General features: G+C 32.5%; 6 protein-coding genes and 1 long non-coding RNA gene across 10 annotated transcripts in view; 4 read left to right on the top strand and 3 right to left on the bottom strand.

Moving 5' to 3' along the window:
- Positions 1-3,602, top strand: part of LOC133682549 (sterol 3-beta-glucosyltransferase UGT80A2-like) — an 8,323-nt gene extending 4,721 nt beyond the window's left edge. For both annotated transcript variants that reach the window (XM_062105930.1, XM_062105931.1), the window contains exons 9-14: positions 901-1,031; positions 1,736-1,838; positions 1,978-2,054; positions 2,256-2,303; positions 2,392-2,541; positions 3,135-3,602. In XM_062105930.1, the coding sequence (XP_061961914.1) occupies positions 901-1,031; positions 1,736-1,838; positions 1,978-2,054; positions 2,256-2,303; positions 2,392-2,541; positions 3,135-3,326 (701 nt within the window). In that variant the 3' untranslated portion in view covers positions 3,327-3,602. The remainder of the gene's footprint in view (positions 1-900; positions 1,032-1,735; positions 1,839-1,977; positions 2,055-2,255; positions 2,304-2,391; positions 2,542-3,134) is intronic.
- LOC133682551 (uncharacterized) lies at positions 2,056-3,245 on the bottom strand. Its single transcript, XR_009836705.1, has 2 exons — positions 3,114-3,245; positions 2,056-2,850 (listed from the first exon to the last, which is right to left on the bottom strand). It is a non-coding gene; the product is annotated as an uncharacterized LOC133682551 (long non-coding RNA).
- Positions 3,603-3,617: 15 nt separating the features above from the next.
- Positions 3,618-5,747, top strand: LOC133682550 (protein LATE FLOWERING-like). The gene is made up of 2 exons (XM_062105932.1): positions 3,618-4,922; positions 5,081-5,747. The coding sequence occupies exon 2, from the start codon at positions 5,083-5,085 to the stop codon at positions 5,620-5,622; it is 540 nt and encodes a 179-aa protein (XP_061961916.1). The 5' UTR covers positions 3,618-4,922; positions 5,081-5,082; the 3' UTR covers positions 5,623-5,747.
- Positions 5,748-19,917: 14,170 nt separating this feature from the next.
- On the top strand, positions 19,918-24,878 carry LOC133681732 (probable pectate lyase 8). Its single transcript, XM_062104851.1, has 7 exons — positions 19,918-20,197; positions 20,430-20,483; positions 20,804-20,869; positions 22,942-23,584; positions 23,706-23,809; positions 24,034-24,172; positions 24,259-24,878. The coding sequence occupies exons 1-7, from the start codon at positions 20,097-20,099 to the stop codon at positions 24,478-24,480; spliced, it is 1,329 nt and encodes a 442-aa protein (XP_061960835.1). The 5' UTR covers positions 19,918-20,096; the 3' UTR covers positions 24,481-24,878.
- Positions 24,879-34,115: 9,237 nt separating this feature from the next.
- On the bottom strand, positions 34,116-37,559 carry LOC133682852 (probable sodium/metabolite cotransporter BASS3, chloroplastic). Its single transcript, XM_062106391.1, has 5 exons — positions 37,008-37,559; positions 36,359-36,454; positions 35,943-36,249; positions 35,604-35,851; positions 34,116-34,671 (listed from the first exon to the last, which is right to left on the bottom strand). Exons 1-5 carry the CDS (start codon positions 37,370-37,372, stop codon positions 34,434-34,436), a joined length of 1,254 nt encoding a protein of 417 aa, XP_061962375.1. The 5' UTR covers positions 37,373-37,559; the 3' UTR covers positions 34,116-34,433.
- An 8,337-nt stretch (positions 37,560-45,896) lies between these two features.
- On the bottom strand, positions 45,897-47,372 carry LOC133682638 (uncharacterized). Of its 2 annotated transcripts, XM_062106068.1 has the most exons (3): positions 46,697-47,372; positions 46,342-46,452; positions 45,897-46,231 (listed from the first exon to the last, which is right to left on the bottom strand). In XM_062106068.1, exons 1-2 carry the CDS (start codon positions 47,186-47,188, stop codon positions 46,390-46,392), a joined length of 555 nt encoding a protein of 184 aa, XP_061962052.1. In that variant the 5' UTR covers positions 47,189-47,372; the 3' UTR covers positions 45,897-46,231; positions 46,342-46,389. The 2 variants fall into 2 exon arrangements, with proteins under 2 accessions (XP_061962052.1, XP_061962051.1); XM_062106067.1 differs by having other exon boundaries at positions 45,897-46,452.
- Positions 47,373-54,488: 7,116 nt separating this feature from the next.
- LOC133681367 (monocopper oxidase-like protein SKU5) lies at positions 54,489-59,182 on the top strand. Of its 2 annotated transcripts, none has more exons than XR_009836508.1 (9): positions 54,489-55,262; positions 55,511-55,620; positions 55,720-55,990; positions 56,093-56,231; positions 56,498-56,852; positions 57,213-57,578; positions 57,672-57,750; positions 58,007-58,223; positions 58,347-58,482. XR_009836508.1 is itself a non-coding variant. In XM_062104399.1 (9 exons), the coding sequence occupies exons 1-9, from the start codon at positions 55,119-55,121 to the stop codon at positions 58,985-58,987; spliced, it is 1,773 nt and encodes a 590-aa protein (XP_061960383.1). In that variant the 5' UTR covers positions 54,497-55,118; the 3' UTR covers positions 58,988-59,182. The 2 variants fall into 2 exon arrangements, 1 of the variants encoding a protein (XP_061960383.1); XM_062104399.1 differs by lacking the exon at positions 58,007-58,223 and adding an exon at positions 58,876-59,182 and having other exon boundaries at positions 54,497-55,262; positions 58,347-58,543.
- Positions 59,183-71,795: the final 12,613 nt, after the last annotated feature.

The following is a 71,795-nucleotide window of genomic DNA, read 5'->3' on the forward strand; positions in this document are numbered from 1 at the left end:
AAAATGTTTTGTTTGTGATAACTAATTGTATCCTCTTAGGTAATTGGATTAGTGTGTTTGTGGTCAGCGAGCTTCTAATTTCTTCACTTTGCTCTGAGCATCTAGTGTCTTTTCTTGATATGCTTGAAAGTTATGTCTTGGAATGATTTTTTTGGCCACTAAATGCTTTGCCTTTTATAATTTTTTTTTTAAAATAAGAAACTTGTGCTATTAGCCAAGCATCAAGGTACCCTTGTTTCCTTCGTAAGGTTGCAACAAGTCAAAGTAACGCTTTGGACTGCTCACACTGGGTTTGGTAAAATCTTTTTTGAGTTTGAGCTTGAATGAATCTCCACTTGAGTTTATAAGAGCTATCCCAAATTCTATTTGAAATAATCTATGATTTAATAGCTGAACTCAAAACTCATATCATCTCATTAACTAGCTTGGAATCATATACTCTAAAATAGAAGACTTGCATATGCTGTCGCCTAATATAACAAATCATAGAATGTTTTGAGGATGATTCCCTCTGCAGCGGTGATTTTTTTTTTTAATTCAAATGGCTTTAATGGATATAACTAAGATAAATCAATGTTTACAGGGATCTATAAAATGATCCTGAGATGGAGCATATAAATAGTTTGTTCTTGATCCTCCTTGCAAATCTAAAACTGTAGAACCTAGTCTTATCCAAGCTTCGATCCTTTACTGAACAAGTTTGAGGTCACGTTTGAGTGAGTTTGTTAGTATTCATAATTGATCACAAATGAGTTTTTATCAGTCATGATTCATGCTGTTTACGGATGGTTTATTTCATATTATGTGCGATTTCATATTAAACAAGGTGGTATGCAAGCTGGCATGACTTTTAATGGAAAGATTCTAATTTATAGTTTGCATTTTTTTTCTTGGGTGCAGATTGGGGGCCTAAAATTGATGTGGTAGGCTTCTGCTTTCTTGACCTAGCATCAAATTATGAACCTCCTGAACCGCTTTTGAAATGGCTTGAGGCTGGTCAGAAACCTATTTATATTGGATTTGGCAGTCTTGTGAGTTCATTTCCTAGTTCTTTCTTTGATTTTGTTATTTAAAGGAAATTTAAGGTCTATTTTCTATCCAAACATTACTCAAGAATTGTAAATGTATGTTCTGACATGCGCATTATGGAATCTGAACATAATTCTTATATCTTATGTTGTTCAGACATAGGCATGAAAGAGACTCTTGAACATAAAGAGTTCCTATGCGTTTTCTGGCTAAGATGATACTTATTTGTTCATATTTGGTTTGTTTGAAGTGGATTATTGTTGAAGTTTAAGCAACTGCAGTACAAAAAGAATCAACTGCGGTGGAACCTTTTCTGTTCAGATACTACCATTTGATGTAATCTGCTGGGTGTCTCATGTGATAGAAATAGTCCATATTGTTTTCATAGGACTTGAAACCTGTTGTTTCCTCCCAGGGACATAACTGATCTTATATGTAATAATTTGTAAGTGCGCTGATGTCTCCACTATGTGTGGATTAGTGTGTGAATTGAGATATAATCATACTTGCGTATTTGGTCCACATTAAAGTGTCAGTGCCCAATAATCAAGCGCGGAGTTGATACCAAGAAGATCGACTCTGCAATAGGATTACACTAGTCGCTATCATACATGCTCTTTTTCCCCCTCCATTTTCTTAATTTATTTTCTCAGTTCACTCACTATTTTTTTAGATGTTGTCCTTACGTTCTTCTTATTCATGTCAGCCTGTCCAAGAACCAGAAAAAATGACCCAAACAATTGTTGAAGCACTGGAGCAAACTGGGCAGAGGGGCATCATTAATAAAGGCTGGGGTGGCCTGGGCAACTGTAAGTTTCCGGTCCCCTCTTTAGAGTTTAGTATGTTTACTAGCTGTTTCTTTTTCCTGTTGCACTGTCCGTGAGCACAGCATATGCATCTTTAGGTTTTCGTACGCTATCTATGTAGCTTAATTTTGGTTCCTCTCAGTGGCAGAACCGAAGGACTTTATATACCTACTGGATAACTGTCCTCATGATTGGCTATTCTTGCAATGCAAGGCAGTGGTAAGGCTTAATTTTTCAGCTTTGTCAGTTGGATATAATACTTGAGAAACAACTGTCACTCATCAAAATCTATAAAATGCGAAAGAGTTGGGAGGTGAAAAGTTTGAGTAGTTGATGATGATGTTGATTGGGTTCTTCAATTTTTGTGTTTCCTTTTTCAATCTTGCTGTCCCATTGTTGTTAGCTTGCACTTTGCTGTAGGTTCATCATGGAGGTGCTGGAACAACAGCTGCTGGTCTTAAAGCTGCGGTAATAGCTGCGGCTTGTTTGTATTGTAGATTTCTGTATCCTGTCCTTTCTGTCTTTTTTCTTTATCCTTCTTCTTTCGTGAATGCAGTGCCCTACAACCATTGTGCCTTTCTTTGGTGACCAACCCTTCTGGGGTGAGCGGGTGCATGCGAGAGGAGTAGGTCCTCCACCCATACCTGTTGATGAGTTCTCACTTACCAAGTTGGTTGAGGCGATACATTTCATGCTAGATCCCAAGGTAATGTCAAATCACTGGACATATACTAGCCGAGGATAAAAAGAAAAAAAAAAAAGGTCAAAATCTACAATCCACACGCACAGTCCTCTTTTCCTTTCTGGCCAGGCAGAATTCATAATCTTGCGAAAAGCTTGACAAGGAACTCTTTTTGATAAGCTCAAGTTCATTTTGGGTAGGGGAAAAAATGCATGTGCGGACCTCTTTATATTTATTTACTCATCCAGGGAACTCCTTTTGATGGGCCTCAGTTCACTTCATCATGTATGAAGAGCATTAAGAGAGTTTGAACTTGGGCAATCTCCTTTTGATCTGGAATTAAAAACATGATCCATCTATGAACTTTCTAATCTTGGCAAAAAGATACAGTTTATGGCTCTGCTGCCATCAGGGAGCTCAAGCTTTAATATTTACTCATGTGGCTTTAAAAACACCTCTAGTTATTTTGAGCTAAAAAAGCAAACCGTAAGCTTTCCCTCCACATCGATTCCAGTCGCCGCAAGAGTAGGATTACTGTCATTTAGAACTAGAAGAAACTATATATTTTTGCAACGGATTCTAGGCGAGGGATTTACCCGATGAATTTAACATGTCAGGTGAAGGAGCGCGCGGTGGAGCTTGCCAAAGACATGGAGAATGAGGATGGTGTTGCTGGAGCTGTACAAGCATTCTTCAAGCATCTCCCTCGAAAAAAGCTTGAGCTTGAGCTTGAGCCCGAGCCCGAGTCAGAGCCGTCAACGGAACCATCAAGTATTTTCTCCTTTAGTAAATGTTTTGGTTGTCCCTGAATCTCAACTGGATCCATCTGGACTTGGTGGAGGTGTACTCATCTACCTGTATAGCATGATGAGATTCCTCGGTGGTGGTGTGTCTACTGAGTACTAACCGAGATAGAATATACCTGTTTCGTGAACCGCCAGAGGAATTTTCGACCACACTTGATAATTTGTAATTATCTCCATTTATTGCGGTCAGTAGGTACGTACTCGGCTCAACAGTTGAGCCGTTTCTTAGAGTTTGTACTTTGTATGTTCGTTTGTGTATAGCTTCACCGTTTTCGATTCCTTGAGGTTTCATGGGATGATGGGTCATGGTTAGGGGTCTCTCTCTCTCTCTCTCTCTCACCTGCCCAGGTGGATTCTGAACTTGTGGTTTATGTTTGTGGCGTTGTCTTCCCTTTTTTTAAAAAAAGAAAAGAAAAGAAAAGAAGAGAAAATCGAAAACTGAATATAGGCGGCGTCTTTTGCTTGTCTTTTTTATGTCGCTTCCCTGCAGATGAATGTCTATTTGGAGTCCTTGTCTAATTGGAGCGGGTCCCATGTTGCCTTAAATCTGGCCATCGTTCCCTTTATATTGTATCGAAACCGTGTGAATAATCACCGCCGAATCAAGATGATCTTTAATTGAAGTTCTTAATGGTTGCCACGTGTGAGGAGGCGACGTACTGGAAGCGAAGCTCTGGGTTCTCCCTGGTCGGGGGCATGACAAAGAGGCTTCGGTGCATGCCAGAAGTGGATGGAAAAGGTGACAGATTGCACGGAAATGGCGGTGGAGAATGCAGGACGAGTGGCTTTTAGCCCCATAACCATTATTTATAGAAAGCAGAGGAAAAAAACAGCCTTTTGCATGGACAGAGCATTTAACACAGCCAATTACTGCGGTTCAGACCAAGTGGGCACTGGTTTTAGCTTCTAAGTCACACGATCCTACCACGTTGGCCATTGAAGATCACAAAGCTGATCGTCCGAGCGCAGCTTCTCTGACAAATCTGACTCTCCTCTTTCTCCAAAACTGATTAGGCTATCCATCTTGACCACTTCAATTTCTTGACAAGAAAAAAAACAAATCGCTTTATCGAATGCTCCTTATCGGAGAGTGTAGCCCTTGCTTGAGTGGGAGAACTGTGCATTGAAACCTGTGGGAACCTGATTAATCCAAAGATAAACCAGAGGATTAAGTTCTCACTGCCCTTCACTTGTGACTTTAGAGTGGACGAACGAACAAAGAGTTAAAACTCCTTCCAAGATGAAATGCATTTGCCCATGAAACTGATCATTGTCAGAGAGGAAGAGAGAGAGATTCCACTTCCCAATCCAGGCTATTCTTTCCTCCCGTAGCTCTCTTCACCTTAGCAGAAACCTCCCCACTTCTCTCTCTCTCTCTCTCTCTCTCTCTCTCTCTCTCTTCTGTTCCCAAGCCCCGTACAGCACCCTATTTAATAATGTTACACAGACTCCTCGCATTTTCCAACTCTTGATAACTTAGCTTCTGAACTCTCTTCTTTTATCAGATCAAAGTACATATCAAACACCAAGTCAGCACATTTGGGTATTTCGTCCTTCTGCCATTCTTTTCAAGCGTTTTATCTGCTATTCTTCTTCAAGGTCTTACCTTGTGTCCTCTCAGCGTTTATGATCAATAAAATAAATTTAACAAAAAGAAAGGTTTCTCTTTCGTTTTAGCCTCACTACAGTCCATTTTGTGACTTTTATTTCATGATGAAAGTTAACCTTTGATGATTTCTTTTTTCTCCTGGTAGCAGACATGGAACCCGAAGAAGAGGTCTGTCCAATCAACGCAGGAGAAGACACAACAGCAAGAGCGTTTCCTTGTTTATTCTGTTCAAGAAAGTTTTACAGTTCTCAAGCCTTAGGAGGCCACCAAAATGCTCACAAGAAGGAGAGACATGCAGCAAGGAAGGCAAAAAGAGCATCTGAAATATTCCCACCACCAACATTCCCAATGATGTTTGCTCCTAGTCATCATTTAGGGCTCTTGCACCCTTCATTGTACAGAACTGCTCATGAAGCCACCCTCCCGTGTCCTCCGACTCACCAGTTTTCCGATCGTTTTGGATCCAATAAGGCAGCCAGGTTTGATAATGTGCTGTTTTATGGGAGCAGTAGGTATCGTCAATATGATCAAGAAGATGAGCAGAGTTTCTTGAATTGGCGAAGAAGCGTGAGATTCAATGGATTCAACGAAGGTGGGTCCAACCAATATCTTTCAAGGGTGAGCGGCAATCCCAACATGGGGATCAGGAATGATAAAGATCAGAAACTTGATTTGACTCTTCATTTATGAAGAAAAATATGGTAAGATAATGACCTTGGCCGAATGGGCTGGATTAACTTTTGTAGCAACAAGCTTGAGAACTAATTAACTTTTAGTTATGGAATAAAGGTCATTGCAGAGTAGTTAATTTTCAATTATCTTAATCATTTTTTCTTCATATCGTGGCCATGAAGGAGGTTCTTGACCTCCAGACATTTTTCGATCATTTTAAGAACACATCTCGTGGCCATTAATGTGCTTCTTTTTTTGGGCCGGATACATGGCCCAATCCACCTTAGTCTATTACCTTCCTTATATATATATATATAAACTCAATTCTTTTTTTTTCTTAATAAAGTTCATTATGAATTAAATAATTAAAATGATATTTAAAATATGATTTAATTTTTCTATAATTCTCAAATAAAATAATATTTTTTATAATAATATGAACAATTATTTTATGAATTATCATGTGAATCTAATATATAAAATTTATATAAAAAATATGCTCATGAATATTTTATTTTTGAAAAAAATATTTTTTTATGCAAGCCTGACATTGTGTGGGTTAAAAAAACTAGTCAATAACTATATATATATATATATATATATATATATATATATATATATATATATAAAATCTAATACTAAAATTAAATTTCACACCAATATTGATATGCCATCTTGCTCCACCTCCTAAATAATATACTGAAACATTACTGATATACTAAAAAAAACTAAAAAAAACGGGTATTTTACTACGCAACCACCTCGCAGCGGAAAAAAATATATTGTTGTTCTTATAATTTTTTTTTGTATATTTGGTCCTTATAGTTTTAGTTTTTTTAGAAAAGTATGGTTTAGTCCTTGTAGTTTTTTTTCATCTTTGGTCCTTATAATTTTAGTTGTTTGCATTTTAGTCATAAACTTCATTTTCCTCAAGTTTCATTAGGTGGATGTTGTGAAAAGTTCAATTGGTTCCTAAAGTTCTAGATTATCAATATTTTTTACCCTTGCAATTTTAGATGTTTATATTTTTTGCCCTAAAACTTTATTCCCCTCACATTTCAACCGTTAGATGTCGCAAAAAAATTATTTTGGACCTTTGTGTTTTAGTTATTTACTAGATTTTTGGCTCGTATTATGTCACAAGTTAGATTGTTTTTTCGTAACCTTACAAAAAATTCTAAAGATGTTACATAAAATAAAAAATTCAATTCATACTAGATGAAACACTTTTAAGGTATTGAGATGATGATATATTGGTTGAGATTACAACATATTAACTTGATTCAGACCAATCATGGTTAACTTACGAAATCCGTGATTTAGGGTATGAGATCATGATAACCCCATTAAATATAAATCTAAACAAAATAGGGAACTCAATTCTAACCAACCTTATATTGAAGGCCAAAAAATAAAAAAATAATAATTAAAAAATACATAAAAAACTATATTTAAGTAAACAAAAATATCATGAAGTGAGCATAACATGTGTATATTTAAGCAATTGATTTAGTTTAATTCAAAACAAGAATTTCTTAAAAAAAAACTAAATTTAATAAAGATCGACAAATAAAAAAACTCAAGATAACCAGACTCATTTTAAAAATTAGTAAAATATCCTATAGAAAGTAAATAAAAAAATAGCGGAGCCTAGTCTTTAATTAAATCAATTATTGAATGATGAAATTGAAAAAAAAAACTGATCTTAAAAAAAAACAAATGAACCAAATAAATCTCCTAAACCCGGGGTAATATCCAAAATTCACAATCCATTAAATCATATACTTGGGTTTAATTAAGAACAATTCAATGTTAAAAAATAAAATCAGAAAAATATCAATTTAGAAAATTTATCAAAGTAAAAAATAGCAATAAAAAATGAAGAAGGATGAACTTGTAAACAAAAAACAATTGTAAAAATGATCTCAAATAAAATAAATAGCAATAAAAGAATGAGAACCAAATTTAACATATTAAGAGAAATTAAAAAAGGAAGAAATTGAAAACAAATTTAATTATACAAAATAATTCAAATAAAAAAATATCAATTAAAAGCAATCAAAAGAATGAAGATGAAATATGTCAAATTAAAATATTGAAGGAGGATGAGATTAATGTTTTTTAAAAAATCTATAAATAATTCAAATTAAAAAAATTAATTGAAAGAATAAGAATCAAATAAAAAAAAAAACAAATTGAGGGGTTGTTCTAAAGTTTTGGAAAGTTAGGTGCATAAATTAATGAGGAATCAAACTGGAGAGAATCACACCACACACCCTGCCTATGGAATAGGCCTTACCATGATGAATCAAAAAACATCAAATAATTCTATTTTTAACCGTCACAAGCCACTGTGCATGTTGTTTGAGCAAAACAGAGCGGCTTACTTGCATGTGCCAATAACTTTTTTTTATATAATTATTAAAATACAAAATTTCTTTTAAAGACCAAATGATAATTACAAAAAGTCAAAAACACCAAAATAAAAGTATGAATAAGTCTTTGGAGGCAAGGTAAGGAAACTTTGATTTCAAAGGCAATAAAGTCATTTTACTGTGCTTTCTTTTTAGGGCAATTAAGTAATTATATTGTGCAAAAAAATTAAAAAGACCAAGTTGTCCTTGCTCAAATATAAAATGACAAATGATCCTTGTGAAATGACTCAATGACCCCTATCATAACCCAATTTTAGATTTCCCCTAAAATTATCCTTTTCTTTTAAATAAAATAAAAAAAAGAAAAAGAAGGTTGAAAAAAAATATAGGAAGACAAGCGACTTGATTGACAAGAACATGTTGAAGAATGATCTACATGCATACGTGAGAGATGGAAGAACCAAATTAGATCTTTGATTTTATTTAGAAATTCAATTGCACCATTAAAGGATGTAAATATAAAAGGCAGTGTAAATTCAAATTCAAGGTTAACTTAAAAAACAAATTGGATGAATTTGCATAAAAATTCAAGGTTAACTTAAATATAATTAGATTTTTAAAAGGGTAATTTGATTTAATCATAGACTTAAATGTTTAATTAAGTTTATAAATTAATTTAGGCCAAATTAAAATACTTAATTAAGTGTAAGGATTTAATTAGACTTTTAATGGATCTAATTAATTTTATTAAAGAATTAATTGGTGATAAATTAAGTTTGGAAGCTTAATTTGAGCTTAATTGATAAGATTTAAATTTTGAAGGACCATATTTAATTTTTGCAAGTTTAATGAGATGAAATCAAGGTTGAAATTGCAAGAAAATCAAAGTTCAGGGGTTATTAAGAGCTAAATTGAAGAATCTCAAATTCAAGGACCAAAGTGTAAAAGACATGTAAGTTCGGGGACTACAATCAATTAAAATCAGGGGTCATCTTGAAAGAAATTGAAAGATTGATGGTTGATAGTGGTCAAATTATACAAATTAGAAACCAATAATCAATTTGAAAAAGATGCTCAAATCAAAGGAATCAAATCAAAGTTTTCAAGGGTGCGATTGCAAAAATTAAGAAATTTAAGGGTCAATTGAGAGTGCATATGCTAGAATTGAAACAACAAAGACCAAATTGAAATTTGCGAATTCCCAATTAGAAAACCCTAATTTCTAGGGTTTAATCTGAACGACATGTCACTCATCTTTAATGAAAAGAATGATTGACATGTTATCTAGTTCTTGCTTGTCATCTTCTTCAACCGAGAAGGCTAATCGGGGTGCCACCTTCAGGCGAATGAACAAGGTATCTCCAACCACCTTAGAGACTCAAACCACCATTAATGGACTAAGAAACACTTCTTCTACAAGTATTAATTATCCTCAATGCATGTTTATACCTCATTTGGCTTAATGAACTCAACAACATCTTGTTCCTGATAAGCTTCCCCTGTATTTGACAATTTTAAGTTTATCGAGAACTCACTTTTCAATCAATGAATGTGGAGTTCTGAACCTTCAAATCAAATGAGATTTCATCCCCATGATAGATATACATTTCCTATGATTAATTGAACAATGTTTATGTATAGAGAAATGCTTTTTTTACTTGTTGTTATTAAGGTTCTTGCTTTCTGTTTTTGCCTTTAATCTTTTATTTTTTTATTGTTTTGATGATTCCAATAATTCATGATAACATGCTTAAGCTTAGGTTACTAGGTTTAGGTTTTTTTTTTGTTTTATTGCAATTTTATGGATTTAGATCTTTTGTTGGCCTTTTAGGTTTGCTGACTTTTCTAGATTGACATTTATACATTGAACTTCACTTAGGTTGTTGTTTTTTGAGTTAGTTTGGTTGATTGATAGTTCTTACATGTGCGTTCGAATGCTTGTTAATCTTTAATCTAAGTTTTTTATGACTTAAAAACACCGATTTAAAGAGGTGTTTTTTATCTTCATTTCTTTTGTTTTATTTTTTTTTGCATAAAGTCAAATAATCATGATATTTGTTTGATTTTCATGATGATTCAGTTTCAGATTCTTATTTGAATAATGTGTTTACATGTCTATGTGCCCTCATTTCGATTTGTCTTAGTCTATTTTTTGAATCTTTGTTTTTGAGTTTTAGATCATGTTTGTAGGTTTGGGTCGTTGGGCGAAGCCCAATCCACGTGGTTAGGCTGAGCCCATTTTTTAGTAAGGCAATGTTTGGCACAATCATTTTTATCAAAGAAAAAACACGATATTTTGTTCTTAAGTTATGTTTGTAAAACATGTTCTTAAGACATTTTTTAAGCCTTCAAATTTTAGTCAAAGACGTGTTTAGCAAACAAGCTCTACTGATTTTCAAACAATGTTTATATTCTTATTTTTTTGTGTTTTTGTCAAATAAACCCTCAAATAATTTTCAAAAATCCTGAAAAAATTCAGGAATCATTTTAAAATTATTTGTGAGTCCCTCGCCTATGTTTCCAACAATTTCACTTAATATCTAGGCTATAGACTTATATTGTAAGATACTGACCCGATATTAAAAATACCCGCTTTTTTGTAAAATTTCTAAAATTCCAAAAATTCTAAAACAAATTCTCATTTAAAAAATACAAAAATATATTTTATTTTACGTGCATACGGCCAACTTTTAAAAATTTTGTGCATATTTCATAAAAAACAATATATAAATTGCAATTTTTCATACTTTGAAAAATACAAAATTTAATGGGTATCATATCAATTTTGTGATTATCCATTATGATTTGGTCAAAATTTCAAATAAAAAAAACCATTTTTTTTATTTTGTGGGCTTTAAAATGGTTAGTGTTTAACCTGATGAGATAAAAATCTCCTTATCGAGGGGAACTTTTCTTAAATCTCAAACAAACTTTTTTTGGAATTTAGAATGATTAGATTTTAACTTGATAAGATAAGGATCTCTTTACCGAGAAAGACTTTTATTAAACCTTAGCTAGCTAACGAATAGAAACATGATTTTGAATAATCAACAATGTAGCTTACCATATGTAGGGTGTACTAGGGGTGATACGTTTTTTCCTTACTCAATCAGTCCTCTTACCCAGACTCTCGCGGACCATTAAATTTTCTAGTAACCATATTACTAGATGGTGATCCCTGAACCCTTTCAAATCATAATTTTATGATTTATCCCAATACATCCAAAACTCATTCGATCTAGGAAGCATGACCCGCCATCCGATATCGTGCATAATACTGCAACCCCTAATAAACAATTTACTTTTTCTAGAAGGGAAAATAGTTATTTAACTATTCCAATCCATAATATACGAAGGCCTCTCCATGGTATTTTTCTCACGGGCTTTAGGTTTTTGTTAGTGTTTTAATCATAAACTTTATTTTTTTTATGTTTAGGTCTTTAGATATTGAGAGAAGAGAGTGAGAATCATTGGAAAAGAAAGAGAAGAGAGAAAGATTTAGGTGAGCTTTCCAATCAATAAATTACATCTATCCATTAAGTAGATAAGGTTGTTTACCAACGGGTCTTGGCCCAAATGGACAACCCCTAAATCTTGGCCTGATAAGAACATGCATATAATTATTTGGCTTTAATGAGTTAATATTTAACAAGCTAAAATTATGCCCTCATCCCCAACCTGCAGTTCCGGTGTTGAATTGCCACATTGATCTTAATTTCATCTTCCAAAAACATCTAGAAGTTTGACCTCCGCTCACAGTGCATGGCGATCGCAGAGAATTGGGTTTGGTTTCACTGCATATAAAAAAGAACTAGTTTAAATCAAACCACTAATTAACTGGGTTGATATCAACCATGCATGACATCAGAGTTACACAAGTGCTCCATTAGCTATTTGTAGCTAGCCTGCAAAGTGTTTGGTTTCTAAAAGCAGCTAAGTTAGGTTGGCGTTAGTAAAACAATCACTTTATAACTATGATGAATTGTAACTTAGTTGCTTGACTAATTTGATAAACCTGACGACACAAAGAAGTCCAATAGAACTTGGCGCCCGCCCTTTTCCCTAAGGTCAATCCCAACTTATGATTCGGCTGGGAAAGAAAAAACTGATCAGTTTTCTTTACAAGGTAGTTTTATCTTGAATTCGGGCTAATATATTGTGAAAATATTACTATAAAACTATCTGTAAAACCTTATATATAAAGGATTCTTTGACATTAAATTGACAAAACAAAGATGTTGTGTTTATGACATGATCATCTTGGCTGCTCCCTCTTTCTGCTGGTTTTTCTTTGATAGGAATGGACAGTACTGTGGAACCATGACAATTACAATTAGTCACTCTCCACGCTCATTAATTATTTGTTTGTTTAATGTGAAGTCGATCCAGCAATCTTTGCAAGGACGACGACTTCTGTCATTTGCTGTGGAAGGAGGACAGGAGCAATTAACAATTGACTTGCGGGTGTTTGATTCAAGCATAATAGATCATGTGCTTGCCATTGTGTCGAGTCAATAATGGCTTCTCATCATATGTTTTGTATGTGGAGAAGCGACTAATTTAGCAAGGAGTTGGTGGAGATATATAAGCAACTCCTGATCACTATCATTTCCTCTGACCTATCAACACAAATTACAATTGGGTGCCTGAGAGCATATTTCTAGCTATTTTTAAATGTTTTTTACTTGAAAATATATATCAAATTAATAATAAAAAATATTGTCAACATGAACTCCCACAAGTTTCATAACCCACTTTTGTTTTATCAAAGAGATGAAGAAATTGGTGGGATTAGTATTTCGTATTAAGGAAGGAATCAATTAACAGGCTCTAGCTCCCTGATTAGCGGGGAACAGACATGCGACCTTTTTTTTTTCTAGAGTTGTGCAGGCAACGAAGAATCCACACACCTAATAAACAAACCAGCAGCTAACCCCCACCAACCCCAGTTCGATTCTGATCAATATTCAATTTTACCAGTGAAGTTGGTCGGAAACGCCCCCCTGAAACCTCTTGTAACACGTTAACTACAACTTAGAAGACGTATATTTGACAAAATAAGGGAACATGCATGCATGCTGATGCGCAGGCAACACGGAAATAATGCCATTCAATGGATATATATATATATATATATATATATATATATATATATATATATATATATTCGTACAGACACACTGATTATTAATTATGGCCAGGCATTGCTTCGAGCAATTAGAAAATGGAATGCGCTATAAACATGGTGAGTGCCATTTCAATATGGTTCTTGTGGGTGGTTCACTTCACCACCAAACTTGAGTTGATCAGTGCAATTAGCTAGTCAAAGTTTTTGTGGAGCTTTGAATTGAATGAAATGGTGGTCCACGTTCATTACAACTACAAAATTGTGTGTTATGTATCTTAATTATTTCACAATTCTTGGATTTTGAAGCAATTTCCAGAGATTCAATGAGAACATTCTTGACGGATCCCCCCTCCTCCCTGTGCAGCAGCAGACACAAACATGAAGTGACGTTGACCCTCCCGCACCATTAACACAGACGAATCGCAATAAAACAATGATTTAGAACAGAATTTTTAGTTGATGACATTTGCAAATCATCACGAGAGGTAGGTGAATAAAGCAACGAGACGGTGCTAGAGCTAAAGTCCAAAAGTCTCTCTTTCACCATCATTTTGGAACAAGGAAATCCACCACGGCTGCCATATGCCCTTGCTATGTTGTGCACAGTCATTGCAAGTATTTTTTTTTATTATTTGTTTATTTTCTCTGTAGACAATCCAAGTACTGAAAGTAGCATTAATTAAACAAGTGCCTTGTCAAGAGTTTTTTCTATTTCGAGTAAAATAACAGACGTTGAGAGGCATTCATTATCCTTGTAAGAGTTTTTTGTTATGTTTATGATTCAGGAACTCAAGATCAATGGCGTGCAGAGTCCAAGACATGCTCCATAATTTTATGTCAATTAAGTTCTTGTGTGATTAAGGAAGCCGATTAAGTTATCAAGCTTACTTTAATTAATTTCTGACAGCAAGACAATATTGCTTCAACAATACTGCTGTCTGCGTTGTACCTTCTCCCTCAATTTAACACTACAGAATACAGAAGCGGAAACATCAAAGTGAGTGAGGTTTTGGTGGGGGTAGCAAAACATCAAGCCTTCATGGGGGCCAATCTAGCCTGGCTTGCATCTCAAGGGATTGGCTAGCTAACATGCGGGGTTCCATCTAAATTTTGCAAGGACATGCACGTTTGATGAAGTGATTGTATATGTTTTTTTTTTTTTTGAATTAAAGTGTATATTCATGTTAACTTGTGTGCACCTCAACCAATCCTATAAGTTCTGAAGTTAACGACCATGAAAGTATTGATCAGTGATCCTGAGATTTGTACAACTTAAACTAATGATCTCTGGAAACAAACTCAAGACTTAACTAATTAAACTATATTTTTCATTCTTTTATATATATAAGTGTAAGATATAAAAGTGACGGTAAATATTATAAAAAAAAAAACTTATTCCAACCCGAAACTTTATATGATATGGGAGATCTTGAAAATGATTTTATATTATAGCATAAATTCTCCAATAAAACTTTTAAAATTTAAAATTTGTACAAGTGTTTGTACTACTAAATTTATTTAGAAATAATGAAAATAGTAGGATTTGAATTTATAATATTTGGTCAAAGAAATTTTAATATTATATTAAAAAATAACCTTAATTCAAGAGTTTAAACTAGTAATTTAAATGATTGATTGATGAACACTGGCTTTGATCGTAACTCTTCGCACTTGCTTTGACTATCAAAAGCCTTTAAGGTTAAGCGTCCAGATTGGGAAAACATTAAAAAAAAAAAAATTGAAAAGAGGTGGCTTTTTCATGGATGATCTGCCTTTAGACGACTAGCAGCTCAATATTAATTAATATGCTTAAATTTCAACAATATAGTATATAAATTAAAAAAGAAAAGGAGAAAAAAGTAGAGGTAATCACTCCTTGTATAAATGGATGATTATAGCCATTGTTACTTTTTTGAACTAGTCACAGCGATTATTACTTAGCTGGGACGCAAACTCTCTCATGATTATGAACATAAGTGGCAATTGTTGTCTGCCCTAATTTTGACAAACAAAGGAAAGGGTGGAAATTTGTTCCTTTTATTTTATTTTTTAATAAGCTCATCTTATGTTAGTGATGAGTTCCGGCAACAAAAAGGAATTAGGTTTAAAAATATATTAATTTTTTTAAAAAATACTTCCGAAAACGCAATATCAAATCATAACATGAAAAACTAAGAGTCCTAGTACTGATCTATCTGGGTTTTTTTTTTTTACGAGGAAAGGCCAGGCTCAAACCTCTTAACTGTAACGACGAGCAAATATGTTGTGTTCATACACTCTTTACGTCAATAATTGGATAGCATATAGCATGAGTGAAATCACATAGAATAATAGCGAGGATCCGATATTAGATCTGGAAGAGCTCTCGAGCTGAGTAATTAAGGGACCCTTTGAATCCACATGCGTACTGGGAAAGACAAATGCAGACAGACCCATCTCACGTTATGGGCACTGTACATTGAATGTCTAATCATACTGTTGCTAGAAAAAGGATGCAATTATTTGATTTTTATTGAAGCCATGCCAGATTTGAGATTGAGACCTTTTTTCTAGTCAAATTCTGTTCTGCTACAAAATAATAGCTTCAAAACTCCTCTCCCTTCCATTTGTGTGTGTGTGTAAGATGGATTGATATTAAAGATCCAATTATTTTATTTTTAAAATAAATTTACTTTCTATTAATAATACTCATCCCCTCAATACTGGCTTTTTACTAAGTTCATATAGACGGTATCAATAATGATATTCTAATAAAATTAATATTTTGATTTTAATAATTTGATTTATTTTTTCTAACCAAGTTAACTGGTAACTTGTACATAATACCAGGTAAGCCAATGTGATTAGTATTTGTAGATTTATAGAATCTTATATGCTTAAATAAGCATATTTTTTTAAAAAATACATAATGATATTTTAAAAATATATATTTTAAAAGTATTTATACATTAAAGAATAAAAATTGTGATCCGGAAATTTAAAGATTTCATAAGGAATATATAACCAATGAGTCTTGTTTTTTGTGGAGAGAATAGGCTGAAAAGTTAATTTTTTCTAATAATATTTAATAAAAAATAAATATCTCTTATATATATATTAATAAAATAAAAATATGATAAACTCTCTAGAAATATTTTTTATATACTTAGAAGTATAAGAAAAATAAAATTATTAGATGTACCTATAAAAATTAAAATTAGGTTCCCTCACTAAGCTAGCTTATAAAAACTAGACTTTCTTCTTTTTTTTTCCTAGATTGGGCAAACACATTGCCTCCGCCTTCATTCTCTTAGGTTTAAAGTTTAGTTACGAGTTCCATCATGTTAGGAGGTCGGACAACCACTTATAAGTAGCTGGTTTCAATTACACATCGGCAGCTCTATTTTTACCTTGATTTGTAAAGATTAATTATAATTCAACAGATATTAGTGTCTTTTGAGATTGAAAACTTTTTTTTTTAACAAAAAAGAAATTCATGAATATGACTATTCAAGTCAATAAAATAAAACATAATGTATTTAGTTTGATCAGTATAACAAATCTCGGAGAAAATACTAATTGATTTTTAATTTCTAACTGTAATAAAAAAAAATATTAACGTATATTAAAATTTATCAGAACTTTAGTCGGAAGCTAAATAAAACATTTATTTTATTTTTTAAAAATATCTTTTGAAATATCTTTAAAAAGCAATTATTTTAAGTTCAGACGAGGCTCTAAAACATCATATTATTATACAATATAATAAAAAAGTCTGGTGTATTTGTTACTGTTTATCTAGATACAAAGCACTGTGGATTAAAATAGTATAATAGCAGGGTTGTTCTTACCACAGAGTTGCAAAGACTACAGGGAAAGGATAAAATTGTCTTTTCATTGAGATGCATTTGGCATTGAAAAAATGGTTTGAGAGAAAATAATTAGTTTCAATTTTGGTGGGGCATGGTAGGACTGCAAGCCCTAGACTGCTGACACCTAGCGTTGTGGCTGCCATATCCTGGGCTCTAGAGTTAGACCCGCACACCTGAGGTCTATAAACCTGCTCCCCTGGATCTGCAGACCCGCGCGCCTGGGTCTCTTCTGACCCCTGCCTGGGATCTGCAACCCCTCCAGGGATTGCAAACCCCGTACAGAAGAATAACAAATTTCAAAAAATTTCAAATTAAATATAACAAAAATTATTATTGTTGTTGTTGTTATTATCGGTAATAATTTTTAAAAAACTTGGATCAGACAAGTTTAATATTATTATTAATATGATAAATATTATTATTTGTATTAGAAATATTATTATTTTTATTATAATTAATATTATTAATTTAATAATTAATAAATTTGAAAAAATTATTATTAATATTGAAAAAAATAATATATTTGATTTCAAGGATAAAATTAAAAATTATTATTATTATTATTATTATCATCATCATCATTAGTAAATGTTTTTTAAAAATTATTATTACCATAGAAGAAAAACCATAAATTTTAGGCATCCCCTTCCAGACCCAAGAAATTTGGAGCTGAAAATGGACGTTTAACCCAAGTTGCTTGGGTGTGGCAACGGGTGTAGACTTAAATCATCTGGATATCGCAGACCCGCTTGACCCAAGGCTCTGGGGTTTGGAGTCTGGACCTAAGGTTTTGGGGTCTTGAGTCCGGACCAAAGGTCTTGGGTTCGACGTCAAGACCCAATTCTCTTGGGTCTTGCATTATCATTAGTAAATTTTTTAAAAAAATATTATTACTATTGAAGAAAAACCATAATTTTTTTAAAAAAGACAGATTTTATTTTAAGGGTAAAATCAATTATTGTTGTTGTTGTTGTTAACAACTTGGGTCAGACGTCCCCTTCCTTACCTAAGAAACATGTGGCTAGAAAGGGGCGCCTAACCCAAGTTGCTTAGGTGTGGCAAATGGTGCAAACCCAAATCACTAGGTCTCGCAGACTCGCCTGACCCAAGGCTTTGGAGTTCGGAGTCCGGACCAATGTTCTTGGGTCCGACGTTAGGATTCAAGGCTAAAAGATTCTACATCAGCACCCAATTTTCTTAGGTCTTTCGTCAGGATCCAATTCTCTTAGGTCTATCGTCAGGATCCAAGGCTAATGGATCATCCCTTAGGACCCAATTCTCTTGGGTACGGCGTCAGGATCCAAGGCTAATGGATCATCCCTTAGGACCCAATTCTCTTGGGTACGGCGTCAGGACCCAAAGTTTTTAGGTCTTATGTTTCTAAATATAATTATTTGTGTTATAAATATAAATATAATTATTTTTATTATAATTAAAATTATTAATATTAAAAATACTATTATTTGTATTATAAATATTATTATGTTTATTATAGTTAAAATTATTAATATAATAATTATTAAATTTGAAAAACAAATTATTAATATTGAAAAAAACCATTATTACAATCAAAGAAAAACTATATATTTTTTTTAAGATTAAAAAAAATAAGAACTTGGGCAGATAAATTAAATATTATTATTATTATTATTATTAATTTTTTTAAAAAATATTATTCCTATAAAAACTTAGGCCATACAAATTTAATAATATTATTAATATCATAAATGTTATTAAATTCATTAATATTATTAAATTTGAAATAAATTTTATTACTATATAAAAAATATAAATTTGATTTAAAGGGTAAAATCAATTATTATTATTATTATTATTATTAACTTGGGTTTGACATGTCATTCATGACCCAAGAAACTTGAGCCTGAAAAGTAGCACCTTATCCAAGTTGTTTGGGAGTGGCAGGAGCGTATACCCAAGTCCCTTCCTCTCTAGCCCAAGACACTTGAGAGTGGTAGAGACATAGATCCAAGTCCCTTGAGTCTTGCAACTCTAACTGACCCAAAACTCTTGGTTTAGGCTTCCAGATCCAAGGCTAATGGATCCGTCGTTAGGACCCAAGGCTTGGGTCCTACGTCCTGATCCCAACTCTCATTGGTTTAGATTGAAGTTAGATCTAAGGCTCTTGAATCTGGTATTTATAAGGGATGTAAAGTTCTTGAGCCTGATATTGCTGTCAGACTCATTTACTTTTGAATAAATTTAATATTATTATTAATATTAAAAATATTATTATTTATATTAAAAATATTGTTATTTTTATTATAATTAATATTATTAATATAATAATTAATAAATTTAAAAAACAATCATAGATTTGTATATGAAGCCTAACGCACCAGTCAAAACTAAACAAATTTGTATTGAGAAAGGAAGAAAGGAAAAGGAGAAGCGCGGTAAACTAGCGGGAAACATTTTACGTGGGAATTTGCACAGAGACACAAACCGGAAGAACCAGTAACCTTGAAGAACATAGACCCCTTTTACCGTACTCATGAGCTGGACAGCTGTCAACGACGTACATCTTCCAATCAACTGACAAATTCGTACGATACCGGATTCTAAAAACATGTGACAGCGTGGCAAACATAACTAGCGAGTATCAATAACTCAACGTCAAAAGCGAGTACCCAATACCAGTAAATCAAAATAAATAAGCTGACAAGGCCACGGTGGTCCCCAGTGATTGTGAGCTGATGTGTCAGAGAGGAGGTGATCAGGCACGTGATGGACCGACACACATGAGACGTGGAGACTTAAAGGCTCTCTCTCTCTCTCTTTCTTTGGGAGAGAGAGAAGAAATCAGTTGGTAGCGGTTAGGGAGGTAGGGTGGCGGTTAAATGTGGTTAATATTAGAGGGTCAATTGACTTAACTAGAGTTAAAAAGGAGGGTTAAATAAAAAAGTTAGGCAAGTGATTTTACATTTTAGGCTTGACAGACGTTTAATTTTCACTATAAAAAAAGAGCTCAGCTTCACCTCTTCTCTGACTCCATCTTCTTCTTCTTCTTCTTCTTCTTCTTCAGTGCACAGAAAAAGAAACACAGAGATTTTCTCTTTTCTAGAGAAAGAGAGAATAGAAAGAGCAATTATAAGAGAGTGTGTGTTCTTTGATTCAACAATGGCGGTTTCGCTAAGATGCTTTTGTACATGGACATTGCTGGTTCTAGTTATGTTTCTCAGTGTCAACGCTGCGGAAGAGAAAGACGAGCTGAAATTGAGGTACATCTTGATGAGAATTCATTCAATATAGAAGACTGCAGTAGGAATTAATGGAAACAGAGGTGCATTTTTTTCACATTTGAATCACCGTGATCTTCATTGCAAGCTCCAAAAGCATCTCCGTATACGAGCATTTTCTATTTGCATAATGTCTATTGCATTGAATGAATTAACAAGAAAATGTTAGTGTTCAACGCAGAGTCGTCATGATATTTTGTATTTATTCTGTCAGGTTGAAGGAAACGCAGGAGTTGCTAAGCTCAAAGAACTCGTCGATGGCAGAATGGTGAGTAACAGACAAGTTATAAATCTGAACAGAGGTCCCAATCGTAAACGTTGAAAATGGTAGGACTCGGACCGTTGGATGAAATCGAGCGGAATCTATATAACATCCGTTAATTTTAAGCCATTGAGATCGCGCCCGGAAAATTAATCCGGACCGATCGTTAATTCGTTATGCTTAGATATTTGTTAGAATCGCACTCTTTGGGTTTTTTTTAATGTACGAAAATGACCTTACTCGAGTAACAGGATTTTGTGAGGCATCAAATATGTGAAAATCTCTTCATTTTGAATTAAAATTCAGTTTTACTTGTATGTTTTCAGGTCTGATGATGCATGGAACGAGCATACTGTAGAGGATTCAGAGGAGGTGGCTGCAATGGTTGATGAGTGAGTGCCTCTTTCCTTCTCTCTGGTTTGTTTTTTGTTTTTTAATTTATTTATTTTGGATCCCTCTTCCCATGAGAATTACTAAGAGCAAGTCTAATGCATGCTAAGTTATTATTTTATTCTGCAAATGCCATTCTATTTCCATAAATCTCGTGATTCCATTGAATGAACTTCTTAAATTTTCGAGCTACGAAGAGACCACATGACTTGTGCATATTTAAACTCAAAAGTAAACCCTGATCTAGTCTTCTTTATTTAACATTAAGTATAGTTTTTAGTTCTTACTGCTCTTTTGGAACATTAGATGTCATTCTCACCTCGCTGGTGCTGAAATTCCTGTCAAACACAAAAGAGTCAACGACAAATGATGTGGCTAGTTTGAAGCTATATTTGTTGGAGAAGAGTCCTGTTGTTGGAAATATTAAGGGGAAAAAATAAATAAATAAATAAATAGGATATGTATATCAAGCATAGTCTCTACTGGTCTTTCGGAACGTTAGATGTATTTTTTACCTCGCTGGTGTTGAAGTTTCAGTCAAAAGAGTCAATGACAAATGGTATTTATGAAGCCTCAATACAGGATACGTCAAATTAATTTGAGAAAAACGCGTTACTAACTACTAATCAGGTGGGAAATAAAAAAGGGAGAAGGTAGGAGAGGGCTTGTTTAAATCTAAGGATAATTTCTAGCTGCTTTGCTTCATCGATCCATGTTAATGTCTATGCGCTTTTGGTTCTCTGTTACTGTCGGTTTTTGTGATAAATAAAAGACCCCTTAAATTATTGTTCAAGAAGCTCCCATCTATCGTTTGAGGATTAATCAACAACCATGTTCTCTACTGTTGCGTTCTCTCCTTCCACCTTTTAATCTTGCTGCCAGTTTATGCACATGCACATGTCCTGAGATCCGCGCACCACGCCCTTAATTTATTTCCTGTCCTCGTCTTCTTTCCCAGTCCAAATCTCATTCACAAGTACACTAGCTTTATATCAAATGCGCCTGTGATTATTTAATGGTCTTTTTAATGCCTTTTAAGAAGTCATTGTTGAGTTTGAGTGTACATTAAACGAGAGAAAAAAAAATATTCAGAGGAGATGCCGTTTTGCATGCTGACTTTTGCTTTTACCAGATTGCAGGATATCTAGCATACCAAACCCTTCTGATGGTAGAGTTTACATCCTTTTGCATTGAGTCTTCTAATTTTACTGATAAGTTAGTTTCTTGAATCAAATTATGGGTGCTAATCTGCGTTGTTTATATATAATATAGGATTCCACCTCCAGTTGCCACTAAATTCTACAATCAATTGCACTCAAGTTCTGTCCCACTTCTAAAGAATTGAGCTGTAGTTATTCTTTCACACCATTATAAATTCATAAATTTTTCCAGCAAGGCTAAAATTCACATTTTAGATTTATTGGAACTGTATTAATTACGTACATCGCCCTGTAAAAAGACCAGGTGGGGAAGACAACTTAGATTCTGCTCCTATTCTCCAGCCTGTCAAGAGACAGTAGATACAAGTCACATAGCACAGATCTGGCTTCATACCGTATGCCTTTGTCCATGTCCTTTTTGTTGATCCAGCAGCTGCTCAATTTATCCAATAGGGCCACCATGAACTCACTAAATGTCCACATTTTTATTGTCCACCGACACGCCAAGTACCAGACAGGAATTCGTTCCCCCAGTCTTGCATTTATTTCTTACACAGCAAATTGAGGGAGAGAATCACACGCTTTTACGTACGCACGGTATCCATCTCCCATCACATGGCCTACACATCTTGAAGCGGGACAGCCTGCTTTAACTTCCAAGTGTTAGATTAAATACTTACACTATATTGGTCCGCGACTTTGAACACATCTGATGTTGTTGCGATAAATGTACATAATTGTTTGCCTTTTCGTTCTTATTTTTCTGCTACACGTGCTTTAACTTGGACTTCAGACTGGTTACTCGTGGATAATTAGTAACTCGCGTGTCAGCTCATTGGAAAAGGAAAGGAACAACTTGATTAATTAGACGACGGTGATAGCAATTTCATAACCGTGATTTCTGTTTTTACCAGGAGCATACGCAACAGCACTGAAAGGAGGAAATTGGGATTTTTCTCATGCGTAACTGGCAATCCTATTGATGATTGTTGGCGATGTGATCCCCATTGGCAACTCCACAGAAAGCGCCTTGCTAACTGTGGCATTGGTTTTGGACGCAATGCTGTCGGAGGTCGCGATGGAAAATACTATGTTGTTAGTAACCCTGGCGATGATGACCCTGTTAACCCAAGACCAGGGACTCTACGCCATGCTGTCATTCAAGACCAGCCTTTGTGGATTGTGTTCAAGAGGGACATGGTGATTACCCTCAAGCAAGAGCTTATCATGAACAGCTTCAAGACCATAGATGCTCGTGGAACCAATGTCCACATTGCCAATGGGGCTTGCATCACCATCCAGTTTGTCTCGAACGTCATAATTCATGGTCTCCATATACATGATTGTAAGAGTACAGGCAATGCGATGGTTCGTAGCTCGCCTAGCCATTATGGGTGGAGAACTATGGCTGACGGAGACGGTATCTCCATTTTTGGAGCAAGCCACATTTGGATTGATCACAATTCTCTTTCAAATTGCGCAGATGGCCTTATTGATGCTATAATGGGGTCCACCGCCATTACCATCTCGAACAACTACTTCACTCACCATAACGAGGTCAATTATGCTTTCTATCCATCAATTTTTGTTTTTTTGTTTTTTTGTTTTTTTGTTTTTTAATTATATGAGCTTATAAAAGTGTGGAATGACGGAGTTTTTCTTCAAAATTGAATAACAGGTTATGCTATTAGGCCACAGTGACTCCTATAAAAGAGATAAGCAGATGCAAGTGACCATTGCCTATAACCATTTTGGTGAAGGTCTTATCCAGAGAATGCCCAGGTAACTGACCATCAACCGACATACATACATACATACATACAGTATGTATGTATGTATGTATGTATCCCTTGTGCGGTTTCCTCGTAGGATTTATAGAATGATCTTAACGAGGTCAATTCATAAAAGTATGTATGTATGTATGTATGTATGTATGTATCCCTTGTGCGGTTTCCTCGTAGGATTTATAGAATGATCTTAACGAGGTCAATTCATAAACCTTGCAGGTGCAGGCATGGGTATTTCCACGTAGTGAACAATGACTACACGCACTGGGAAATGTATGCCATTGGAGGAAGTGCTAATCCCACGATTAATAGCCAGGGCAACAGATATCTTGCCCCTGCCAACGCTTTTGCCAAAGAGGTATATACTAAATGAACATGCAATTTCTTGTGACAGCGATGATCATGTGATGATTACAGTCACGAGAACAAAATTTATACTGGCAGGTGACAAAAAGGGTAGACACGGAAACTGGAGTATGGAGGCATTGGAATTGGAGATCAGAAGGCGACCTCCTGCTAAACGGAGCCTACTTCATTCCATCAGGAGCTGGAGCTGCAGCCAGCTATGCCAGGGCCTCAAGCTTAGGGGCCAAGTCCTCATCGATGGTCGGGGTCATCACTTCAAATGCTGGAGCCCTAGTCTGCCGCAGGGGCCGCCGATGTTAATTCTCAATCCCATCAATAGTTTAAAAAACGAAAGAGTTGAGTACAAAAAAACATTCAAAATTTTTCATTTTCCTTCCCCTGTTATGGTTATAATAGCAGTATCCAGTAAGTTTGCAGCTACTGTGTTTACAATATCATCCCCTTCTCTGTACTTCTCCCCGATGCCCTGCCCACCAAATATCTGGCAAATGTACATTTATACTACATGTGCCACACTGCTGTCACACCAATATGCAATATTCCACCTGTAACCTTTGCCACCGATCGACCTCGGCCTGCTTTAAATGCTGCAGTGTTGTTCCACATCTCTATTCCTCATAGAGTATAGTCCATTTGCTTCTTCTCTACTGTATAATTCAATTCTCTATTGGATCAACCATGTCACAGATATTGTTTAATTTGCTAGCACCAAGGTTCTTTTCTCTGATCATTTGGTCCTTTTATTTTTGTACCGACCCTATTTTTAAAGTATTTTTAAGAAAAAAAACTAATAAAATAGAAAAAAAAACAACAAAAACCCAAAAAAATTATGTTCTTGATGTATTGCGTCATTTTCAGTATTGTCTCAAAAAGATTCAAATTTCAAATGTCTTTTCAACGCATTCAGCTTTTAATACGTTATTTTTAAAATCATTGATTTTTCTCATTAAATCAACATTGATGTTACTTTTCAAAAAAAAAAAATCAAAATACAAATGTTGGACCAAATAATTGAGGGAAGAAGACAAAACTTTTCCACCTATAAATAGGCGGCCCCACACACACGCGCGTGCACGTACACACAAAGGCAAGGGGCCATAAAAAAAACCCTACTAGCCGCCGACCCTCCATTTTTTTCCTTCCTCCCAAACTAGTCTCCCTCTCTACCAAACAACCCTTAGTAAACCACAGGCCAATCCTTTACCCTAAGCCTATAGACTTGTTCCCCTCGACAAAAGCCTCAAACTCATTTTATCTCCTTCAAACACCAGCAGATTCATTATCCACCAAATCGACCAGACCACTGCCCCCTCCTCACCAGATCACTACCTCCTCTAACATACTAACACAATACAGCCCCCCATCACTGATCATAATCACCACGCCAACAAGACAACAACAACTACATGTTATACCTAAAGAATTAATATAAATGAATTTTGGCAATTTGAGGAGCTAGGAAACCACCACATATGCACACGACACAATTGAGATTCAAATGATGCCTTTCATTCCTAATGCTCTAGCCTTTAATAGGCGTTTTACAGACTTGCAAATAAATAGGAAATAACTGACCCACTTAACTGGTCTTTAATAGGAAATAACTGACCCACTTCGCACGGACTGTGCATTACCAAATAATAAATCACATAACAACTAAATTAACAATATCCCTTTAATAATTAAAGTGATTCCCTAGCTTGCTTAGCTTCATTTCTCTTAAACATTTTAGGCGTGCAACATAACCTTTCCTTTTAGATGAACTCGCCCACGAGTTCAGGATATGTCTTACGCAGCTCCTCTACATTCACCCAGGTGGCATCTTCCTCGTTAGCTCTTTTCCATTGAATCAAGAAATCAACTCCTGCGCAATTTCCTTTTTTCTTAAGCCTTTTTTCTAATATTTTCTTTGGTTTGGGGGTTAGTGTGCCTTTTTCCATCACTGTCGGCAGTCTAGGGTTAGGATTTAACTGAGTTCTAATCTTCTTCTTGAGGCAAGAGATGTGAAATACTAGGTAAATCTTGGAGTCTTTGGGTAGATCAAGCTTGTATGCAACCTTCCTAATTTTTTGAATGATCTGGAAGGGCCTGAAATACCTTGGAGAAAGCTTCAAGCTTTTCCTCACTGCTATTATCATCTGTCTATAGGGTTTTAACCTTAAATAGACTCAATCCCCCACTCTATACTCCCTCTATGTTCTCTTTTTATCTGCGTATAACTTCATTCTCGTTTGAGCTTCTTGCAGGTTTTTCCATGCCAAGTTAAGGATTCAATCTTGACTTTTCATTTCATCTTCAACTGCTTGTACTGTTGTGGTCCCAAGCTCATATGGGAGGAGTCATGGTGGCTCTTGTCCGTATACTATCTCAAAGGGGGTAAACCCTGTAGAGCAGTGCTCTGAAGTATTATGTGTTTATTTGGCTAAAGGTAGCCAACTGACCTAATCTTTGGGTCTATCACTAGTAAAACACCTGAGGTACCCTTCTAACCATTTATTCATTACCTATGTCTGCACATCCATTTAAGGATGATAGGTTGAACTCATTAACAACTTGGTTCCACTTAAATGGAAGATTTGTTTTTCAAAAATTGCTTGTGAATATTGTATCTCGATTACTGACTATACTATGTGGTATGTCGTGTAATTTGAATATGTTTTTTATAAATGCCTTTGCTACTATTGCTGTTGTATATGGATGTGTCATTGGTATAAAATTACTGTACTTGCTAAACTTGTCTACTATCACCATGATTACATTATACCCCTTGGACAAAGGTAAACCCTTTATAAAGTTCATACTAATATCTACCCATACTTTACTTGGTATTGGTAAAGGTTGCAAAGCCCCAGCTGGTTTGAGGTTTTTTCTTTTGTTCCTTTGGCATACCATGCATTCTCTAATTAATTTTCTGATGTCCTTTCTTAAGCCATACCAAAAGAATTCCCTCTTGAGCCTGAAGTGAGTCTTTTGTGAACCAGTATGCCTTTACATGGGGCTGCTATGAAATTGCTGCATAACTTGCTCTCGCTGCACCTTTAAGGTTCCAAAGTGTACCCTCATTTTATAGAATAAGAACCCCCATCTAACCTGGTACTTGAGGGGATCAAGATCACTTTGATGGTAGTGGTTGAGTAATTATTGCAACTGGGGATTTTGGTGATATACTTGATGGAGCTCTTCCTATCAATTAATCGTAACCATGCTGATGGCCTTGGCTTCTCCATAATTAGTCATAGTCCCCTCTGGTTCTGAACTATTCTTATGGTCCGGTAACCTGGAGAGAGCATCTGCTGCCTTATTTTCTTTGCCACTACAATATTCCACACTAAAATCAAAGCCTAACAGCTTTGTTATCCACTTTTGTTGAAAAAGTGTTCCAACCTTTTGCTCCAAAAGGTGCTTCAGAGCTAAGTCAGTCCTTACTTTAAATCTGTGCCTTAGCAGATAATGTCTCATTTTTGAAGTGCTAACACAAGAGCCAAAAAAATCTTTTTTATAAGTGGATAAGAACAAATTTTTACCTTTTAATACTTAGCTTAAATAAGCTAAAGGCCTCTCTTCCTGTATTAAAACAGCTCCTAACCCATTTCCAGAAGCATCACATTCTACCATGAATATTTTGGAAAACTCTGGTAAAACATTGATTAATGAGTATAAAAACAACCCTTATCTTATGTACATGTTAATGAAATAAATTTTAATCAATATATCTTTACAAAAAAAACCGGATAAAAAAAGATTTATAGGTATAAATTTTCAGGAAAACAAATACGTCTTAGTGAAGGCGTTCTGATGCCAAGCCCCAAGCATGTTAGGTCTGGCGCTGGCCAAGCCCTGGTATGCCAAGTTTGGTAGTGTGCCAAGCCCCGGGCATGTTGACTTTGATGCTAACCAAACCCAGAGATGATTGGGCTTGGTAGTGTGCCAAGTCTCGGGAATACTAGGTTTGATAATATACCAAGCCCTGGGCTTGTTGGGTCTGGCTCTAGCCAGACCCAAACACAATTGGGTTTAGTAGTGTGTCAAACCCCGACACGCTAGGTTTGGCACAGGCCAAACCCCGAAGTGATTAGGCTTGACAATATGCCAAGTCCAAGATAACGTGGATCTAGCAAACATGGCAGACTCAAAGTACTTAGATATAGCCATCTGTCAAGTCCAATGTAATGTAAGTCTAGCAAACATGTCAAACCCAAGGCATAAGAACTTGGCAGTCCGCCAAGTCCATTGCAGTTAGACTTGACAGTCAGCCAAGTCCAAGATAACGTGGACCTGATAAACATATCAAATCCAAGGCACAAGAACTTGGCAGTCCGCCAAGTCCATTGCACTTGGACTTAATAGTCAGTCAAGTCCAAGATAACATAGATCTAGCAAACATGTCAAACTCAAGGTACTTGAACTTGACAGTCTGACAAGTCCAAGGTAACAATCATCCTCCATTGGTACGCCTAACGAAATGACCATTCTACCCGGGACACGTCCAAAGAGATGGCCCTCCTCTCTTGGGTCTAGCCTAGGGTAAGAGCTCAACCTCCATGGGCTCAGTTACATCTGACATCTTGGACCTTAATCTTCCTATACCTTTTAGGTTTATAAAAGTCATTCAAGGACCCATCATATTTCTATCAAGCATTAATATAGATGTAAGGGATATTTATACCTTATTAAATGCTATCATGGTAAAATTACACTTCATACCTATTTTTTTACAAAAAAAACAAGACTCATGGGCTATAAATACACAATAAAATATTCAAATCAATTATTCACAATCTTTATTATTTACTGCATTTTTTTCTAGAATATTTTTATATTTTCTATCTCTAAAAAGATATTTATTTAAGCATCAGAGAGTCCTTATCTCCACTTAAAAAGAACCTTTACACGTACTAGTCACAAGCCACCTGGCCTATTAAGCACCAAGTATATGTTATCAAACACCTTAGCTAGAAAGAATGGATGAGATTGCTAGGATCAATTGATTAACCGATTATCCAACCTAGGAACCCTATTCTTAGGCTATTTGGATTTTTTGGAACTTCATTAGTGGCTTCGTCTGTGGGAAACTGGTAAAAAAGTCATTGGTTTCTTCCTAAAGCTTGCTTTTGATATTTTCAGACCATTCCATGGCACACAATCAATGCGCACCTGGGTTAAAATGCGGGACATGGAAAGAAACGTTCCGGTCTTATAGGGTTGTGTCTTATGTGCGTTTAGTTTTCTTTGTTCTTTTAATTTTTGTTCTTTTAATTTTATCTTAATTCTTGATGAAGGTTTTGCAGTTATGAATTGGGTCCAATAAACATTTATTTGTTGATTCTATTCTTATGCACTTTGAAACTAAGTGATTGAAGCTACTAAATAGATAAAATGGGAAGGACTCGATAATAAATATAAGAGTTTTGATCAGATCAATAGAGGTGATGAATCAGTGGTAGTTGTTACATGTCTTCTCATGAATTTTCTGAAGTAGGCTCTTCTCAGGAAGCAGAAGACAAAAAAAAAAAACTAATGTTGGTTTTTTCTAATTTTTTATATAAATTAATCGAACCGTTCCAAAATTGATCAGTTTGGAATGGTTTCAATTTTGAAAAAAAAATAGTTTGGTTATTGGTTTAAGTAAAAACCAAACCAGCCTGAAAAATAGCCACCCCTACAAAACATATGTATATCCTAGCTTTGATGCCCGCACGATGTTGCGGGCTTTTTAAGTGAAATTTAATTCTAATTATTATAATAGATAATGATAAAATAATTAGAAATATTATGAAGCAAAAGGCATGGAATTCATGAAGTTGATGGTGGATTGCAAAAGTTAAGTAAAGACAGTTAAATCCAAGCAGAACAAAAGTGCCTAGAGCCAAGTATTTTATGCCTTATACATATAGAAAAGTGGATGTCAATGAATGGTAAGTTGCAATAAAAAAGCACGTGATGAAGATGTCCAATGCTGGATAAGAAACATTGATTAACCGAATACTAGTTTTTTTTCTACAACAAGAGATAAATGTAACTATAAGCTACAAGTTATTCTCAAAGCAATAAACATCAAAGATTCTTGAAGATAAATAAGAAATGAGAAATAAAGATGTAATTGTATATGAGTTCATAAAAAAAGTAAGGCAATCAGGAAATGAGTTCATAAAAAAAGCATTCTCATGGTAATAGAGCAATGAAAACAAAATTAAAAAATATAGAGGAATTAAAATCTTGAAGACTAAAATTAAGGGTTTAAAAAATACAGAGCAACTCAATTTTTTTCTTATTGGGGATTGTCTTGATTTTTCAGACAATTTTTTTTGTCCTATTTTGATTACTACAATTTATTTATTTATTAATAGTGTTGGTATAATTTTATTGCATCTCAATTCTTAATATATCTCAGCATCACATAGTATATTCTAATCTATTTTATTTTTTTGACACTATGATGAAACTCTCAAAACTTGAGTTCTTATATATCTAAATTTCAGAAATGGTAAAATAGAATAGAAATCTGGTATCAATATTGGCTTAATAATTAAAATAAACAATTTCTATTAGTCACTTTATTTTCCCCACATCTAATAAATGGCCTAGATCCAGTGCCAGGCAAAAGAAACGACCAACATTTTCTTTGCAGGATAAAATCCTTGCAACATTTGTATGTCATAACAGTTGCCTCATGTGTTAAACAAATAGTTGGTCAGTAGCTTCTATATGCTAAAAGTCAAAAGCCACATGTCAAGTATCATGGAAACAAAACGTGACAATGTGCCCTCTCAACCCACCCATGTATAATAATTTGAGATGCAGACAACAACATGAATACATGTTCTAACTTTGAAATCTAAGTCCTTTCTTGAAAGATAATCTGATAGAGAAAATGAAGAATTGCAGCAACTAAGAAAAACCGATGATAAATAATAGGAAAATAAAAAAAACTAATGCATAAAACCGACAACAAACCAATATGCAATTATGGGTGAAATAAAAAAGAAGAAACGATGAAGAATCTGGGAACCAATGCACAGTAAAAAGAAAGCAAAATATTTCAACCAATTACTCCAAAATCTACCTTTGGACAACCATATCACAAAAGCACAAAACTACACTAAAGAGATTGAACAAAAAATCATGCAAGTTATAAATCAAGACATCAACAAAAATCACTACTCAAATGATGGCATGAGAAACCAACGCAAATAATAGCATGAGAAACCAACAAAGGAAAGCTTACAACCAGAGAAAAGCATATAAAAACATGGCAGGGAATTGCTTGGAAAGGAAGAGAATAGACCTAAAAGGCATTACCATGTTAAAAAAAATCAAGAAGCTGCAGAATACAACCCATGTGCACCCTTTAAGATAAAAATAAGCACACACAACAGGGTTAGCTGAAGGAACAATTGCATCCTAGAATTAAAAAAAGCTAAACAATGCAATGAAATTTTTTTTTCTAAATGAGTCTAAAAAATCACAAAGAAACTAAAAAACTTGGCAAAAACTAAAAAAACTTGTTAGAAAATCAGAGAAAAGAGATGACATGCAATCCTATAAACAATCAATGAGTGGGTACTATCAATGATGGTCCATTTGCAGACTAATAAAAAAAAGAGCCAAACACTAAAGCAAACTAAAAAAAGAGCATCACCAATGAAAATCCCTGAAGTGCACTGAAATGGAAGAAATTATAGACCATAATGATAATCAGCCAAGCAACAAAAAAGGGCATATTTTAAAGCAAAAGATACTTACATGAAGCATAAAAAATAGACAGTAAAGCCATTGATCCAAAGTAGAGAAATAAGCAGTAGATGAAGCTAAAGACAACCCAGGAAAAAATGTAAAGACCTGATGAAAAACAAGAAAGCATGACAAATTATGGCTGGCTTGCACTGAAAAAAAAAAGGAGTAAAAGCTGAGAGAGAAGCATGCAAAGCTCAAGGCAAAACAAAAGTCTGAAAAAATTAAAGTAATCAGACGCAACCTGGCAGACATAAATAGAAAGAATTCAATGCTAAATTAAAGCACATTCCATTTGAACCCTCAACAAACGTTACTTGTTGGTGCAGTGCATTCATGTTCATTCAATGTACACTAACAATTATGCATGAAAAAACAAAAAAAAAAACAAAGATAAAAAGTCCAACTCACCTCAACAGAAGCCAAAAAACACACACCAACAAAGGCAGCCAAACAATCTGAAAACCAAGACAACCTGAACCACATGACGCAAAAAATAAAATAAGGGAATTAGAAGGTTCACATAGGAAAAACATGATAGGTAATGCAACGAAAAAAAGATGACTAAACTGGTGCAACAAAATATAGCAAGGGCAGTTGGTTCTGAAAGATCGTAAATTATGAAGAAAAAAAGCTAACCCAACCTAAAGAAAAAAATTTGCACAAAAAAACCTTAAAATATCATATACGATGAAGAGGGAGTTGGGAGCTGACAGAATTGAATTACTAAAAAAACCCCAGAAGAGCACCACCCAATGCAATGAGACAATGACAAACAAATAAAAAAGATATGCCAACTATACTAACCAAAACAGAACTGCTAACCAAAACAGAATGGAAAATAATAAAGTCTGGTTACCACCTAGACAATAGTAAAGGAAAATGTGACATTGCAATTCCTTGTCAAAAACGAATTTCATGTTAGCCCCCAAACAAATGGCAGCAGCCCTTCTAATGTTGTAGAGAAAACCAAGGTGAGGGCAAGTATGTGTGTATAATGATGTCACTGTCACAATCATTTAATGCATAATAATTCTTAATGGACACGCAGTCCCTGATACAAACTCCACAGCGAAGCCAAGATTAAAATCAATGCATGTGCAAGTCAAATGCTTTCTAAGCCCAAAGGAAAAGCAGGGTAGCTAGCTAGCTATGTATATATTTTATCCTTATGCCCAAGCCGCTATTGAACACAGCTCCTAAGACGTGAAAATTAGTTGTGCAAGCTCATTGTCTCTTGACTTGTTTCTTTAATTATTTTCAAGCTGATGGCCTATTTTTTCAAGCCTCTCTGAGCCTTCAAAAAATCCAAAGTCTTTCTAAGTCTGCACGAAAAGCAACTCTCTCAACCATAGTTTTGAAACCTGGCCCGACGGGTCGACCCGGGGCTGGAATTGGGTCGGGTTTAAAAAAACATAGAGGAAGTCAAAACTCGGGGTGACCCGGCTGGTTAACCCGACGACCCGACAAGACCCGGTTAAAAACTCGATTGCAACCTGTTGACTTTTGTTTTTTTAATAAACAATGTCATTTTGATTTATTTAAAAAATCAGAATTGACCCGGTGACCCAGTCAAAACTTGAAACTCGGCACATGGGATGGGTCGACTACCGGTTCGGGTTTAAAAACTCTGCTCTCAGCTGCATAGAAAAAGAAAAGACTCAATTGCAGAGAAAGAGAAAAGACACTTGTAAATTGTCAAAGCATTATTGCACCACCATGATCTTGCTTATGGAAGTATAATGCTTTTCAAGTTTGGGCAAATAGCTATAGTGTAGTAGTAGTAATAGTAGTAGTAATAATAATAATAATAACTAAAAAAAATCTAAAAAAAAACATAAAAAAAAAATATTATAGCAATTCATGGTATTTTGTTTTTCGATGCTTTGCCCCACCCATGTCTTTAATTGTGATGATTATCATCTTTTCAACCTTCTTTCTGGTTCACGATACTTCAGGACCCCACTTCTTCGGACAAGGTAATTGTGATGATTATTTTCGGTGGATGTAGGACCAGCCTAGACCATCAAACACCTTGCATATTTTGGTCAAAGTTTAGGCTTCAGGCGAGGTAACATGCCAAGTACCAGTTTATTCATCAGCAGGTGTTAACTTTACTTTCTCGACGATCATAGGGTTTGTTGCCTAGATCAGCCTCCTATAAATTCCTTTAAATGCTGATTTTTAAATTCAAACTCAAAAAGTCAAGGGAGCAAACCATTGCTATATAGAAAGATAGAGCACCTCAAGCATTCGCTACATTTTGTAATCTATATACCTCTGATATATACAATAGTAGCAACTTTAAGATGCAGCTGGTGAAAAAAGCTTTTAAACTATACAACACCAGGCACTGCCAGTATCGCTATCTATCTATACCCACCTCCCCGCTCCTGTATACTATCTTGCTATTTTTCACCTTGTTTAGATGGTTCAATCATCAGTACCAGGGGTCCTTCAGTGCTCTTTATGTGCGAAATTAGCTCCACCTAGTCCACAGAGCGCTCCTGGGAATTGCTATGTTAGACCTTGACAGCAGAACCAAATTCAGGGATAAGGTGGGATGGTATATCTCTTATCCGGTAGCCATTACCCCAGAAAGAGGCAAGACAAAGACCCATGATCGCCATGGCAACTACAGAGCATGCTGGTGGGACAGCCTGTGTGCTCCCGAGGAAATGGGAAGCTAGAAGTCCAGCCAAGGTGGAGCTTTGCATTCCTGTACATAATGAAATTGTCCTGCAAGCTTCTTCCTCTTGCCTGTGACAATAACCACAGAAGTTAACTTCTTATCCCCCTTCATACAAAATTCTAACTCGTTCGTACAGGAAGATGAAAAAACAAAAACCAACCATGCATTTGCTAGAATCTGCTTTAAAGGGCAAATAAACTGCTCTAGATTGTTACACAAACCTTCATTCAGCCTATTCCGGGGAGCATTGCCAATATTAAAAGCAAACATCTTATTGAGGAATTCACAAAAGGTCAGGGGAGTTGCTATAACTGGCAAAAGAGGAGATAGAAATCAGAATAACTGGATTCCAACATTGCTCTAATTTTCTACCAGGAATTAGTTGACATCTGCGTAGAGCACACAGGACCAAATAGCTTCTCAGAAATTTCGAGTTAAGTTGAATTATCTCAAGGCATGAGGCAGCGATTGGAAAAGGCAGGTTATAAGTTCAGTGGAACATCAATTGGCCTTAGGTTCAACTGGTATTAGCCTCCCGTGTAAAGCAGGAGGTCATGAGTTAAACTCTCACTAAGGGACTTCAGCTTCTAAAATATTCACTCGTAAGAAAAAGTTCAGAAAAACAGAATGATGTAGCAGAATGGGTTGAAAATCCAACATAAGCAGTAGAAATGGAAAGAAATAAGCAACAGTATAATAACCAACAATGTGTGAAATCTGACAGTGGGTAAGGTCAGATGGTCATATGAGGTTTCCAGAATAAATTACATTTGCAAGCATCCACATAAGCATAACCATCACCAAGTCCATAGCTTTGGCACAGTAACCAAAGGAGGAGTTTATAACGGTGGGACTGGGAACATCACTTGAACAACTATTGCATGAGGATCACAACAAGCGGGTCACAAAACAGGACAATGGCAATGAGGACTGGTTTTTATCAATTCTAAATTTCAAAACTGCAAAATGCACTCGACCCAAAATGCATTTATGAAATTACCTCAAAGCTGGAATTTTGGAGACCCAATATCCCAAAGTGAATGCCACGGCATGAAATGTCAATACTGGAAAAATCAACCAGAGACCCTCTTTGGAAAGAATCTGACTTCTATTTATTGCTAGTGGACTGCCAATACAAAGCGAAGTGCACACCATAGCAACAAATGGCATGACAGGATTCAGTAAATTTACAACTTCCTTTGCATAGGTATTTAGCACGAGGCCGAGAGTAACTGGAATAAGGACAACCTTAAAAAAGGGAATCTAATGTTAAACTTGAGGGAGGAGAAATAAAATAGTGAATCTAAAAACATATCAGTTAGTAAAGAGCTCTCATTACCTGCAAGATTGACTTTGACATGGCAATGGCATCAACAGGAACTACAGAGCCAATGAGAAGACCAGTTAAAAGAGGTGTGAAAAGGACTGATGCAATGGTAGTGGAGCTAGTAAGGAGAATGCTCAAGGCTACATCCCCTTTACTCAAGAAACTAGCATAGCTGGATAACTGAGCTCCTGCAACACAAGATGTTAAGACAAAACCCGCAAAGAACATCTGAGACATCCCAAATGCCTTTGCAACTAATACTCCAAGGCCTGGTTTGAGCACATACTGCGCGATAAACCCAACAGATAGTGGTAAAGGTCTGCAACAGATGGAAAAAATAAAGAACTTGATTCTAAATTTTGCAAATTGACATAATACATTCAACAGTTCAAAGAAAGGAATTAAATTAACGAGAAAAAAACCTATACCGTTTAATTGCAGGAGCAAAATCATGAATAGAAAGTTTAATCCCAATTGACAACATGATCCCACCAAGTGCTGGAGCATACAACTCCTTCGATACCCTGAAACAAAGTTTCAAAATCAAACTTGCAAACTAAATTAGGCATCCAACACTCCTTTTTGAGCCCTTAAAGACCAGTCCCAAGCCTTTTTAGTCAGAAAAAGAATACAACAAAAATCCTGAAAAGCTACCAGAAAGAAATAAAAAGCACAAGTTTTGACCATATTCATCTATTATATTCTTTAATAAATAAATTATTGGCAATTAAAGAAGTATTATATCAATCAAACTTCATAAGAAAAATCAAAATAAAATATTGAAACAGAACAACATCGAAGTAAGCTAAGTTTAGTTTAATATTGATTAGTTTCGAAAAGTGTCCATTTTATATATATATATATATATATATAACAATCAAAACTCGGGGACTCAACAAACGACTAATCAAACACAACCCATCCTGGAAAAGCAGCAGAGACAATCCCAAGAACAAGACTAATTTCCCGCATTAACTAAACCAAAAGTACTGGAACAGCGACTATTTTTTTTTCTCAGGATTAGTAACAAAAAAGAATACTAAAAGGAAATTAAATTTATATATAGAAGCAACTAACCAAGTGAAAGTGGCAGGCTGAGCAAGAGCAGCTATTGCGGTGGCAGCAACAACAAAAGGAAGCATAGCTGATAAGACCTGAGAAGAATCGGTTTTTGCCACCTCTGCATTTGGGTTAATCCCAAAATGCAATAAAGAAACGTTGCCTTCTCTTCTCTGTGACCCAACTCTTCCTATAAACGGTGAGGTTGAACAAGCAAATGTAAACCGTGCTCCATTCTTCGGCCAGCCCTTATTTAATCTTTTCATTGGAAGAGAATGGCAAGTAAATGAAGAATAAGAAGTTGGAGAAACGACGTTCTGAGCTTTTGTAGAGATTGAGAGTTTTGGTACTGGTATTGGGGAGATGGAGGAGATTAAGGCCATTTAATTGTGTTTCACAAAGGGAGAAAAAAAATGGGGGGGTGTTGGGTGGCAGCGGATTTTGTTTCTTGAGGTGGTTAAAGAGGTAGGCCCGCCGGGGAGAGGTGGAGTCCGGCGAAGTAGGGAGGGAAAGGGAGGTGGTGGAGTTTTAGGAAAAGATGTGGAGGAGATGGAGCTTGAGTGTGGGAGGAGATATTATGGATTTTTTGAGTCAATTATAACTTAGTACCTATATTTTACTGCAATTCATTAAGGGGTCCCTTAGCATGAAGATAATCCCTTATCGAGCATCGATCATCTTCAATTACTCTTTTTTTGGTCCGAAAATACCAGAAAGTCTTACCTTTAGAGAGAAGTTATTAAAATATTGACAAATAGAAGGACTAATATATATATTTCCCAAACTATAAGGATCTGTATTTTAGCTTCATTAAAATACAGGAACCAGGCTATAATAAACTGTCTCTTTCTTTTTAGTAGCGGAGAAAAGGATTGTATTTTAATCTTAATTTTTTAATATTAGTGATTAAGAGAGAATGCTCAGGTGTGGTTCTTCTCTATCGTGATCATGCAGTTGGTGGTGACGTGTAGAGTTTGTAGTGGCTGGGACTAGAAGTTGCTAATTACGGTCGAGTATCAATCAAGGCATAGTCCAGTCCAGATGGTTAATTTTGCCGTTTACTTTATGTGATAGGAAGAAGAAAGGACAGAATCCAATGGATTCGTGGATGATGAGGTTGTTTCTTTCTTGATTGTCTAAACGCTGAGGCTCTGCATCACTTGGCCGCGTGTCTGGTCTTTCTAGAATAGTTACGTAGCTGTTGGGAGTTTCGGAGTTTCGTAATAATAATTATTTTTTAAAATATTTTTTATTTTAAAAAAATATTTTTTTAAAAAAATATTTTTAATATTAATATATTAAAATGATATGAAAACATCAAAAATATATTTATTTAAAGCAAAAAATTAAAAAAATTAAAATTTTTCAAAAACATTTTCCAATCACAGTGTCAAACATTGTCTAAAGAACTGTTTATACTGGATAATATGCGGGTCAGATTAAATTTATTTTTATATAAAAAAATTAATGTTTAGACTATGTTAACATATTTTAAAAATGAAAAAAATATATAGATTTTATATTTCAGTAAGATGATTTTGTTTAATTATTTGGTAGAAAATTAAACAACAGAAATGAATCAAAATTTTTTAAAAAAAAAGTAGACAGTAATAGCCAGAAGAAATTGAAAGAAAATTAAAAAAAAATGGTCATCATGACTTTTATCAAGGTTGTCAATTCTGTTTTGATAGGTATTTCGTTTTTTTAATTGGAATGGAATGTTTCAGTTTCGAAATGTTTCAACGTGCCGTTTTCGGGATTATATATATATATATATATATATATATATATATATATATATAATTCAAATTCAAGATAAATTAATTATAAATTATGCAATATAAATACAATGTCAAACAAATATAATTTCAAAATTTAAAATATTTCTAAATAGTCAAGATTAAATAGATCTTTAACTTAAAGTAATTCAACTTAAACAAAATATCAAAATATTATGAAAGTAAAATATTTTAACACAAATATTTTAAATATAAAGTTAGGTCAATGTTATCAAAGCTAATGGAATCTAAAGCATTTCTTGTTTTGCTCAAATTCCTACAAAGTATAAACATGAAAAAATTTTCACTTTTAACAAAATTTTGGTAAAGTTTCCTCTATTTAGAAACTTCACTCAAAATTTTGTCACCTTTTAAATATATGCAAATAACCACAATAATCAAACGCAATAAATTCTCACATTTCATAATCAAAAGTAGTCTCAGGCTTACCACTAAAAACACAAAACTCAATTATTTTCACCCACCATATTTTATGAACGGTAGTTTTAAATAAGAATATTTTCATGAGACAAATGCAAATAACATACATATATACAAAATAAATATGAAATACTTAAACAATTGAATCCTAAAATATGTCAACATGGCTCATCTATCTATTTATATTTACATTGTTTACTAGATGATCTAGACTCATTAATAGCACGACTACATCTTGCTCCTACTTGAGTAACCTCATCCTCTGCTACGACATCATCAAAAGTTAACATTTCTTCAAAGTTCTCAAGTGCATTACGGTAAACATTGAACCATCAAGATGTATAAATGTATCCTTTGTGTTCTTCATCAATATTACAAAGTATAAATGTGGCTTCTTGATCCTTTCGTAGCAACAAGTCAGTCCAATATTAATAAAACATTAATGTTAAATTAAAATATCTATAAATAAAACACATCATTTAACATATATTAATTCTAAAAATATTTAATTACTTACAATATTATGAATCTGTTGAGCATGTTGCTTGTATTGTATGTTTGTAGGTGGAGGAACCTACTCGAGATCCGGTGTAATAACCCGATGTGTGATACTTATGTATTAAATCATTTACTTATCCTCTATAATCACATGATGCATCTTTATAAATATTTCATTTCTCTATCCATCCCATTGTGATACATAAGCTTTATAATAGCTTATCCAGTCATAATTACTATTTTTACCTTATAATTTATGGCACAAAATGCACCACTCATTCTAATGTGTTATAGATATAGCACCTTATAATCACATGATGCATCTTTATAAATATTTCATTTCTCTATCCATCCCATTGTGATACATAAGCTTTATAATAGCTTATCCAGTCATAATTACTATTTTTACCTTATAATTTATGGCACAAAATGCACCACTCATATCTATGTTGATTAGAATGTGCTGTATCTATAACCAAATTTTCGCATTACCTGAGCTAGATAATGTACCTTAACCATATAAAAAACTATAAATGGGATCATTGATATCTATATGCTTGTCCTAGTAATACAAAAAACTAGAGCAACTCCTAATTTATTCTCATACGAAGTCCACGTGACTTGTAGAAGATAAGTATCATAAATATTAAACAATAATAATTTGTTGATGTTAAGTTGATGTTCTTAACAAATAGTTCAATTATAAAATAAAATAATCTACTAGCACACCATCTAACATTACAAATATATCATTTTAATTGTATTTTTAAAGTTACAATTAGACAATATAAATGCATATTATTGTAAAATAACATTGAATTACCTACATCCTAATGAGAGTGAAGTGTAACCCCTATTATTTGGATTAATGTTGTTAGAATCACAAGTTGACTCATAAAATCATATAATTGTACGATTAAATATATATTTATTGTGCAAATTTTAAAACATAATAAATCTAGACTGAAATCTAGTAAAATTGAGTAAAATCAAGTAAACTTGATTTTTATATTCGTTTTTACATTTTTAAAAGAAGATTACCAAAATTATAGAAAGTAATATAAACTTAGATCTGAAATCCATTCTCACTTCACTTAGCTTCGCTCTTTCCATCTTTCTCACAGATTGATTTCTTTAATAATCTGCTTTCACTATCTTCTAAGGTCTAAGTATTTCTTTATTTCTTCTCCTTAGTTTCTAGAATTCTTTTTTCTTAATTTCTTGTTTGGTTTCTAGATCTTCCTATGCCTTGCCTTCACAAGCTTCAATTTCCATAAAAAAGACCATCTTCACTATAATTTATTAGCATATAATTAATTAAAAATAATAATTAAATAGCTCCGTATAATACGAGATCAAATATCTTGATTTACTTCTATCTCTTAGCTTTTCTTTTAACCTTTGATGTGTATCAAAACTCATTCTAACATTTATTTACGTATATAATTCTTGATTTATTTTATTAATGGCCCGAATTTGATTTGTAGTAAAAAATTATAAAATTAAAAAAAAAATCATCAAACTAAAAACCACGTTGACAGTGCTCGCACTTTTTTTGTATTAAAAAAATGACTTTTGATCCAAGCCGTGACAAAGCACAATTACGCTGGCTAGTTTAATTATAAGCTTTAATACTGAATTTGAATAAGTACCCAAACGTTTTTCAATATTAACAAATCACAATCTAACTTATAATTTTCAAATTTAATTCTAAGTTGTATGAAATTGTACTGAATTAATTTTTTTGTTAAAAAAAAACCTTTATTTGTCTAGCATGTGATATATTATTTTTTGAGTTTTATGTTCATTTTTATTTGGCAAATTACATATTAAAAAAACTAGTAGATTCGATTTTTATTTTATTTTATTTATTTATTTATTCTATTTGATAGTTTAGGGCTCTCTAAATTTTCTATTTAAAAGAACAAAAAAGTTGTACAAGCCTTGTGGGAGAAGACATTGATTAATAAAAAGTTGAGAGTTTTAACATTTCTTTTAGAACTACAATTGTGTTTTTAATTTCAATGTTTTTTTTTTTTAAAAAAAAAAAACAATAATAAGCTCTATCATCTTGTTATTCACCCCATCAATGTAAAGGAAATAGAAGCCAAGACTTGAAAACCTAAAGGATGGAGGTAAAGCGCGGTAAAAATGTCTTGATGTATTATGGTTTGTAATAGTAAAATTAATATTGTAATCTTTTAAAAAAAACTATTAAATGGATTATTAGGAGTAACATGGTTTAATTTTTTTAGATTTGACCAGAAGTAACTTGGTATTTTCAGATTTTTTATACAATAAAATTATTTAATTGCCCTTAAAAACAAAAAGGTTATTTAACTTTGGTTGAGCTTTTTCGATATTTTACTTTTCATAGCATGATAAAATGAATTTTTGCCCTTAAAATCCAAATTTCCTTGCCTTGTTTCAGGGATTTATTTGTACTTTTATTTATTTATTTTTTAAAATTTGGTTTGCAATTTGATATTTTATTATATATATATATATATATATATATATATATATATATATATATATTATTGCATGCTAGAAAGTAAGTTTCCTTCTTGTGCTCAAGTAATGAGTGTGATAGATTACAACATCAAAAAATGACATTCCTTAGTGTGTTTAGATTCCTCGTGCCGGGGCCTATCTTCTTAAGTGGTGCAAGCGGTGCGTGCGATGTTATTCCCTGTGGTTTGGTGTTGATATAATTTTTTTTTCCTCTTTTTTTTCTCTTTTATTTTCAATTCTCACCCTTGACCTTTCAAAATTTCACAATAGCTCTTTTAATTTTTTTTTCTTTGCAATTGATGCAAGTTTTTTTAATTGATATTTTTTTATTTTAAATATTTTATAGATTTAAAATTTATTTTCATTTTCATCCTTATTTAATTTTTTTTAATTTATCAAATTTAATCTTCATTCTTGTAATTAATTACTTTTGATTAATATTTTTTATTTGAATTATTTTATAGAATTAAAATTTATTTTCAATCTCATCACCTTTTAATAATCAAATATAGTCCCTATTCTTTAATTTTTAATTTTTTTTAACTAAAACTAACTCGAAACAAACCTATCAAACCATTAAATTGAATAATTATTATCCTACTCATAAACAGCCACGTCATTATATATATATATATATATATATATATATATATATATATATATATAAAATTGTCCTGCAGTTCGGCTAGGCAGCTATTTCTTATAGATAGAAGAGTTCTTTATAACTTATTACATTTAGTTTGCCAAAATAACTCTTTGACTAATATTAATCATACTTAATTTAATAATATCTTGTTTCATCAAATGTCTTCTTTTCTCATAAGTCCTTCCATCATATCCTATCCTTTTCTTTTTCTTTTTCTATTTATAAAAACAAAAAATCAAGATAAATTGGAAAGAATATGAAATAAACAGAGAAGATAAAGTTATAAATTGATTTAAAAAATATAGGGATTAAATATATAGTTTTTAAAACAATAAGGACTAATTAAATTAGTTTCAGCTAAACTACAAGGACCAAAATATAATTAACTGTAGATAAAACATGATGCTGATTGCTGCTGCACATGAGTGGTCGTCCCAGTTAGATCGAACAATCCAATAAAAGGAGTGAGAGATGACAGCAATTCAAAGATGAAGGCTGGCAGCTATAAATGAAGCATCGCATGTTTAAAATGCACTGTTGCAAAGAGCCAATCTGGATTAAAAAATCATGTTGCAGAATACCTTATTCATGTTGATGCATCACAGTCAAATTGGAGTGATGCTAGCTAGCTAGCTATAAGACATATAAGCTGGCCAGCCTCCTATAACACGCACTCTTGGATTAACCCTTGCGTGCATATGGCAAATTCGCAAATACTTTCATCCAGAACCAAAAAAACAAACAAGCAAGCAAAGCAATTAAAAGCAGATAGCAGATGTTGATCACAAAATGTACACTCAAGGGGACTGCTCTTATACACAAGACGTCAAACCTAAACACGGTCTAATTTGCAGCTGGATACCGAACATGGGATTTAATTTTAGTCCACCATCCACTACAACCTATCAAGCTAAACAGGCTTTACAGCATAAATAGAGTAAGGTTAGTGTGTTTGAAATTGAGAGGACAAAGATCAAATCAGAGTGCAGGACATAAAAAAATATTTTAAGGATCATGAATGGGAGAATTACTGGAACTGTAAGGTCATCAAGCTGCGAATAAACAAGTATTTGAAGCCTTCTCGGTCAAATGCAAAGATAAGATTTTAACTCACCTTCCCACAAAAACTTGTCGTCTCCTTTATCTTGGATTGATAACTTAATAACAAGAGTCCAAGTATTAAATAGAAAGAAATATAGTTAACCTAGTCAGTCCACATGCACAGTTCACCTTCTGTTCATACTGACAGAATGAGCGCAAGTACCAAAGAATAGGACCGTCTTGATCAATAATTGTATTGCCACACTAGATACACATATAATGGATGAACATTGCCATCATCTCCGTTAGAAAGGGCGGGTCATGCCATTTTCTCATCACACCCAGAGCTCATACAAATATTGGTCATACACAATACAGCTTACATGCTGCGCATATCAGACTTGCAACAGTAAAGATCAAACAAGTATACAAAAGCAGGATCACTACCACATGCATGTTGGTCAAAAACAACAACTGGCTGGTATTGCATGTGGGATTTTTAGGGATCAAATACGCATGCCATTCCATTAATAAAAGATCTAACCTTTCTATATTAGCATCGGAGTTCAACATGGATACCATCCCAGACAATGAAACACCGTATTAATGTCTTTTAACTATTACCATACACGGAACACAGAACAAGCCAAGAGAAGGCAACCGAGTCCATCCCATTTTGTCCCGTCTAAACCTCTAAGTGATGGGACTATATTCTATACAATAATTCTATGACAATAATGAAGCACACGATAAAATGAATGAATAATTGTTCAAGAATATGCAGGACTGTCCAGAAACCATGTCGGACCAACTGGCAAGCAATCAAAAAACTGAGAGAAACTAGATCTTGGTCTATCTGGTTCAACCACAGCGCTTTTTAACAAAACCTCCAGCTAAATCAGTAAGCAGAAAAAAAAATATGCATTCTGGTTTTATTTACTACCTCAACCAGAAATTCCTTCTGCACAAACACTGCAGTATCTCTTACAGGTCCTCTAGGTTATTAATGCCAGATCACCAACTGAGAAGTAATTCATTGAAAAAAGGCTGTAGGTTTACTTGATACATAGATAACCTAGGGTATGGACTAATTTGCATTTTGCAACTTGGGGCCATGCACTAACATAGGCAGATCATCACTTCCTAAGTGGTAAGTAAGGCCAGCTTATGCTGGTTGGATATAATTACCAAGCCAGTCAAGGTCCTAATCTGACTGTTCTAAGATCAAATCAAGTGTAGTTTCCGTATACTTTTACAACAGGCTAGATTATCCAACCTGAAAATCAGTCGCCCTTAAACCAGAACACTCTAAATTTTGAGCTAGTCTCCCGACTTAAAGAAAGGGAAAAGGCTAACATTTTCTGAACATAAGGCAAGTTAAAGTTTATAATCATGTCAGAGTTCAGCCCTTTCATGATGAGAGAAGGAAAGATTATCAGGGAACAGGAAAAGGATCATGGACGATGAGTTAGTACAGAAGCTACATCTGAAACATTACCTTCAATATAGATCTCACTAGACTTGTGCATAATAATATAGCACAGTTGTACATCATGAATTTGTACATCAAGATTTCATAATTCCTGAACCAAATTGAAAATCCTGAAACTAAAAGCTCAGTCATTTTTCCTAGCCAACCCCCCAAGCCCTAAAAAAACTCTCGGAGTAGGAAAGCTATATCTGGTTGCAGGATTCTATTTTTATAAGTAATGAAGTCAATTCCTCAGCTCAAATTCTCTGACAGTACAGACTCTGGAGATTTACACCTAAGCATAACAACATGAATACAAGTCGGTTAAAGAAAATGTAGATTACCAATTAATTGATGGATTAGCCATTAGAGAAAAGTCAAATACCCTAGGATGGAATCTCAAGAAAAAATACACGAGAAAAGTTCAAAAAAAAAAAAAAAAAAAACTTGACCGAGAAGAATGGTGTAGTGAAAATGAAAACAAAAATTCCATCGCACTTGTAGAAGGAAACATATAATTGAGCAAGAAGAAGCCTTTTATTCCTGAACTTTTATATCATTGAGTATGTGCCTCTCGTCCATCTAAAAAACTTACACTACAAAAAGTGACTCCATATGGATGACACGCATATTTTGTATTCACAATACAACAAATTAACATATAAATTGAACTTATATTGAATTTATCACCTGAAATCACCTCAACCGAATTGCTCCTGTCTCCCTCTATCTTCTGCAAGCAGGACGCGGACGGTCATCACACTGCAGCCTCCTTAAATTTTCCCTTTCAACCCAATCGAATCCACACGGAGTCCATGAATAAACAAGAGCTGGATCCCCTACTTTCCATAATCTGCACTATATGGGATAAATGAACGCAAGCAAACACACTGAATGGAAGCATAAGACCTGCTAAGCAGACTCTCTGCTGAAGAGATTTACAAGGTAAAATGAAGAACCCACAAATTGATTGAGCTAGTGCACATCATAAGTAACCTTCTCCCGCACACACTACAGGAAATCCCTCCCAAAATTTTCCTGATCAAGCCCATATCTTAACTTCCCAGATTGACTCTGCACAAAAATTAACAAAACATCAGACCGCAAACACACACACAAAAAGAGAGAGTCAAAAACATCAACCAAAGTAAAGATCTCTCGTCCCCACAAAAAATAATCAATGTTGGGCGTACAACATGAATTTGTAAACCACATTATCCAGTTCAGTTTTTTGCTGAATTTCAATCGGAAATGAAGCTCAAAACACAAATTATTGATTAAATCTGATTAAGAAAAAAGACAATGAATGAGACTAAACCTTGGCGACAGCATCAGCAATAAACTTCCCATGCCGAACAGCCTCAATTTCCTCATCACGAACAGCAACACAATCCCTAGGCATCTCAAACAAGGAAAGCGAGAACTGCTTAAAAACAACACCAACATCGAAATAAATAAGACCAGAACTCGGCACGTCAACACGAATTCCCTTAACAGGAAACCACAAAAACAACTCCTGGGCCGAAATCCCTGATAAAGCCCCGATCTGCCCGTAACTCAAACTCCCCGTAACATTCATATCGTAATGCAATTCACTCTCAAATTTAGCATTGCAAGCCTGATCGAGGTGTACCTCGAAACGCCCCGTTTCGTCGATGTTGAATTCCTTCACTCCCGTCGGTAACAACCCCATCGGCAGCCCGTGGGCTTTCAAGACATCGTAAATCGATTGATTTTTATCTGAATATACGGTTGGGACTGAGATTAGGAGAAATGAGAGGAAACAGATTAAACGAAGCATTTTCTTCATATATTTTTTTTGGTTGCTTGCGTGGTTAGAGCATGAATTTAATGGTTATTTACAGATTGGGGAAGAAATTAGGGTTAGGGTTTAAGGATTTTTTGCAGAGAGAGAGATGGTCGCGGAAAGATTGTAGCTCGAAGAAGTAGAAGGAGAGGAGAACAAGCTAGCGGTGCCAGCTTGCATACAGAGAGGATGAGGAGACTGATCAATTATTGGTGGTGTATTGTGGGGTCCTTAGGAGGCATGTTTGTCTACGGTAAGGCATGGTGTTCTCGTGGGGTTTGCTAATAGGAAAGTGCCACTTGGATTTGCTTTCATGGTGGTTTTGTAATTGCGGCTTGATTGTAGGGGCCGTTTAGGTGTGAGCTGGAGGGCCACCGAAAAGAAGTTTGGCAAGTGGGACGAGGAGGTGGTGTTGAAGGTTTGAAAATACGTTGGAAGTGGGTGTTACGCGCTTGCTGAGAGAGTGAAGGTGCTGATTGTGCATGGAGGGTGTGATGATGACGATGCAGTGCTATAATAAATAGTACATGAGGAAAGCTTGATTTAAGGAGTGGTAATAAAAATAATAAAAAAAAGTTGCTTTCGGGTAACAACTTGATACAAAAACTGTCAAAGACCAGTAACTGAAAGCATGCAAGAGGGTGTCCAGTAGTTTGTTTACAACGTAGTTTTTGTTTTTGTCCAGTAATTATTTTATTAGATTATTTTATAAAAGGTAAAATATTAGATTATATTTTAAATTATTGAAAATAGAATATTTATCTGAGTCAAGTCAATCAATGCAGAGCTGTCACCTCCTAAAGAAACGGATGATGTGATGTGTATGACTCGAGTGTGAAACCTGAAGCAGCTGAATAATCGCTCCTCCTTGCCATCAAAACGCTCAAGTGACAGTAGTGTGTTGTAATTATGGTGATAATTATTAGTATTCCTCTTTAAGAAAAAGTTCAAGGAGCCCCTCGTTCTTGTTGTGATTATTAGATTAGTCCTTTTCCATAGATAGCCCGGTTAAAAATACGGTTCAAAAACGATCCTCCAAGATTTAGATTTTTTTATTTAAAATTAAATTTTTTATATTTTTAAATCGTTTTTGATGTGCTGATGTCAAAAATATTTTTTTAAAAATATATTATTTTGATGTATTTATAAGTGAAAAACACTTTGAACCCAACCGTCAACACACCTGTTTCGTTTTGCGTTTCAAATTAATATTTTTTTGTTATTTTCATATCATTTTAATGTATTGATGTCAAAAATAAATTTTATTAAAAAACAAATTTAAGGTATTTTCGAATGAAAAACACTTTGAACCACAACCAATAACATATATGTTTGTTTTCGTGTTTTAAAAGCGCTTTTGGAAAAAAATAAAATTTTAAATTTTTTTCACTGCTTCAAATTAATTTTTTTTGGTATTTTCATATCATTTTAATGTGTTGATGTCAAAAAATAATTTTTAAAAATAAAAAAATATATTATTTTAATATATTTTCAAATAAAAAATACTTTAAAAAACAACCGTATCAACTTTCTTTACACCCCAAAACTAAATATACTCAAAAACTCTCTCCTTTAACTCTATTTATTTTTTCATTTCAAAAGCATTTTTGAAAAAAATTAAATTTTTTTTATTTTTTTCTTTACATCAAATTAAATTATTTTTTTGATATTTTTAGATCATTTTAATACGCTGATATCAAAAATAATTTTTTAAAAATAAAAAAATATTATTTTAATATATTTTTTAATAAATAATTTAAAAAACAATAACAACTATATTTCTAAACATAAATTAACAAACAACAACTAATCATTATTCACTAGATACATGACCCGCGCGATGCCGCGGGTCTTTTTTTTTATATAAAAAATATAAAAAAAAACAAAGATTTAAAAATCTTAGGGTTTTCTGCAAGTTATACCCAAGAATCTTGGGTTTGGCTGCAACGCCCGATCTAAGAGTAATATTTATAATATTAATAATAACATTAAACTTGCATGACCCAAGTTTAAATGAGTCTGACTGCAACACCGGACCCAAGAATATTGGATGTGGGTCTGGCTATAAGGTCGTGTCATAAAAATATGATAATTAAATAGATTAATTAAAAAAACAAAGAAAAAAATCAGCAGGAAAAAAAATTAATGAAGAAAAATTTTTTTATATTAATTGGGTTAACCCTTTAAACCAAGTTATCCTGTAAAATTTGGGATTCGCGTCATGAAAGTTTGATAACTAAATAGAAAAAAAATGAAGGGTTTGCCCATCAAACCGAGCTAACCCATCAAACCAAGTTAACCTGTCAAGCCCAGGATACGTGTCATGAAAGTCTGATAATTAAATAGAAAAATAATTAAATTTAACAAACTAAACTAAATGAAAAAAATAATTAAAAAAAATCCGGATTAACTCGTCAAATCAGGTTAACCCATCAAACTCAGGATCCATATCTTGAAAATCTGATAACTAAATTAAAAACATTTAACATTAACAAACTAAATCAAATAAAAAAAATTCATTAAAAAAAAAGAAAAAAACAGTTATATAATAATATAATAATAATAATAATATAATATATTATTAAGGAAATTAAGATATAACTAAAAGGGCTCAGTCTTTTATTATGGACTACACAGTGCAATCCACAGTAACAGATGAGCTGTTCTTTTTTTTCTTTTTTTTTTACACTTTAAGGGTTTTTTTTGTTTTTTTTTGTTTTAATAATTTTTTTTTGTTAATGTTAAATTTTTTTTATTCAGTTATCAGACTTTCATGACACGGATCCCGAGTTTAATAGGTTAACATGGTTTGACGAGTTAACCTAGAATTTTTATTTTTTTTCTTTTTAATTAATTTTTTTCGTTTACTTTAGTTTGTTAATGTTAAATTTCTTTTTATTTAGAAAAAGATGAGATGGTTTTTTTTTATTTTTTTTTACACTTTTAGGGTTTTTTTTTTTTGCTTTTTTTTGTTTTAATAATTTTTTTATTTTGTTAATGTTAAATTTTTTTAATCAGTAATCAGACTTTCATGACACGGATCCCGGGTTTAACAGGTTAACATGGTTTGACGAGTTAACTCGGAAAGTTTTTTTTTGCTTTTTTTTCTTTTTAATTAATTTTTTTCGTTTACTTTAGTTTGTTAATGTTAAATTTTTTTTCTATTTAGTTATTAGACTTTCATGACGGTTTTTTTTTTCGTTTTTTTTACACTTTTAGGGTTTTTTTTTCTTTTAATAACTATTTTTTGTTAATGTTAAATTTTTTTTATTCAGTTATCAGACTTTCATGACACGGATCCCGGGTTTAATAGGTTAATATGGTTTGACGAGTTAACCTAGAATTTTTTTTTCTTTTTAATTTTTTGCTTTTTTTTTGTTTTTTTTCTTTTAATAATTTTTTTATTTTGTTAATGTTAAATTTTTTTTATTCAGTTATCAGACTTTCATGACACGGATCCCGGGTTTAACAGGTTAACATGGTTTGACGAGTTAACCCATAAATTTTTTTTTGCTTTTTTTTTCTTTTTAATTAATTTTTTTCATTTACTTTAATTTGTTAATATTAAATTTCTTTCTATTTAGTTATTAGACTTTCATGACACATATCTCAGGTTTCACGGGCCGTTATTTTTTTTTATTTTTTTTAATAATTTTTTTTTTATTTTTTTAGTTTGTTAATGTTAATTTTTTTATTTAGTTATCAAATTTTCATGACACGGATCCCGGGTTTAACGGGTTAACCTAATTTGGCGAGTTAACCTGAAATTTTTTTTCTTTTTAATTAATTTTTTTTGTTTAGTTTAGTTTGTTAATTGACAATAAACTAAAACTGCTCAGTGTTTCACTGTGCAAGTCCACAGTGAAACGTTGAGCTGTTTTCTTCTTCTTCTTTTTTGTTTTTTTTTTGTTTTTTCTTTGCTTTTTTTGTTTTTTGTTTTTTTTCGTTTTCTAGCTTTTATGGGTTTTTTTTTCTTTTTTCTTTGTGTTTTTTTCTTTTCATGAATTTTTTTTGTTTAATTTTTTTTGTTAATGTTAAATTTTTTATTTAGTTATCAGATTTTCATGACACGGATCCCACGTTTCATGAGTTAACCTGAATTTTTTTTTTGCTTTTTTTCTTTTTAATTAATTGTAACATATACTAAAAGGGATTAGTGTTTTATTGTGAACTGCACAGTTCAGTCCACAGTAAAACACTGATGCTTTAGGTTTTTTTTTTTAAGTTGTCTCATTTTTTTAGCTTTTTTTTATGCATTTCGGGATTATTTTTTTGCTTCTTTCTTTGTTTTTTCTTTTAACAAATTTTTTTGTTTAATTTAATTTTGTTTATTAATATTTCATTTTTTTTATTTAGTTATCAGACTTTGATGACACGTTTTCCGGATTTAACGGGTTAACCTGGTTTAACAAGTTAACCCAGAAAAAAAAAATTTGCTTTTTTTTGCTTTTTAATTAATTTTTTTCATTTAGTTTAGTTTGTTAATGCTAATTGTTTTTCTATTTAGTTATCAAACTTTCATGACACATATCCCGAGTTTCACGGGTTAACCTGGTTTCACAGGTGAACCCAGTTAATTATGGGTTGACCGTCAATTTTTTTTTGTTTTTTTATTTTCATAAATTGTTTTTGTTTAATTTAGTTTGTTAATGTTAAATTTTTTTATTTAGTTATCAGACTTTCATGACACAGATCCTGGGTTTAACGGGTTAACATGGTTTGACAAGTTAACCCGGATTTTTTTTCTTTTTAATTAATTTTTTTTTGTTTGGTTCAGTTTGTTAATTTTCACTTTTTTTTATTTAGTTACCAGACATTTATGACACGAATCCCGGGTTTAACGGGTTAACCTAATTTGACGAGTTAACCTGTAATTGTTTTTTACTTTTTTTTTCTTTTTAATTTTTTTTCGTTTAGTTTAGTTTGTTAATGTTAAATTTTTTTCTATTTAGTTTTTTTTTCTTCTTAGAGATTTTTTTTTCTTTTTTAATTAATTTTATTTAATTAATTTAGTTTATTAATATTAAATTTTTTTCTAAGTAGTTCTCGAATGATGCCTTTAGTTTTTCTTTTTGTTTTTTTGTTGTTTTTATGCCTTTGACTGTGGACTGCACAATGCAGTCCATAGTGAAAAGGCCGATGCCTTTTATTTTTTTTCTTTTTAATTATTTTTTTTTGTTTAATTTAAATTGTTAATGTTAAATTTTTTTCTATTTAGTTATCAAACTTTCATGACATGGATTCCGGATTTGACAGTCTAACCTAGTTTGACAAGTTAGCCTAGTTAATTATGGGTTAACCCATTAATTTGTTTTTTTCTTTTTAATTATCGAACTTTCACGATGCGAATTCAAGGTATGATGGGTTAACCTGATTTGAAAGGTTAACCCAATTAATTCATATTTTTTTTCTTCATTAGTTTTTTTTTTCATGTTGGTTTTTTTTCTTTGTTTTTTTCTTTTTAACTAATCTATTTAATTATCATATTTTTATGACACAACCTTGCAGCCAGACCCACGTCCAATGCTATTGGGTTTGGTATTGTAGTCCAGACACTTTTATGCTAAGGGTTAACCCAAGTTTAATGTTATTATTAATATTATAAATATTACTTTCGGGTCAAGCGTTTCAACCAAACTTAAGACGCTTGGGTATAACTTTGTAAAAAAACCTAACACTTTTAGATATTGATTTTTTTTTAAATGTAAAATATAATTGATCCGCGACATCACACCGCGACATCACACAAGACATTTAACTAGTATATTAGTAAAAAACATGGGAAAGATACAGTAGTTTCCCACGTTTTTTAGAGTATTACTTGATATTTCAAAAGAAAATAATAATAATAATAATATAAACTGCACTCTCGTTTGTGAAGAAAAGAAAGGAAAAGAAACTTTTTGACTTGCCAGTAAGCTATGAAAGGAAGGGAGAGACATGACATGTGAAGGATGGGTGTGTGGGGGCTTCGAGTATGATTATGATTTTGTCTCCGCATAGAAATAACCATGTGTCAGGATACATCATTTATCATTATTATTATTATTATTATTATTATTATTATTATTCTTAAGTTTCACTTTTATACGAATAAAATAATAATATATTTAAAATATTAGCTAATCTTTGAATTTAAATAATCATGACCCGGAACCTCCTGCAATCTAGATCTCCGGCTCTGGAATTTTATAAGCGTAAACTGCAGTGTAAAAAATCAGTGTTTTTTTTTTTAATTTATTTAAGCTAGTTTAAATATATTTCAATTAATCTCATAAATTTTTAAATTAATAACCATATAAACTTTTAATGACTCTAAAATTTGTGAAACTTAAACCGATGACCTCTGAAAAATAAACTCAAGATCTGACTAATTAAACTACACCCTTCAGAATTAAAAAAAAAATAGTGTTTCTCGAACAAGTGAATGTTTTTTAACAATTTAAATTAATAAAACTATGAATTGAGATTTTTTGGAATAAGTTCTTTATTCAACAACAACAATAACAACAACAACAACAATAATAATTAGTTTTTATAAGGAAAAAAAACATAGCTAAACAAACCTCGTAAATATTGAAATAAATATGAATATAAATATTTTTTATAAAATGTAAAAATAACTTCCATCTTCACCATTTCCTGTTGCTTTGGGAAGAAAAGATGTTTTCTTGTTTTTTTTATATTAACTTTGATCTATACGAGTAACTCCAATGCTTATTTAGCTTTTCATGGAATGATTTAATAAATAGTTAAAAATGTGGTTATGGTTGCATTAAAATGTATTTTTTTTTCTCGAAAATATATCAAAATATTTTATTTTTTATTTTTTAAAAATTATTTTTAAAATTAGCACATCAAAATAATCTGATAATACCAAAAAATATTGATTTGAAGTAAAAAAAATCAATTTTTTCAAAAACATTTTTAAAACACAAAAACAAATATGGTATTAATCTTAATATATTCACTTAATTCAAATTGCCCCCCTATATCTCAATTTTTTACATTATCGTGGCTTGCTATAATCTGGCATCGATATGACTTTGTTTATAAGGTAAGTTGAGTAATCTTAGACGAAATCATCTTGGACCCAAACTCCAATCTTGGTGCTCATAAGCCTGGGTCGTTTTTCAGGCCTCGTAATCATGAGTACTTATTTACTGTTCTAAAGTTGAGTCCTTTATGCATTCGTGTTAAATAGTTTTTTATTTTTATTTTTAGTAAAGGCTCGATTCTTAATTTTCTTAATTTCTTCATTTGATTTACAAAAACAAACAATTCTTATTGTGTGGTTTAAAACCAGAAATTATAAAAAAAATCCTCTTGGAAATTGGAAATCATGTGAATCTTTATTTTCACAGAAAATTAGGATTTTCCCCCCTGCTTCCATGGTTTCAACTTTCAAGTAACTATAACTAGGATCGAATTTAAGTTATTTTCTATAATTAAATTAGATAAACACAGCTCCTTTCTGTAAATTATTTCCATGGTAGCAAGCACCATAGCAGGGGGGTTGGAGATTAGGATCCCGAGCTTAATCTGTCGGTGAAAGAAATGGTCAGATTCCCATTTCATTTGGTACCTTTTTGACAAACACGTCCAAGATTGAAAGAAAGTACCACCACCGTGACCAGTGGCTCACTACTCACTTCCACTGGCTGTGGCTCTAAATCCCTCGAAATCTGCAAAAACTGGGCCCTTCCAAAAGAAGTGGGGCAGTCATCTCCGCTTCCAAGCTGTCAGCAAACGGCACATTACACTGCCACTGCCATGTGACTTTTTTCCTTTTCTCACAGCGCCACTACCACTACTCCCGTTTCTTAAAGCAAACGGACACAACGCTTGCAATTTTCTTAGCAAGGAATCTCGAGGGAGATAAGAACAAGATAACCATAGCAAGTTGAGAGAGAGAGAGAGAGGCGGGGATCCAATGCCCTCTATCGCGCCATGTTCATGCACATATGTAGTGCTAGTGCTATGTTTGGTCACTGGTTCTTTCGCTGGTGACCCTTATGTGTTCTTTGACTGGACTGTCTCCTACCTCACTGCCTCTCCACTTGGAATTAAACAGCAGGTTCTTCTTCTTATTCAATCCACTCATGCATGTATAGTATAATTCAAGATATGTAGTAATTTGTACAGTTTAACTTTTTATATATATATATATATATATATATATATGTGTATGTATGTATGTATGTATGTCTCCACAAAGTTCATGGTAGTTGAATCATGCCCTTGTTTTCTTATTTGTTTCCTGAAGTCTAAAATGATGTTGGTCGCAGACCCATGATCCTTTTTGTGATTTAAATAAAATTCCAGGTGATTGGCATTAACAGGCAATTTCCAGGACCAATTCTTAATGTCACTACTAACTGGAACGTTGTTGTCAATGTCAAGAATGATCTCGATGAACCTTTGCTTATTACATGGTATATTGTTTGTTTACGGCCGTGTGTAATTGTTAAAGTTGATATCAAAATCTGGTAATTGAAGGATTAATGATTTAATGTTGGTTGAGCTCAATGTAGGAATGGTGTACAGCACAGGAAAAACTCCTGGCAAGATGGTGTTTTAGGGACTAATTGTCCAATCCCAGCTGGGTGGAATTGGACATATCAGTTCCAAGTCAAAGATCAGATAGGAAGTTTCTTTTACTTTCCTTCCCTCAACTTCCAGAGATCAGCAGGTGGATATGGAGGGGTCATTATAAACAATAGAGATGTTATTCCACTACCATTCGCGGTACCTGATGCAGATGTTGTACTTTTTATTAGTGACTGGTATACTAAAAGTCATAAGGTTTGTAGGGATGGTGTTTTCTTCTCTTTTTTCTGACTGCTTGTGCTGAATGCTAGCTACATTAGTTTGTTCTATAATTTGCCAATATTTATGGGGAAACAGAAACTGAGGAAAGATGTTGAAAATGGAGAAGACCTAGGAGTTCCAGATGGTATTCTTATCAATGGATTTGGTCCGTACAGATATGACGAGGCACTTGTACAAGGAGGCATTGCTTACCAGATAATAAACGTTGAACCTGGTATGTGTGTGCCCCTGTATTCAATGCTCAAATTGCTCTTATTTCACCAGAACTTGAATTTTCCATGGAAGAATTAATTGTGCCATTCTATTTTGAACTTCCCCAAAATTTCTGATTAGCACGACAAAGCCTTTTTTTTTTAAGCTGCCTTTTCTCACAATTGTGATCAAAGTTTAAGATACAAATTTTGTTTCTTATGATTTAAGATACTGTAAATTCCTTTTCTTGCTTTCTTGATTAAAAAAATGCTTTATATTTTTGTACAGGAAGCACGTACAGGTTCCGGGTGCATAATGTTGGTATCTCAACCAGCTTGAATTTCAGAATACAAAACCACAACTTGCTTCTGGTGGAGACTGAAGGATCATACACTGTGCAGCAGAACTACACGAACATGGATATTCATGTAGGGCAGTCGTACTCGTTCCTGGTTACAATGGATCAAACTGCTAGTAGTGATTACTACATCGTTGCAAGTCCTCGATATGTCAATTCATCCAAAGCTTCTGGAGTTGCTATCCTGCACTATGCCAATTCTCAGGGACCTGCTTCAGGTCCTCTTCCTGATCCTCCTAATGAATACGACTCGTTTTTCTCAATGAATCAAGCAAGATCGATAAGGTTGTAGTTAAGTATACATCATTTTGGATTAACATTGAAGTTATTGTTAACCTCCAACGTTTTGAGCAATTGAAGATATTATTATGCTTAATGTAGTTGTTGAGTGATTCAATAATCTGGAATGAATTATATTCTGGAGAGTTTGATCACTGATTTTACAGAAATGGAAACTTTAAGCCGCAATGAGATTGGGAAATCTATTATTTGGTTCTTTATCTAGTTCATTTCCATGAAATTCATATGCATGTAACTGCGTTTAATTTTCATGGTTGCTGTTGCTGATAATTTTTGTCACCTTTGATTTTCATGGTTTCTCCTTGTTAATAGATTCTCTTTCGGTATCACAATACATATTTTCAGATGGAACGTCTCTGCTGGTGCTGCTCGCCCAAATCCACAGGGATCTTTTAAGTATGGTCAGATTACCGTGACAGAAGTATATGTGATCGTCAATAGACCCGCAGAGCTTATTGATGGGAAGTGGTGTACTACCCTCAATGGCATTTCATATTTACCACCTTCAACACCGCTAAAGCTTGCCCAGCAATATAACATCCCAGGGGTCTACAAGCTTGACTTCCCCAACACACATATGAATAGACCTCCCAAAGCTGATACTTCCCTAATCAATGGCACTTTCAAAGGGTTCATGGAGATTATCTTTCAGAACAATGATACCGCTGTCCAGAGCTACCATATGGATGGATATGCATTTTTTGTTGTGGGGTGAGCTTTTATTTTTGATGCCCTTACTGTCTCTAAACCTAAAGGAACTCAGATATTCAAACATAGTTTTCAAATTTCCTGTCTGCTCTATAGTATGGATTTTGGAGTGTGGACAGAGAATAGCAGAAGCACGTACAACAAATGGGACGGCGTTGCTCGCAGCACTACACAGGTACTTCTATCTTGTAACTGTCATTGCAAATGGTTGTATCAAGCCACGGCCCAACAGGTTTTCCATTGGAAAGCTATAAGAGAAAGGGTTAGACTGAAATACAGTTGACAATCAGGCTAATCCAATCACCCAGCCCTGCTCGTTGGGCTGGCAGTTGTGGGATTAGAATAACTGCTAATATGCTTTATATATTTTTAAGGAAAACTGGAAATTGCTCTAAATTATATTACTGATAGGAAAGCTAAATTTTGCCAAGGTGGAGAATAGGCTGTGCTCATATTTACATGCATGAACAACGAACTGTATATGCTATGATGGAATCATGACATGCAAGGGAACATAAACAGCAAGAATAATGGGGTTGCAAGGACACCGTTTCCTTTTGAATGTAATGATTGTTTCGGTACCAAGTTGCTCAAAAAGGTCACTAAGGAAGTAAATTAACTACATAGTTTTGAATGATGAAATCTTAGGTGAGTTTGGGTGGTTTGAGTTTCATTTTATGCCTAGTTCATCTGAGGAATGGAAAGGGGAATTGGTAGACTGTTTAAGCCACTAACATTTAGACACAGTTCTTATTTCTCTTCTGACAACAGGTGTTTCCTGGAGCTTGGACAGCTATTTTAGTTTCTCTTGACAATGCTGGCATTTGGAATCTCCGTTCAGAGAATCTTGATTCATGGTATCTGGGCCAAGAAGTATATTTGAGCATTATGAATCCAGAGATCGACAAATCCGAGGCTCCTTTGCCTGATAATACTATATATTGTGGCATACTCTCATACTTACAGAAGTAAGATTTCAGAAACACGACTATACTTGATTTATCCTGTTAATATTCTTAGTTAATTATACATTTACTGGGAGTCTATCCATCTAGGCCCTAAGTTTCGAATTAATTTTGTTCAAAGTTTGATCTTTTCTTGGTGGAAGTCTATCTCATCATATACTGGAACCAAAGCATGGTGTGCAAATCATACAAAATTATTGATATCGGAACATTCTTGGACAAGTTTTTGCTCTACCTGGTTTCCATTTCACAAAGTTGAATGGCTGTAGACTAAAGTTCATTGAAATTACTTAATGCGATCTGCTCTGTTAACGGTCTGATTTTACATTCTGCAGGGACCAGGCTCGGAGATTTAGTTTTTCTGGTGCGCCTTCACTCGCCGGTCCGAGCAGAACCTTTTTGGTTGTGTTGATCATGACCTTATATTTAAGAGTGTTGTTGGGATGAAAGGATTGTTACGCTTTTATCACAGGTAAGGTTACAAATGTATTGTAATGTAAGAGTATGTTCATGTTTTTTGATGTTGCAAACAAGTATTAAGCGAGGAGATCAAGCTCGATTCTTACCCTTGTCTGTTCTCGAAACTGTACAAAATTAACATTTATTCTAAAATGTCTAATCTCTGATAACAGAATTCATCAATCTCACACCCATATACATTCTCACCCTCTCTATCTTTCTATAATAAATAAACCATAAATGATTTGAGATTGATGAATTTCTCACACCCATGATCGAGGGGTGTCGCAATGGAATGAAATGACCATCCGAATTCCGAGCATTGCCAGGAGAGACTCATGTGATTGCTGCTTGTGGATCTACATCAACATTATGCGCCTGCTCTTGTCTTGAGAAACATAATGCCCTGTTGATGATGGTGGTTCTGAATAATTGAAATCAGACCTTCCAGCCATGGAGTTATTAAAGATGGTCGACGCAACACGTAAAGGGGAATGCGATGAATCTCCATCTATCCCTTCATGTTGATCTAGAAAAGACTGAACCCGTGCTGGTAGTCGATAATGAGTTCCCTTGAAAATCTTCAGAGCTTATATCTCTAGGACCTGGCAAAAATGACCTCGTGATGAAGGTGGGCTGGCCGATAGTGGAAGGTGGAGTGGTTGTGGCTGCTATCCTGTGGATGGTGGCCACATTAGCAGCAGCAACTCTCTTTTGTTCTGTGGATGCTCAGGTAGAGAGACACCATCGCCAATGCGAAGATTGCCTTTACAAGTACATGTTGAAATCTTTCTCAATAAATAATCCATCAAAACCCATGATTAGATTTTGGTTGATTTTATATCCGTGGAGAGGAGAGAAGGAAATCATGTTCGAAGGGAGAGAAATTTCATTTTAATAATTTGTTGCTTGTGGTATTTTTGATATATTACATATAATAAATTGTTTTTTTTTTATTTGAAAATTTTAATTAAAAAAAACAAAAGTAAAATAAAAATATAAAAAAAATTATAGGCGTGTGAACTTCATCTTTTAACCTCGTGTATGATTGGATCCTTTTAAGGTTGGATCCTTTCAGGTATATGTGGGCTTAATTCTTGTGGTATTTTATCCTATTTTTGTTTTATTTATTTATTTATATTTTAAAATAAAATTATCTTTAAATATAATAATTATCGTGGTATTTTAGAAATCATTCCATAATACTATATTTTTTAAATAAAATTAGTCTTTTATAATAATATTAGTAATTACTTTATGAATAATTATATATGTATTTTTTATAAAAAAAAAATTGCTCGTAAATATGAATAAAATACCTATTTTTTATTTTAATTTATTTCTACAATTTTTCTCAAATTAATTACTTCTTTATTTTCACATATATGATAAAAAATCTACACATAATTATTTTTTTCATTAAAACTTGCTTCTTATATCATGATAATTTTTTGACTAAAAAATAATGTTATTAGTAAAAACAACATGTTTTTGTAAGAATAAAAAAATAAATACATAATAAGAAAATTGTTTTAACTAAAGAAAATTCTGACAAAACTTCAAAAAACTCATAAGCAAAAAACTGTATCTTAACAATTGTGTGAAAGAAGAAAAGGATTTTTGCAAGTCAAAGACACATTGTTCCCTGTTTTATCATAAAAATAATTTAGCTTTCATACATATAATGATGATTTTCCCAAGTAAATAAAGTGTAATTATGTGCATATACCATCTTTTAGTTTTTTAATAAAAAAATCAAGAAAAAAAACACTATTAATTTTTTTTATCTATTTTTCAACCTATTAACTAAACCTAAAAAATGTGGCACATTTAGAGTGCATTTGTTTTCCGCTAGCTTTCATGTTAGCGGTGAAACAAACACAACATGTTTGGTAACAAAGAAAATTGTGTTTTATGCTAAAAAAATTGAGTTTGAAACGCAGGTTTTGTGTAGCAGTTTTTACATGTTTTTTTAACTGAGTTTCGTAAATATTCTACTGAGGTGTTTGAGAGTGTGGTTGCGATTTATTTTTAAAGTACTTTTTACTCGAAAATACAACAAAATAATTTTTTTATTTTTTAAAAATTACTTTTGACATCAGCGTATCAAAATAGTGTGAAAATACCAAGAAAATATTAATTTAAAGCAAATAAAAAATTACAATTTTTTTTAAAAGCGCTTTTTAAATGCAAAAACAAATAGGGTAAATATTTTATCCAAATATTTTATACATGTTTGTTGTTACACATAAACTTCAACTATAGTTTTTACTAAACACGTATCTAAATCCAACTAACTACAATTAAAATTTCTTTTTTCTAAACTTACTTTTTTCAAATCACAATTACAAAAGCTACCTAAAAAACAAACACACACTAATGTAATTGCACTATAGCTTTTAAGGAAATTGCACTATAGCTTTAAAGGGAAAACATTGTGGATTGTAATAATACTTTTGAGAAACTTTTTAAAATTTTTTTTCCTTTAGAGTTTGGCAAATTTGATTTTTGTTCCCTTTAGTTTGTCACTTTATTATTTTGGTATAAAATCTCATTTTATTCACATCTTGATCCCTGAGTTTGAAAGAAATGAGAGAAAGTTATTGAAAAACATTGAAGAGGAGAAAAGGTAGTCGGTTCTTCACATTCCAGCAACTTATAAGGCCAATCTTGATGTCATTGAGTTTCATTTGATAAGAAGAGTTTTATTCAAATGTTTTTTTACCCTCTAATATCATCAGTAAATATGGGCTCGAGAATATGGGTTGAGAATTCTTTTTCCTTTCAGGTTGGTTTTGGTTTTTTTACATATTAAAGATTGTTTTAAGGTTAGATATGAGTTTATTGAGATTTATGAAGTTTATTTTAGGTATTTTTAGGTGGGAAAATGATTGGAAATGAGTTCTTTTAAGATCAAAGGGGCAAAGCCCAATTAGTGACTAAAGCGAATCCAATATGCGATATGTCTTCTGTTTTATATATATATATATATATAGAAAATAATCAACCACCTTTTACAATAAAGAGAAATAAAAAAGAAACTTAGTGTGCAAGCCTGACCTCTTTCTTTGTAGGCTAGACATGCAAGTCTATAAAGTCCACTTGCCAAACCTATTTTATTCTTTATTTTCTTTCTAGATTTTTAACTTAAATCCATTAAAATTTATTAATTAAAAATTAATTTGAGCTTTTTTTTTAATTAAATACCATTAAAATTTTACTTTTTTTACTAAGATCATAGTCTTTTTTAAATTATATTGGCAAGTACAACCCTTCATGGTGTTTTTTTTTAAAAAATTATTCGACTGCTATTTTTCTTTGGATATTATTTTATTAAATAACATTCAAGTTTTTATTTGTTTTCAAATAATTTTATAGCATTTTTTTATATAAATTTAGGAAACACTCCTTTTGTGCGGCCTTTCATTGTGATTCTTATTTCTTAAATTTTTTTTGTCACTTTTCTATACATGTCACTTTTTATTATCGTATTATTAAATAAAAAATAGATAAAAACATTTATTAAGCACAACTATGTCCATTACCGAGACATGGGTTTGGGGAGTTAACCCAAATTGATTTGAATCGATCCAACTCATTATCATCTCGGTATATAAAAAGAAAGAGTTATACGAAGTTGTCTTGAGGTTTTTTATCCTTGGAATCAAACTAGGTTTTAATTGGATTGTATTTGAACTTGCTAGGTCGACTGGGTCATATCAAATTAGCTCTCACCTAATCTAATTTAAAACCCGAGCTAGGCAAGGACAAGGTCAGGGGGTCTCCATATTGACTTGCTAGGCTGGGCCGATTTTGGTGCCACAACTAAAGAGTTTCTTGTGATAACACACATTTGATTTATTGTTCTTATATTTTTAATGCATTCACATCAAAATTATCATAATTTGTCTAAAAACATATATTTTGAAGAAAAAATCTAATTAAAAAATAAAGCATGTTGATAAAATAAAAGGGTTTTAATTAAAAAAAAATCTCCCTTAAAACCATCCATATTTTTCTGCTGGTAAAATAAAAAAATATAATGGATATATTTCTTCTCACATTAATTTTTTTTTTGTTTCGATCAACAATAGAGGAGGCCACATGATTAGAATACTATATCATTAACCCATGCTATGACGTGGGTCCAATCAAATATTATTTTTAAAGTAAAATAAATCTAAGTATTACTAACATGTTTTCTAGTAATAAAAATATTAATCATGATCTCAAAATCTGATAAATATTAGATGATATTTTTTTTAAAATATTAAGATAATGATTTAATAGAAAGAATTTTAAAAAAAATATTGAGACAATGACATATTTGATCAATCCAATGAGTTAACCTATCAAATTAGAACTCGGGGTTATTAGATCATAATAACCTCATATTTTTTTTGAAATAAATTATAAAACTCAATTCTAAATCAGCCTAATATTGAAGGATAAAATTAAAAAAAAAACACTCAATTAAAAAAAATTGACAAGAGTCGACTCAATCTAACCTGCTAAACCTACAAACCCGGTCATGAGATTGAGATAATCTCACAGAAAAAAAATAAATTATGAAATCTAATTCTCAACTAATCTAATGTTAAATGATTAAATTAAAAAAATCAATTAAAAAAATTAAAAAAAAAGATCCAAACCAGCCCAAGTTAACCTGTCTTCCATAACCTGAGTCATGAGACCAGGATACTTCATATAAAGCAAAAAAAAAAAAAAAATTACAACCTAATTTCATCTAATCTAATATTAAAGGTTGAAATTAAAAAAAAAAACAAAACCACAAGATTAGAATAATTTCATATAAAGTAAATAAAAAAAAATTACAATATACAATTCTGAAATAATCTAAATGATAAAATTATATTCACACCCGTACATCACTACTTAAATGAACAATGCTTTGTAAATGAAAGTAACATGTGGTTTATCTATAATTTTTAATTTTCATATCTTTTAATTTTTTTTAATTAATAGTGGTTTAGCCACACGTTTTAAGTATTTTTAATTAGTGTAGGTGGAGATAGTGTATCATCGTGAACCAATGAAATGCTAAAACAGATTTGTGGGCATATCCCCCCTTGTTTTATTTTCATTTTCAGCTAGTTATTGTAATAATAATAAAAAAAAAAAAAAAAACAAAAGGAATCATCATGGAAAACGTGCGGAGTTTTTTTTTCCCTTGAAGGAATGAAAGGGATCGATCGTAGCTCTGCGAAGCATCTAAATTCAGAGAAACAACTCCAAGGTAATGCAAGAGGAGCTGGCCTGCGTATTTATGAAGTCTCTGCCACGTGGAAACGTGATTATTTTATAAGCAAAAGCAAAAAGCAAAAGCAAAAGCAAAAGCAAAAGAAAAAGCAAAAGCAAAGGCAAAGTGAAGGCCAAGATGCAACAGCGGCAGAACGCGTGGAAATGTCATTGTTTTATTTTTATAAGCAAACGTGAAAGGGAAGTCTAAGGCAGAGTCAATGAGTATAGGCAAAGCGAAATGTGCCGAGATAGATCATATTGGTCAGTCAATTTTCGGTGAGAGTTTCCTTCTCGCGTGTCATGGATGTTAAATTTATTTTTTAATTAGTATGATTTAAATAAATTTTAAAAAATTGAATTTATAATTTATAATAGCTAATCAGGGTAAAAATTATTTTTTTAACCTTTTAACTTTTAAAATTTATTATAAAAATGAGGTAAAATAACAGTTTCTAACTCGAATTTCTTAGATTTTTTTACTCTTTCTCACATTTTTTTTAGTGTTTTCATTCTCTTTTATGTTTTTTTTTTCAAATTTAAAGTTTAGGTTCATACTTTGTTGAGAGATATTTGAGTCCCATAATTTTTAGTTCAAAGATATTTTTTAAAAAAGCATCTAAACTAAGGTGATGTTGTTGAAATCTTCAGAGACATATTGCAAGTATCCTAGTTGCATAAGTGAGAAACAATAAAGCATTAAGGACAAATAATTCATTATTGATAATAATAAAAGTTTCATTATTTTAAAGTGCTTCAACAAGTAAATATCCTTATTTTTTTAATTTAATCATAATTTTTTATTTATTAGTATGCATGCTAGGGCTTTGATTTTATATCAATTTCAAGTTTGACTATATGTTTAATATGCATGCTAGTATTCTTTTATTATATTCATATTGAAAGCATATTTGCCTTGGATTTTATTTTTACATGTATATAAATTTAAACATATATGCACTCTAGGTGTAAACCCCGGTTAGAATTTCTTGTATTAATTAAAAATTTTATTTATAAAAAAAGAGAGAAAATGTTGATCAAAAGTCTTTCAAAATGCCTTCAATGATTTTATGTACTAATCATGACAATCCAAATAAATTTACGAGGTACAAATCTCATTTTTTCTGACATAAATTATAGACTATCTAGTTTTATATCTTAAGCATATCTCTCAGTTCGACTGTTGAATCGAATTGAGATTTTATAAAGGGTTATTTGACAGGTTGGTGTGTTTTAGGTTAAAATCTCACAGAAACCGGAGCTTGAAAAGTTTCCAAATTAAATACATCAATATAGAGGTAAAACATAAAAAATAATATAAAGGGTAAATGTATAATGGTAATGTACCTTACCATTTAACTCATAAACTATTCATACTTTGTTAAAATATATAAGTTATCTCTCATTAATATTTATATAAGTTAAAGTTTGAGAAATGATGAATAATGATGTTACATAGTTGGCTTGAATGACATAATTGTCTTAGAGTCGATAATTTGATATTAACCGATTAAAGAGAGACTCTGTTGAAATTTTAGCAACATAAAAAAAAGTATTCCTTTGGTTTTTCCATTTATAAAATTATGAAATTCATTAAGAGAAATTGGTCTTGTAAGGATAATTGAAAGGATAATTGAAATTGAGGATGTTACACTAGGCTTTCTTGAATATTTTTCTTTATGTTTTGTATCTTCTTATTATGATAAACTAAATATCTTCACTCACTAGTCTAATATATTTATAACAAACTTTGGTTTATAATCTTAAGGCTTTATTATTTATATTACACTTGTTTTTTTGTTTATCTTGTGAGGAATAAAAATAATGATAAAAATTATATAGATTAATTATGAAACATCTTGCTTTCATTTTTAAATTTAAATTTAAATTTTAAGTTAATTTAATTTGTTATATTCTTACATATAGTTTTATATCAATATTGTATGTTTTCATCTATAACCTTTTGGTTTGTTTAAAGCTTTATGATTTTTGTTTTTGTTTAATTTTAGGAGGTTGATATATATATATATATATATATATATATATATATATATATATATATATATATATATATATCTTTTAAAGTTATACTTTATCTTTTAAAATTGTAATTCATGCAATTTATCTGAATATCTTTGAGTTGTTGCATGATACACACACACAAACTAGACTTTTATAAACCATGTTTATATCTCTGTTTAGTTTATACATGTTCTTGCAAACATTGTTGGTATAATCATGTATTTTGTCTTTCTTATTTAAACATATTGTTTTGACATAATGCGTGTTTAATTTAAACTGAAATAAACAAAAGTGTTTATTTATTTTTATCTTGCATAATTTAAATAGTCTTGATTATTAAGTTGCTATATTACAAGTTTTATTTTTTATATTACTTTCTTATTGTGGAACTGAAATATTTATTTATAAATGTTATTGACTACTATTTTTATAATTTATATCATGTTTTTAACTCAAGAATTGGTTTTTCCATCTAATATTGCTTAGGCAAGTACTACTTTGATAATGAGGATTCCACAATTATTTTTATGGTGCATAATGAGAAATCTGAAAAGTTCAATGAATTAAATTTTAAACAGTGACAATATAATTTGTTGATTTATGTGCCCAACTTGAACTTGGTTAAGTTCTTCTAGGAAAAAGTGCTAAAGTTGTCAAATAATTAATTCAATTTTATTAGTTTGATAGCTTTTGATGTATGAAATCATAGTGATTTTATGCATAAAAAACTACATTTTGAATAGATCAAACAATACATAATATGATGTGTATTGTTCAATCAAGAGTGAAAAGTCACTTTGAAAATTTTTGGATAAAAAGTTCATGGTTGGAGTTGTCATTATGAAAAGTTTCATAATCAATAAATTTCTAAATCTTAAGAATAACATCAAAGCTATTTGGTTGGTTTTGTTCACGTATACAACATGATTCACACATACATTATTTTTCACATATATGAAAATCCTACTAGACTTAATTTACTTGGATATTGGTGATTTAAATTTTATGCAAACTAGAGATGAAAAAAAATCTTATATTACTTTTATAGATGATTGAACAAGATAATGTTATAGCTATTTGCTTATGAGCAAAGATGAAGCTATTGAAATGTTTAAAAATTACAAGAATAAAGTTGGAAATCAACTTAACATGAAGATAAAGGTAATAAAAAACGATAGAGGTGGAGAATACGAAGCACCATTTGATGAATTTTGTTCCCAAAATGGTATTATCCACCAAAGTACTACTCTTTATCCACCATAACAAAATGATATTTTAGAATGTAAGAACCAAACATTGAAATAAATAATGCATGCTATGTTGATAAGTTCATGAGCATCTTAAAACTTATACTAGGAGGCATTTCTAACTGCCAATTATATACTTAACAAAGTACTTCATAAAAAGTTAAAAAGGCACACTCAATCCTTAAATACCTGATCGAAATATAAATTATGAAAAGGTAGAAGACCTTCTATAAATACCTCAAAGTATGAGGATGTCTTGCAAAAATAGCAATACATGATCTTTAAAAGGCCAAGATAAGATCTAAAACTGTGGATTGTGTATTTATAGATATGTATATAATAGTAATGCATGTTGATTTCTTGTACACAAGACAAGTATTAAGGATATGCATCTAATACTATTATGGAATCAAGGAATGATACATTTTTGAAGATATGTTTCTAAGAAAGGAAGCACAAGAAAATTATTCATTTAAAATAATAATTGAGGCTAACTCAAATAATCATCATCAATCAAAAGATGATGAAGTTGAGATTAAAATGAGTGAAAGGACAAAAATGACCAAAATATTTGGTGTTGATTTTTAAACATACTTATTAGAAAATGAACCTCAAACTTACTTTGAGGCAATCTCCTATCCAGAAGCTTCATATTGGAATGAGAAAGTCAATAGTGAAATTGAATCCATTATGAATAATCATACATAGAGACTAGTGGATCTTATTCTTGGAAGTAAACCATTTGGTCATAAATAGATCTTCAAAAGATGAAAGCTGATGAAACTATTCAGCTAGACTTATTAAAGTTTTTAGATAACAAGAAGATGTGAACTATTTTAACACATATTCACTTGTGTTAAGAAAAAATTTCATATAAATGTTAATAGTCATTGCAACTATTAAGAAGCTTGAAAATACATCAAATAGATGTAAAAAATAACTTCTTACATAGAGACCTTGATGAGGAGGTTTACATGGAATAACTCGAGGGTTTGTTGTCAATGGACAAGAAAAGAAAGTTTGTAAGCTTGTTAAATTATTATATTGTTTGAAACAAACACCTAAACAATAACATGAAAAATTTGATAAGGTTATGTTGTCAAATGAATTTAAAACCAACGAAGTTGATAAATTTGTTTATGTAAAAAACACATGTAAAGGCTATGCCATTATATGTCTCTATTATGGGTAGTAATGATTATATGATCAGGTCTACTAAAAAAATATTAACTAACAAGTTTGACATAAAAGACCTGGATATTGTAGATTGACCAAGTATAAAAATCTCTAGGACATGTGATGGATTGATATTGTCTCCATCTTATTTTGTTGAGAAAGTTCTTGATAAATTTTTAAAGGTGACAATAGCATTGTGAAAACACTAATAGACATAAATATCCATTTGTCCATAAAAAGAAGGCAAGGGAATAAACCAATTAGAATATTTTAGGATAATTAGAAGGTTGGTGTATGTTATGAACTACATAAGACCTAATATTGCTTACTTGGTTAGCAAACTTAGTAAAATTATAAAGAATCCAAGTATAGATCATTAGAAAGTAATATGAAGGGTGCTCTAAATATTTGAGATACACCTTAGACTATATGTTGCATTATACTAGTTACCCAATGATACTAAAAAGGTATAATGATACAAATTGGATATCCAACACTAAGGATATGAAATCCACAAGTGGATATGTTTTCACACTTGATGGAGTAGTTGTGTCATGAAAATCCTTTAAACAAACATGTGTTGCAAAATCCATAATGAAATTTGAGTTTATTGCTCTTGATAAAGGTGGAGAGGAAGTCAAATAGATTTGGAATCTCTTATAGAATATTCAATATTAGCCAAGACCAATGTCAATTATTTGTGTTTATTATGATAGTCAATCAACAATTGAAAATGAATAAAGTAGTATGTATAATGGTAAATCTAGATATACACATCATAGAAATAATGCCATTAAATACTTTCTCTCAAATGAAATTATTTCCATTGACTATATAAAGTCAAAGAAAAAATATTGCGGATTCGTTAACCAAAGGTTTGTTGAGATAGATTGTGAATAATTCATCAAGAGGAGTGAGTTTAAAGCCTTTAAAAGATGAAATAGTGTAATAATGGTAACCATAATTAGTTGTTTGGAGATCTCAAGATCTAGGTTTAAATAAAAAACTAAGTTATATAACATTCTCGGTAACACTAGAAAATTATTATTTCCTGTTTATTCTTATGATGAAATATATGCTAGTTACAACGTGATAAATGGTGAGATGAGCTCTTAATAGTTTTTATATCTTGGTCTACTAAGTGGAGTATAACATAATATTTTTAATGAAAGATCACCTATATAAGTGAGAAGTAAATTGTTTCTTTGAGAATTTCAAAAAAGATTGAATTCTCTAAAACACTCATGAATCCAAAAGTTGTTTATGACCAAAATGAATACAATAGTGAGCACCAAAAGAAATCTCTAGTTAGAGAACTATGTGAGTACTACTGTTTTGGCTTACATAAAAGGCTGAATAGTTCAAGACATTGCATTCACTATTTAGCCTCTTAAATCTAAAAGTATTTTACTAAGGAGTGTTCAAAGCCAAAAGCTACATGTTCTGATGTAATAATATACCAAATTAGTATCTCTCAACAAATATTTGTGTCATTTTCAAATTGATGAGACAATTTCCATTCATGTGAAGGGATTATTGGAAATTTGTTTAATTAACATGATTAAAAAAAACTCATCCATTCAAGTAAGTATCTGTTGGGTTCAGGTTAAATGGTCATCCCTATCCAATTCCACTGCAAAACATTGATTTAAATATTAGAAAGAAAGTAACAAATGTTGTAACAAAAATATATAAGCAAAGTTAGCTATGCGAGACATAACTTGTTTTTGGGAATGAAAGTTTTGCGGACAAAGTTATTACATGGAATCTAAAATAAGTATCAAACAAAAAATAACTGTAAAACATATAGCCAAGTTAAACATACTTTATAAACTACTAAAAGAAAATGTGGTACAATATGTGCCAAAGCAAGTTCAAAGAATGAGTTAATTTTGGTAGGAAGAACTCTAGAAAAGGATGTCAACAAATCTAAAAAACAAAACCTCTTAAACCCAACAACCTATTTTTATTCACAAACAATGTTAGAACATATTATCTAGCCTTACCTCATACATGCCGCAAACCTATGCCTCAATGATGAACAATCCCTTATATGCTGAAAAACACTAAAGTGCAACATACCTTGTAATCAGAACATCTAATAAAAAAAAAGAGACAAGAACAAAGCCAAATATTCCAATAAAGAACACAAACTCGAGAAAGGAACACAATCTAAATTATGTTCATAAGCATAAAAATAGCCGAACAAAGTTAAGGAGAAATGAAAATTAACTTTGAAATTGCAACACCAAACACAATAAAAGATATGCAGAAAACCTATACAGAAGAACCAAAAAAGGAACCCAAGCTAAAACATAACATATATAGCATAAAATGAAATGCAAGAACATATAAAATAGGAAGACAAAATTAAAAGGGAGAAAAAATTATACATTCCAAAGTATAGATCAAGATATTGAACCACAACAACTCTATTGAAAGGCAAAAAAAAAAAAAAAACCAATCGTAGAAACTTTGTAGAAAGAAGAAATAAGAGATAACAATATATATTCAAAGGAAGAAAAACCTACAAAACCATTGCTACCAAATCAATGTTGTTTTCCACTTTTTTTTGGGAATGGTCACTAATTCTTGGGATACAAAAACACAAGACAATATCTCAAAAAAAAAAGTAATGTTAAAGCAATATAAAAGTCACTGTTAGAGATCAAAAATTGACAAAACCAATTGCTTTCAATGAGACATTGCATCCTAACCATATATCCTAAAACAAATAGCTATAACCCTTGAAGGAAAAAACTACAAAGGCAAAATCTAATGCTAACCATAATTATAACCTAACCAATTTTATTCCTAACATAATTGTTTTGGTTTAGGTTTTTATTTCTTTTGCTTTCTATCACTACTTCGCCTAATTTTTAATATATAGAAGAGATAAAACTTTTAGTTTTGTTGTTGTAATACCCCAACCTAAATATTTTTGGGCCAAAGAATTATAAGGACCAAATTTAATATAATTTTTTTTGGACTAAATAAAAGAAAAAAAGGAGGCACATGTAGTCTTATGTCGATATAAAAAGAAAATATGGAATCCTAAAGCTCATTCACCCTAGTTTCACAAACTTCACAAT

Source organism: Populus nigra, chromosome 2, assembly GCF_951802175.1.
Source record: "Populus nigra chromosome 2, ddPopNigr1.1, whole genome shotgun sequence".
Classification (NCBI taxonomy): Eukaryota; Viridiplantae; Streptophyta; class Magnoliopsida; order Malpighiales; family Salicaceae; genus Populus; species Populus nigra.

Excerpts from the sequence above, each read along its gene's own strand:
- LOC133682638 (XM_062106068.1), bottom strand. The coding sequence starts at position 47,188 with ATGAAGAAAATGCTTCGTTTAATCTGTTTCCTCTCATTTCTCCTAATC. Across the intron at positions 46,453-46,696 it reads TTGCTGATGCTGTCGCCAAG|AGTCAATCTGGGAAGTTAAG; the intron begins GTTTAGTCTCAT and ends ATTTTTGTGCAG.
- LOC133681367 (XM_062104399.1), top strand. The coding sequence starts at position 55,119 with ATGCCCTCTATCGCGCCATGTTCATGCACATATGTAGTGCTAGTGCTA. Across the intron at positions 55,263-55,510 it reads CACTTGGAATTAAACAGCAG|GTGATTGGCATTAACAGGCA; the intron begins GTTCTTCTTCTT and ends ATAAAATTCCAG. Across the intron at positions 56,232-56,497 it reads GATAATAAACGTTGAACCTG|GAAGCACGTACAGGTTCCGG; the intron begins GTATGTGTGTGC and ends ATTTTTGTACAG.
- LOC133681732 (XM_062104851.1), top strand. The coding sequence starts at position 20,097 with ATGGCGGTTTCGCTAAGATGCTTTTGTACATGGACATTGCTGGTTCTA. Across the intron at positions 20,484-20,803 it reads AACTCGTCGATGGCAGAATG|GTCTGATGATGCATGGAACG; the intron begins GTGAGTAACAGA and ends GTATGTTTTCAG. Across the intron at positions 23,810-24,033 it reads CTTATCCAGAGAATGCCCAG|GTGCAGGCATGGGTATTTCC; the intron begins GTAACTGACCAT and ends TAAACCTTGCAG.
- LOC133682550 (XM_062105932.1), top strand. The coding sequence starts at position 5,083 with ATGGAACCCGAAGAAGAGGTCTGTCCAATCAACGCAGGAGAAGACACA.
- LOC133682852 (XM_062106391.1), bottom strand. The coding sequence starts at position 37,372 with ATGGCCTTAATCTCCTCCATCTCCCCAATACCAGTACCAAAACTCTCA. Across the intron at positions 36,455-37,007 it reads CAGCCTGCCACTTTCACTTG|GGTATCGAAGGAGTTGTATG; the intron begins GTTAGTTGCTTC and ends ACTTTGTTTCAG. Across the intron at positions 36,250-36,358 it reads TTTGCTCCTGCAATTAAACG|ACCTTTACCACTATCTGTTG; the intron begins GTATAGGTTTTT and ends CATCTGTTGCAG.